This window comes from Hyaena hyaena, unplaced genomic scaffold (assembly GCF_003009895.1).
Source record: "Hyaena hyaena isolate Hyena2069 unplaced genomic scaffold, ASM300989v1 scaffold_8, whole genome shotgun sequence".
Taxonomy (NCBI): domain Eukaryota; kingdom Metazoa; phylum Chordata; class Mammalia; order Carnivora; family Hyaenidae; genus Hyaena; species Hyaena hyaena.
The window spans coordinates 7,209,462-7,281,550 of NW_024080640.1; the positions used below are offsets into that span (position 1 = coordinate 7,209,462).

Genomic DNA, 72,089 nt, shown 5'->3' on the forward strand with positions numbered 1-72,089 from the left:
TTACTGGCCCAGAGTAATTGTACCATCCCTTGCTGTTTTTCCAAAATCAAACCTATGTAAACAGTTCTTTTTATTAAACTTTCCTCTAATTACAAGTTTCCTTCTCGGACTGAAACTGACACAAGTTGCCAGTCAGGATTGAATGAATATAAGAGAAATAAGTCTGAAGAGGGGCACCTGGGTGGCTTAGTCGGTTAAGCCTCCGACTTTCGCTTAGGTCATGATCTCGCGGTTCGTGGGTTCGAGCCCCACATCGGGCTCTGTGCTGACTGCCAGCTCAGAGCCTGGAGCCTGTTTTGGTCTGTGACTTCCTCTCTCTCTGACCCTCCCCTGCTCACGCTGTCTCTCTCTCTCTCTCCTAGAAATAAATAAAACATTAAAAAAAAAAAAAAGAAATAAGTCTGAAGAATAAAAAGAGAGGAATTTATTGGAAAGAATTGATTACATAGGTATTGGAATACCTGAGAGGCTAAAGAAAACTGGAAATCAACCTAGCATTCCTAGGCTGGAGGAACAAAATAAATATATGGTGTTATCAGATCCCAGAGGTTGGAGTTGCCTGTAAGAAGCAAGAGGCTAGTTCAAGAGAAACTAGAGCCATAGGGCAGATCCACTACTGCCTGGAGATGTAGCCTGAGATAGGACAAAATACCCCTTCCTCCCTCTCCATCTCCCCTGCCCCCAATCTTTTGTTGGCACTCCCACTCACTGATCCAACCAGAAGCCAGCTGACAAATGAGTCTGAGGAAAGTAGCCTGTAGCAGAAAACAGAGTTGGATAAGGGAATGATAGGAGAACATGTAGGCTCATGCCTAACAAAGAAAGTCCTTCTAATGTTTTTATTAATTAATTAATTAATTAATTAATTTATTTATTTGTTTCTAGGAGAGAGAGAGAGAGAGACAGCGTGAGCAGGGGAGGGTCAGAGAGAGAGGGAGACACAGACTCTGAAACAGGCTCCAGGCTCTGAGCTGGCAGTAAGCACAGAGCCTGACGCGGGGCTCGAACCCGCGAACCGCGAGATCATGACCTAAGCGAAAGTCGGACGCTTAACTGACTAAGCCACCCAGGCGCCCCAAGAAAGTCCTTCTAAATAAGATCTCATTTCAGTAAGAACTTCAATGAATGAATAGGCAAACCATGTAGATATTTGGAATAAGAATTTTCTAGGTTTCAGGGAAAAGGGCAAAGCCCTAGGAAATAGCATGCTTAGTGTATTAAGAGGAAAGTATTGCTAATGACCCTACAACAGAAAGAATGAATGGGAAAGTGCTGGGAGGTAAGATCAGAGTTAAGACAGGCAGCAGACAATATGGGGCTTTATGTGCTGTACTGTGGACTTTGGTTTTGGCTCTGAGATGAAGTCATTGACAAGTTTTGAGCAGAGGAGTAACATGATGTGATTATGGTTTAGAAGGACCCTTGTGGCTGCTGTGAAGAAAGTAGACTTTAATGGAGCAAGAGATGAAGAGAGAGAACAGCTGGGAAATTATCTCAATAATCTAGGGAAGGTAGCTTGAGTGAGGGCCCAAGGGGTAGCTGAGAAGAGGTAGGTTTCTGTACATATGTTGAAGGTAAACTCAACAAATTTTGTTGGGTGATACATGAGTGTGAAAGAGTGGAGTCAAAAATGACTTCAACTTGAGAAGTGCAGTTTGGAGGGAAAATCAGGAGCTCATTTATGGACATATAAAGTTTGAAATGGAGACTAGATACCCATTCAGAGCTGTGGGGGAGGGCCATTGGATATATGATTCCAAAATTTGGGGGATGTTTAAATGAGAGATATAAATACGGGAGTCATTGGCATAGAAGTAGTATTTGTCTTAGTCTGGGTTCCCCTAGAAGCAGACCCTGACCAGAATTTAAGCGCAAGCAGTTTGGGAAGAGGGTCTTGGAATTACCAGTAGAGAAGAGAAGTGAGACCAGAAGAGGAAGAGAGTCTGTAAAAGGTACATTATGAAGTAAGTTATTCCTGTTAGCAACTGAATTCTATTCCCATTGTGGAATTCTAGGAAAGAGCGTAGAATAGGCCTCAAAGGTATCCTAAGAGCTAGGCTTATTATCCACCAAATTGCCATCCATCTTTGGTTGACGGGTTGCTCCTGGAGGCATTAACTCTCTAGGACTTCCAAGTTCTCCACAGGAGAGCCCAGTACTGCCTGGGCCAATAAGAGCCCCTGGGACAAAACATCTGAAGTGAGGATCCCAGTCAACAGCCCTCTGTGTGCACAGGTCTTGAAGAATATAGGTGGGGGCTCCAATCATAAGATGGTCCAGCATCACCCCTAGAGTGAGGTTAGAGAGGGAAGATGTCTGGTCATCAAAGCTCTATGGCATCCCATCATTTAGAGATCAAGGAAACACGAAGGAACCAGCAAAGGAGACTGAGGAGAGGCCAGTGAAAAAGAGAGAATGGAGTCCTGGAAGCCAGTGCTCCTAACTTTTGGAAGAGATTAACTATCAAATACTACAGAAGGCTCAAGTAAGGTGGGAATTGAAGACTGACTATTGGATTTAGCAATTTGGAGGTCAATGGTGACCTTGAGAGGATCCATTTTGGAGCTGTGATTCAAGACAGGGAGTGAGTTCAAAAGAAAAAAGAAATCAGAGACAGCCTGTATAGACAAGTTTTTGCAAATAATTTTGTTGCAGAGAAATTGTATGCTGGCTGGAAGGAGGTGTGAGGATCAAAAGAAGTGTGTGTGTGTGTGTGCGCGCGCGCGCATGCACACATGCACAAACACGTGTGTATGTTTAAGATGGGAAAGGTTGCAGCATGTTTGTGTGTTGATAAGAGTAATCTAGGCAAAAGAGAAAAACTGATAATGCAGGAAAGAGAGGAAAAGTCACAAAAGTGATGTTCTTGGTACATGAGAGGGAACAGGGTCTGTGCACAGCTAGACAGACTGCCTTAGGAGCACAGATGTGTATCAGTAGGAAAAGAGGGAAGCCAGAGGACACCTGTGGATAGGTGGTGGAGTGTGTGGAAATTCCCTTCTGAACTGCAGTATTTTTCATAGAAGCAAGGAAGTTGGCTAACATTTGAGGGTGGAGGAGGAGTTGTTGAAGGGTTGAGGAGAGAGAAGAGGTATGCGATAGTCATTCAGGACTGGGAATAGATGAGAGAAACAGAGAAGGATGGCCAAGAAGCAACTGGCCCTAGTGATCATGAATTTGAAGTGAGTGCAGTCAGGGTGATTGAGTCTGTCTCCAGCCATGTTCAGCTGCTTGGTTGTGGGCGTGGAGTAAGACTCAACCACACTGACTGCTCTCACTACAAATTAGACTTGACTAAAGGTTGGGTGTGCTTTATTGACAATGCCCAACATTTCATTTCGCTCCAGAAATGAGAGCTTCTTGGGAAAACCATCCCAAATTCCCAGATTCTAGAGAATACGTTTAGAAGCAAAGGGAGAGACAAGAGATTTGTGGGAAAACTAAAGCGGCACTGGCTTTACTGAACACATTTTGAAAACGTTACTCTGCCCAAACTGATCTGGGACTCAGCAGGAAACAATACGTTAACCCCTTCACCCCTGATAAATGTTGTGAGCTGCCTTCCTGTCTGAGTTTCTTGACTCTGGTGAGCTCTATAGTCACTGATTAAGGAATCAGACCCCAATCTGCCACTTAACTGTTAGAGTTGAAAATACTTTGTTCCAGGTTACAAGAGGCTGAGTGTATTACAACCACAATGGTTGTGAAAAGCCAGAAAGGTGTTTTTGAAGTAGCCCCGCCTTCCTCGAGTAAAAATGTCTTACTACTTTTGCAGGTAGAGCTCACATCTTTGATGAGCCTCTGGTCAAAGATTCCAGCAAGACAACTCTTGAGACAGGAAACTGGGTATTTTGGACTTTCGTTTTACCTCTGGCCAAAGAGAGTTAAGAGGCTTTGTCTTTCTGTCCTGGTAGCAAACAGCCCATATATGAGTGCTCAGAAGACATCTGTAAGCATGAAGCCACCAAGTAAAGGCAATGAAAGGGCAGGCACAGTGGCTGAATATTGTGTCCCCCAAAGATATGCCCAAGTCCTAACTCTTGGAAACTGTGGCTGTGACCTTGTTTGGAAACAGGATCTTTGCAGATAGAATTAAGTTAAAGATCTTGGGATGAAATCATTCTGGATTTAGGGTGGACCCCAGATCTAATGCCTGGCATCCTTATAAGAGAGCGGAGAGGAAGATTTGAGGAGACACAAAGAGACACAGAGACGGGCAACATGAACATGGAGACAGAGAGTGGCGCGTGGTGTCTGTGAGAAGCAAGGAAGAGGAGACAGAGGCACAGAGCAGCCTCCCTCCACGTCTCCCGAAGATACCAGCCCTGCTGACTCCTTGATTTCAGACTTCTGGCCCTACTGAACTGGGCAGGGACACATTTCTGTTGTTCAGGTTTGTGGTGACTTGTTATGGTGGCTGTACAAAACTGGTACAGGGAATGAACTCACATTTAAAAAAATTTTTTTAATGTTTTCATTTATTTTTCAGATAGAGAGAGAGAAGGAGGGGGGGAGAGAGAGAGAGAGAGAGAGAGAGAGAGTATGAGTGGTAGAGGGGCAGAGAAAGAATCCAAAGCAGGCTCTAAGTTGTCAGCACAGAGCCCAATGCGAGGTTTGCACTTACGGATTGCGAGATCATGACTTGAGCTGAAGCTGGACACTTAACCGACTGAGCCACCCAGGCGCCCCTGAACTCACATTTAAATAAAGTGAAAAGCGCACAGTCAGGAAAACGGTACTGAAAGATTCTTGGGACTAGGGAAGGAGGCTTGGGACCACTTGTATTTCCTAAAACCTTGGTGGTGTTTCCCTTAGCTTCCCTCTAGCAGAATAGAGCCAGCTAGCTCCTCCTCCTGAAATCAAGTCTCCTGACAGTCTGGAAAGCCTGCAGTTGAGTCCATTGCCTCATTTCCATGAAAAGGTTTGCAAGTATCTTGCCCCCCAGCAAGTCCACCCTCATGACTTCATCAGCCTGATTCTGCAGTCCTGAAATTTCTGCTTGTAACAGGTCTGAGCTGAGACCTCTGTGCTGGAGAAGAACAGACTCCCCAGACACCTGTGTCTCGCTGGATTCCTGTCTCCTTTGGAGTGGAAGGAAGTAAGGGCAAGTACTGCACTTTGATGGATCAGTGCTTTTCTTTTCATTCTGATCTCTACCTTAATGCTCACACTCCACTTAGGGAACTCCTGCCTTCAAGACTTGCCCAAATGCCTTCTGCTCTGTGAAGGCCTCCCTGGAACCCCAGAATCAATTATGTTTCTTCTCCTTTCCCACAGAACTTATGCACCTCTTAAAGGACTTAATTAAGATTTTTAATGTTTTAAATATGTTTTATTTATTTCTGAGAGAGAGAGGCAGTGTGAGCAGGGGAGGGTCAGAGAGAGAGGGAGACACAGAATCTGAAACAGGCTCCAAGGTCTAAGCTAGCTGTCAGCACAGAGCCCGACGCGGGGCTCAAACCCACAAACTGAGAGATCATGACCTGAGCCGAAGTCAGACACTTAACCGACTGAGCCACCCAGGCGCCCCAAAGACTTAATTAAGTGTTATTACAGCTTATTTTTTACCTATCTGTCTTACCTGAAACACTCCAGAGGAAGTATTATTCACGTCTGAATCACCAGCACTTGGTCTAGCACAATAAATACTTTTTGTATAAATTAAGGAAAGCAGTGTCTTAGAAAAATCCACAGTAACCAAATTCAAAGTTTCTCAAAAATATACAACTGCTATTAATTAACTTGATTTATTTTGGATTTCAAGCCAATAGCCCTCGGCAAAGAAACAAAGTAACACAGAAATTAGTATGTCCTATATGAGTAAAGAGTTCAGTGCCGAATTTTGGAGTTAAGTGTTGGCTGCTTTGCCATTATCAGAGGGAAACTTCTTTCCTGGAGATAAAAAGGGCAATGTTATCCCCAAACTGGCAACTTTCTTCAACACATGGGCGAGAAGTGCTTCCTATTTTGGATGATAGTTTAGCAAAAACTTTCTAGAATTAACCCCAGAAGAAGCATACTGAGCCACATCTCCTTCATCTGGCCACTGCAGAAAGCTGAAGTATTCACAGCGGATGGTGTTCAATGTGGTGTTATCATACCATGGTTTATCCAAATGTCTCCTTTCATCATGTTTTGTTTGGAGTTATGCCTGGAGTTTTATGTATTTGAAAATATTTAAAATGAACCCTCAGCTGTTGAGGAAAAATGGACTGTGCTCTAGGCTTATATGTGAACATGCTCTGTAGAAAAGATGAAACATCCAAGTGAACAGAGGCTGAGAGCATAAATGTAAGAGGAGGGTTTGAGTAGGTAAGTACGTATGTTCCCATGGGAACACACAGCTGCGGCCAAGAAAAACCATGGGAAAAGGCTGCAGACTCTTTCTGTGATTCAGGCTAAAATCAAATTCATAAAGGAGTCAAAATACCCGTGAATCATCTCCGCTTTCATCCACCATGATCATGACTATCTCCAGGTCAAAGGCGGGCCAAGAGTTACAATGAAAACCAGCCTGTTGTGACAACTGGAGATGTTTGTACTAGGTAATCTCCCTGCCAAGAAATTCCAGCAGCTTCTAACATCGCCCACATACCATTTAAGTTCCTTTGCTTATTAAGACCCCCATAATCTGGTACTACAATCTCCATCTCATCTAATTTGTGACCACTTTCCCATTTTGGTCAAGATGGTCTTCTCTACCCAGTATACATTCATGTTTATTCATAATGCCAAAACTTTACTCACACTCTTTGTCCCCCAGTGCATGTTCCTTCTTCTTCAGCTATTAAAACCAATTTATTCTTAAATTCCAGTCCCAGTACCATCTGATCCGTGGGGTCTGTTGTGACTACTGACCATATTTGTATCACCCTGCTCTTAATTCCCATACTGCCACTTGACAGCTAGAATCCCAAGCTAATGTTTCTTTTTGTTTGTTTGTTTATTATTTTGAGAGAGAGAGAGAGAGAGTGTGCAAGTGAGAGAGGCAGAGAGAGTGAGAGGGAGAGAGAGAGAGAGAGAGAGAGAGAGAGAATCCCAAACAGGTCTGCACTGTGTACAGAGCCCGATACGGGGCTCGAACTCACGAACCATGAGATCATGACCTGAGCCAAAGTCGGACGCTTAACCGACTGAGCCACGCAGGCGTCCCCAAGCGAATGTTTCTTTAGAAATTAGTGTATCATTTATGGACACTCATTGGGTTCACATGCTGCTAGGAGCCCAATGCATATTTCTGGTTGATCTTCTAGCTATTGTCTTTGCTGGTCACCATTTTAAATAATTCTTTTCTTCCCAAAGATGACCAAGATAAGTAAGGGCTTTTGTTCATTTCAGTCCTATGCAGGGGAAACATTTCTCCCTCTTCTCGTGCAAAAAAGAATCAGCTTGTACTAAACTGGTGAAAACTATTGGAATCTTGACTTTTAACCCCTTCCAAATTGCATAAACCCCAGTGAAAGTACAAATCAGTTATTAATTGAGGAAACCCTATGCAGATAAAGGAATATTGGTTTGGGGTACCACTTTCTTTCTTTCTTTTTTTTTTTTAATGTTTTATTTATTTCTAGGAGAGAGAGAGAGACAGCGTGAGCAGGGGAGGGTCAGAGAGAGAGGGAGACACAGACTCTGAAATAGGCTCCAGGCTCCGAGCTGGCAGTCAGCACAGAGCCCAACGCGGGGCTCGAACCCACGAACCGTGAGATCATGACCTGAGCGAAAGTCGGACGCTTAACCGACTAAGCCACCCGGGCGCCCCTGGGGTACCACTTTCAATAAGTGGTCTGGATCCCAGCTTTTGGATATCCAGACTGTGGAGTCACTAACAGGCATATTCCGCCCATAGTCAGAATTCAGAATGAGAGTAATTCTTTTGGAATCTGAATCTTTCAGGGAAAAATAAATGGACAGGGCTAGATTCAGGTCTCAGAGTCAGGCAATCACAGTTTAGTCACGAACAGATAATGGAATCTCTGTATCATTTGTTTAACATCCAAAACCTCAAAATGCCTCCATTTCTTGGGCAATATCATCTTTGTATCAGGAAACCATTTCTGGCCACAGAGACATTTAGCCTGGTATTTTAAAAAGTCACTGTAGTTCATCTGTGCTGAATGAGAGGAAAACTGAAAGAAAAAATTTTTTCATCTCTTTAACTGAACCAACTGTAGCCTGCCCTTGAGTGACTTTTCTGTGGATTACTCACTGCATAGGTTACCGTCAAAAATGTTTACACCTTTCCCCTTTCCCCTCCATGAAAGGAACATGCTTCTCCCACTCCTTTACTTTGGTCTGGCCACGTGACTTGCTTTGGCAGATGTGACACAAACAGGGGCTTGAAATGTGAGTGAATGGCTGAGCTTGCCCACTTGCTCTTCTGGCATCACCACCAGAAGAGCATGTCTCGGCTAGCCACTGGCCCCATGACAGTGAAGACATAAAGAGCAGCTGCCCAGCTGACCTGCAGCTATGTGAGATTATGATTGTTATTTTCCAGAGTTTTAGGGAATGTTTGTTACACAGAGCTCTTGTGACAATAGCTAACCGATGTACATGCCATTACCTTCATAGCCAGGTTTTCCGAAGTTCTGTTTCCGCTCCAGGAAAAGACCATCCTTGACCCTGAAAGATGCAAATAGAATATTTTCCTACCAGCTTCTAGATCAAATGGCATAGTTGCTTCAGACAAATGCTTCCTTTTTTTCCCCCTACTTCTTTTTCTTCTTCTGTTTTTTAATGTTTTATTTATTTCTGAGAGAGAGAGAGACAGCGTGAGCAGGGGAGGATCAGAGAGAGAGGGAGACACAGAATATGAAGCAGGCTCCAGGCTCTGAGCTGGCTGTCAGCAGAGTCCAACACGGGGCTCGAACCCATGAATGTGAGATCATGACCTGAGCCAAAATCAGACGCTTAACTCACTGAGCCGCCCAGGCGCCCCCCCCCCTTTTTTTTTTCAATTTCTGACATCATGTTTCCTGCTGAATATTGTGAGTAGTCACAGGGAAATGTGATGGCTCTATGTGCACAGGTTACCTGTTTCCAGGCTCAGAGGAGTCTGATTGTGATCCCTAAATCTGTCACTGCGTCACGAACTGCTGAAAACTTGAAGACAGGAGACTACATCAGCCAGGGTCTCAACACAGAGCACACTCAGTTTTGTTGTGTAGACTTTTGTTTGTTTGTTTTTTTGTTTAAGGAACTGTTTCTAGAGATATAGGTAGGATTACAGTGCAGGAGGAACCAGACTAGGGACAGCGGTGACCGGTTGCAATCCCCAGTCTGAACAGCAGGGGGAGACAACCCTATTACTAGACCCTCGCTGAGAGCTAAAGTCAGAGAGGGACGGCCCATGGTAGCTGTAGTTTGGTGATAGGGCGGTAGACAAGACCTCAGGGAGGCAGAGTGGGTGGAAGGAAATAAATGCCCTGGCATCTCTCTCCTCCCACATTCTGACCTCCTGCTGCTGCCTGCTACTTGCCAGAGAGTGACATAGTCCATAGAGGTCAGCTTCCCAGGGCATAGAACACAGAAGAGGAAAACAGAACAGATCTGGGGAGAATCAGAGAATAATCAGAATACTTCAGAGATATTGCAGACTCAATTCCAGACCACTACAGCAAAGCGAATCTTGCAATAAAGTGAGTCAAATGAATTTTTGTTTCCTCGTGCATATAAAAGTTCTGTTCAAACTATAGTCTAGTAAGTGTGCAATAGCATTATGTCTAAAAAAACCATATGCATACTTTAAAATACGTTATTGCTAAAAAGTGCTAACCACCACCTGAGCTTTAAGTGAGTCACTATCTTTTTGCTGGTGGAGGGGCTTGCCTCAACGGTGATGGCTGCTGACTGATCAGGGTGGTGGCTACTGGAGATGGGAGACTGTGGCAATTTCTTAAAATAACACAACAATTCATATACCATTTTGATGGACTCTTCTTTTTGCAAATGATTTCTCTGTAGCATGTGATGTTGTTCCATAGCATTTTACCCACAGTAGAACTTGTTTCAAAATTGGAGTCAATCCTCTGAAACCCTGTCACTGCTTTACCAACTCAGTTTATGTCATATTCTAAATCCTTTCAACAATCTTCACATCATCTTCACCAGGAGTAAATTCCATCTCAAAAAAAAAACAAAAAACAACCCAAAACTTTCTTCGCTCATCTGCGAGAAGCAACTCCTCATCTGCTAGTTTTCTCATGAGACTGCAGCAATTCAAATATAATAATAATGCAAAAGTTTGAAATATTGAAGAAATATCAAAATGTGAGGCAGAGACCAAAACGAACAATCATTGGGAAAATTGTGCCAATAAACTTGCTTGACTCAAGGTTGCCACAAACCTTCAATTTGTAAAAAAAATACAGTACCTGTGAAGCACAATAAAACAAAGTATGACTGTAGATGTTCATTAATACTTGACCCAGTTTCCTTAGGAGAAAATAAAATCATGGCAGGGAGAGAGGGCAAAATGGTGTTATGTTTATAAGGATATTGATTAGGAAACTGTACTGTCTTTCATTGTTAATTGATTAGCAAAAAGATGGAGATTTAGATAATCTGTAATTGGACCTTTAGTTTCTTTGCACTGAACCTATGCTGGCTTCAAGAATTTCTCTAAAAGCATCATGACATCAGCCTATGGCACTAGAAGGTATCATAGAGATTAAAACTAAAATATTTGTAAGATAATTATTTTGAGGAGGGCAATGAAACTAAGGTTCAGGCCTGAATTTATGGATTTGGATTGGGATTTAAGAAGAGATCGTTTAATGGATAATGAAGCAAAACCTATCTTGGTGCCAGAAAACTTCTAGCACCTTGGCCATGAAACCCTAACACTATTTCAGTTTTGTGATACTCTTCAGATTCTTGACCTCTAAAAATATTATGTGGAGCTATTAATGCAACTTAACTCATGACATGTCCATAAGCCCAAACTTTCCAAAATATTTTAGGTGAGAGTGTGGAAGGCAAGGGATACTGAGGGATACTGAGGACTCCTGGGTCCATCCTATACACACACCAGCATCAGCTGTCTTTTTTCAACAAAATTATACTGTTTCCATTTTTGTTTCCAAAAACGTGCTAAACTAATTGAACCAAAATATCAATATGTTGAGGATACCTTTTATTACACGCAGAAGTATCTTAATACACTGGGAAACAATATTATTCTTTTACCGATTTGCTTTGAGAAATCAAGTAGCTGACTATTCATCTGAATTCAAATATGTGAGACACACTTCCCTGGTTTCGAGATTATTCCTTAAGCTAGGTATTTATCTCAGGAGAATTTTCAAACAATAATATTTCAGGTCTTTAGGTCTAGGTCTAGGTCTTTAGGAATGCCGGATGTGAACCATCTAAAGTATCAGAAGATTTACTATCAATAATTTTCATCCTAATATTTTATTAGTGAATTTGCTTGATATTAAGCTAGCCTAGATTAGGTTTTCCAGAACAGACCCTGGGACTAGGACCAAGGCCAGGAGTTTATTTGGGAGGTGATCTCGGAAACACTGGGTTGGAGTAGGGGCAGTGAGCCATGGAAGGGAATGAAGCCAGTAGATGAATCCGTGAGTATGCTACGGCTGTGGGAGACTTTGGGCAACTCTGGGAGGTGGTGTAGAGCATACCTGGGTGTTGTCACACTCCAAGGATGAGAAAGATGGAGGACTTAGCCACCTAACTCCCATCTGTCATTAGTTTGAGGCTGTTCCCAGGGATGTTAATTCACTGGCACTTCCTGCCTGCCTGGCACCCAGATTGCTCCTGGGGTCAAAGAGAGCTCTCAGGCTAAGGGATGCAGGTACTGGCAATAGAAAGCTTATCAGCATGCATAGGAATGTTGAGTTACAAGGGGATATAAACAGTGTGCTAAAAGTACCTACTCGGAGGCATAACCACTTATAAACACACTACTAAATCTTCTTCTCAGTGGGAGGAAACCAAAAGGCCAGCAACCGAGGGTGGCAAGATCTGGAAAGCATAAACTGTAATCCTTCTGATAGCAGTCCTCTTCTCTTCCCACGTAGGATCCTTGAAAGCTTCTCCTCAACCCCCAGGCAGTCACTGGAGGTCAGACCAAGGGAGGCCTGAGAACATTTTTTTTGCTTATCTTCTCAGAAGACATTGGGAACAGGTCAGGAAAGAAGCTTTAAAGACACCAGCAACAGAACGCCATGCTTCTCTGATCAATGGTAACTTAGAGTCCATATTCCAAAGAAATAGTATTTTTCATGCTGTCAGTTGTAATCATCCTCTTTCTCTACAGGCTTGAAAGCCACAGGATGATCTCTTCAATTGTTTTTAATGTTTTATTTATTTCTGAGAAATAGAGACAGTTGAGCGAGGGGGGGGAGGGGGTCAGAGAGAGAGGGAGACACAGAATCGGAAGCAGGCTCTAGGCTCTGAGCTAGCTGTCAGCACAGAGCCCGACGCAGGGTTTGAACCCGCCAACCGTGAGATCATGACCTGAGCCGAAGTCGGATGCTTAACTGACTGAGCAACACAGGCGTCCCAAAAGCCACAGGATGATCTCTTCAAAGGGAAATATTGAAGCTGAGATGCTTACTGTTCTTCAATAAAATTTCCACATAGTACTTTCCTTTTAGATTTTATGGTATGCCCCCGTCTCTACTTATGTCCCAGCCTTACAAGCTTCTTGTACCTCTTAACATCAAATTGAATGAGCAACTATCTCTGAACTTAATGGGAGGAAGGATTTCCTTCAATAAAGTGAGTAATAGTTATTTAGAATAAATATTGAAGTTATTTCCTTCAAATAAGGAGTAATAGTTAATTAGAAAAGCGTGGTAGTAAATGTTCTGGGCAAGGGAACCACATGTGAAAAATATATTAAGCCAAAGGGTACACTTATGAGAACATGCTCAATATCTAGTCATTAGAGAAACGCAAATTCACACTAAATGGAGGTACTACTTCACGCCCATTAGAATAGCTACAGTTTAAGACTGACAAATACCAAGTGTTGATGGGGATGTAAAACAATTAGAACTCATACATACTGCTGGTAGGAGTGTTAAAGTATGATAAAGGGCATAGTAGTTTCTTATAAAGCTAAACATATACTTCCCTTATGATCCAGCAATTATAGATCCAGGTCATTGTCCAAGATGAGTGAAACTATATGTTCACAAGAGAAGCTGTTTAACGAATGTTCATAGCAGTTTAATTCACAGTAGCCAAGAACTGAAAACAACCCAAAGGTCCATCAACAAGAGCATGGGTAAGCAAGTTGTGGTATATTACCGCTCAGAAATAAAAAGGACGAATTCGTGTGCTGATACCTGTAACACTATGACTGAATCTCGCAAACCTGATGCTAAGAAAAGCAGCCAGACACAGAAGGGTGTATAAATAATGTTTCCACTTACATGAAATTCTGGAATAGGCAAAACTCATCTAAAGTGAAAAAAATCAGTGGTTGCTTTTTGGGGATTTGGGGAATCACCTGGGAGGGCAGAGGACTTTCTCATGAGAGGGAATGCTGGTAAGAGTGTGGGTACACAGGCGTAACTAGTTATCAAAATTGTTCAGTTAGTATCTTAATTTCAATGTACATAAATTTTACCTTAAAAACTCTCAAAATAATGATAATTAAATAGACAGGCTGGGGAGTGGGTGGAATAGATAAAACAAGAGTGGTAGAATGTTCGTAGCTGAAGTTAAGTGGGGTTCATTATACTCTTCTGTTTATGTTTGAAATTTTACACACACACACACACACACACACACACACACGGTGTAAAAAAAAAACAATAAACAAACATCATTAAAAGGCTTTACGGGAACTGAAAAGAGTTGAGAATGGCTGAAGTGGAGGGTGTCTTTTCCACTCTTTCATCTAGTAGGAATCTTACCAGACAGTGCTGGACTGAAAATACCAAATCTCTTAGTCACATCTCACTTTAGAGCACAGATGGTTACAATGACTAGCTAACATAAATAACTGGTGGCAAAAACAGACATTTATATCTCATGCGTAAACATAACTTACCAAATATTGTTCCTTGAAGTACCTTGCAGCAATTGGACCAAGAACTTAAACATGAACCATTTAGCTACCATGGAATATGGACATAATTACTGGTACAGGCCAGTATAATTCCCTTTCTTAACCTGGAAAATCTCCTGAAGTTGCAGTAACTAAACTACACCACACCCAATCAACAAATAATTTTTAAAAAGCCATAAATGTCTTATATAAAAAACCATTTCTGAAAATATATAATATACTCAATAAATCATCGCCTCTCATCACTTCCTGCTTTAAAACAGATTGATGCCGGGGCGCCTGGGTGGCTTAGTCGGTTGAGCGTCCGACTTTCGCTTGGGTCATGATCTCGCGGTTCGTGGGTTCGAGCCCTGTGTCGGGCTCTGTGCTGACTGCCAGCTCAGAGCCTGGAGCCTGTTTCGGTCTGTGACTCCCTCTCTCTCTGACCCTCCCCTGCTCACGCTGTCTCTCTCTCTCTCTCCTAGAAATAAATAAAAATAATAAATAAAAAAAACAGATTGATGCCAATGCTGTGAATGTTTCATAAGAGTTTACGTTAAATTTCCTTCATCTTAATGTAATGCAGTTGTGTGTGTGTGTGTGTGTGTGTGTGTGTGTGTGTGTGAAATCAGGGGTCTATGTGGACTTGCTAGAGTGAATTACAGATTTCCTTTTTAGGAAAACCTTGAAGTTTCCTTTAATTTTGCAGATGAGGGGACTGAAACCAGGAGGAATGAGATTGCTGTCCAAGATAACAAGAATAAAAACATCACTCAGATCTTATTTCTTCAAACTGAGATGGATCATTCTGTAAAGTGCATGAATATGAAATCCTTTCCATTAACTGTATTCATATTGAGTAACTCAAGAGAACTTTATCTTGCCAGGTTACAGAACACCACACAAATTCAGAATTGTTCAAAATGTTTTCAGCGCATTAGTAGAAATATAAATATAAACATTTATAAACAAAAAATAAATATAAAACATTTATTACCATGGATCCCAGTTAAAAGCAATTGAGAGCCATTGTCTCTCAAAATTTAAAATTCCCACAAACGATGTTTAAGGGTCTCGTAGGGATTTTAATGCTGTAACTCTTAATTACTCCTTTCTCAACTCACATGTTTGTGTTGTCTACTATTTTCATTCTCACTCTTAGAACCACACAAATGAGACGTTATTATCATCATTAATAATATTGTACAATTTCTGAATTTACCTATACGTTTGTTCCTTTCTTTGTACCTGTGAACTTTCTTTTATTGTGGTAACATTCACATTACATAAAATGCACCGTTTTAACTACTTTAACATGTATAATTCAGTGACAGTACATTTAGTCCATCACCTCTATCTGGTCCCAGAACATTTTTATTATCCCAAAAGGAAACTCTACTTTCCCAAATGGAAAGCAGTCACTTTCCATTCCATCCTCTCCTCAGCCACTGGCAACCAGAAATCTGTTGTCTCTGTGGATCTGCCTGTTCTGGACATTTCAAACAGAATCGTACAATACGTGACTTTCTATGTCTGGCTTCTTTCACTCAGCATAATGTGGTTATTGTGAGTAGTGCTGCCATGAACATTTGTGTACAAGTATCTGTTTTCAATTTTGGGGGGTATATAACTAGAGGTGGGTTTGCTGGTTCATATGGTAATTCTATGTTTAACTTTTTGAGGAACCATCAAAGATTTTTCCATGGCAGCCGCACCAGTTAAAATTCCCGCAAGCAATGTACAAGGGTTCTAATTTCTCCACATCCCCTGCAACACTTGTTATTTTCCATTAAAAAAATTAGAGCCATTCTACTGAGCATGAAGTGGGTATCTCATTGCAGTCTTGATGTGAATTTCTCTGATGACTAATGATGTTGGACATCTTTTCATGTGTTTCTTGGCCATTTGTGTATCTTCTTTGGAAAAATGTCTATTCAAGTGTTTGCCCCACTTTTCAACTGGGTTGTATGTCTTTTTGTTGTTAAGTTATATGAGTTCTTTATACATTCTGGATGTTGGACACATGATTTATATGATTCACAAATAGTAGCTCCCATTCTGTAGGTGCATTTTTGATAATGTCCTTTGATGCACAAAAATTTTAATTTTGAAGTCCAATATTTCTTTTCCTGTTTTTGCTTGTGCTCTTGGTGTCCTATCTAAGAAACCATTACAAGATCCAAGATCATGGAGATTTACCCCTATGCTGTCTTCCAAGGGTGTCGTAGTTTCAAGTCTTTGATCCCTTTTGAGCTAATTTTTGTAGACTTTGTCCTTTTGCATGTGGGTATCCTGGAACTCATTTTTAGAATCATCTTTATTCTCCTTAAAGTACATTCTTTATAAATTCACTTACAGAAGGTTTCTTGGCTGTAAATACAATCTATGTTGGTCTGGAAGTGTCTTTATTGCCTTTGTCCTTGAAAAATAGTTTTGCTCAATCCACAAATCTAGTTTGACAGTTTTTTTCTCTTCAGAACTTTGAAGATGTTATTCGCCTGTGTTCTGGGTTCCATTGTTGCTGTTCAGATATTGACATCTACTTGTCCTCCTTTGTAAATTATCCCCCCTTTTTTCTCTGCCTACTTTTAAGATCTTCTATTTGTCTTTGATATTCTTTGGTTTTACTAATTTATATTTCTGTGTGGCTTTCTTTTTATTTCTCTCTTTTGGACTTTTGTTTCCTCTATCTCTGGATTCATGTCGTTTTGTCCGTTTTGGGAAAACTGCAGCCTTTGTGTCTTCAAATACTGCCTTTTCTCTATTTTCTTCTTCTGGAACTCCAATTAGATGTGTTATACATAGTTGTTATATCCTCCATGTAGCTTATTCTCTCTTCTATATTTACTGCCTTGTCTCTATGTATTATAGTCTGAGTATTTCCTTCAGATTTAACTCTCTTTTCAGCTGCATATATTCTGCTGTTTAACCCATCCACTAAACCATTAATTATAATAATTAATTTTATTTATAAATGTTCTAAGTGTTTTTTTTTTTCAAATATGCCTGGTATTTTCATTAGATTTGTATTTTGACCCTTTTCCAGTTTTTATTCCATCTTCAACTTGATCCATAATTATTTAATTCTATCTGATCATTTCAGTATCTAAATTCTCAAGAACTTAAATGTGTTGTTATTGTTTCCTTCTGACTTTCATTCATGGTAGGTTTGTTAGTTTCTTATTATATTTGATTGTATCTAATTTTAACAAATCAAAAGTCTTCACTGGGGATTTGTATTTGTTTCTTCATGGACCCAAGATAGGTAGGAGATTGACCTGGGACCACTTTAGCCCCCTTCAAAGACTCCGGCTTAATGGAAGAACTTCACTCTCCACTTTGCAGAAAGCCCAAAGCTTTAAAGTTTCTATAGTTAAATAACATCTTAAACTTACAGACAAATAGGTTACAGTTTTAAGAAATTTATCCTAAGGTCACACAGCTAATATAATAAATTGTGGGAGTAAACCCAAAGTCTCCTGACTCCAAGCCATGCTTATACTATTACACCACAGGCTACCATTGAATTGACTTGATACTAATTGTTCAAATATGTGACATTGCATACCAAAAAGAAGGGGGAAAAATGCTCTCTTTGAACTAAGTGTTTTCTTCCTTTCCTTTTACAGAACTGATGACTTCACTCATAACCTTGTTTGCTGAAAGCACATAGTTTTGATGAATATAAATCCTCTATTGTGTAAGTTTTAAAAAATGATTTGCACTATAAAGACAAAAATCTTTTCTTTCTTTCTTCTTATTTTTTTCCCCTTTGGTAATTGTTCAACTCCTAACTTCAGTAGATCAGGAAGGATACTGCCCAAAAGGAAACAAGAAATACAGTTCTAGTTAGAGACCAGGAAAAAGCTGATTTGTGCATCAGAATCAAGGTGTCTCAGAGATATACATAGAATATGAGTGCTAAATGAGGTTAAGGGAAAGGAAGAGCTTGTAGGTGTGTGAAGTGGGGCAATGAGATTTGAAATTCCCAAAGATGTATATGCTTAGCTGTCGCTGACTTTGAGGTTGGTTGTAAAGGGGTAAAGGCTCAATACACATGAACATTGGTTACTTTTCTACCTCCCTTCAGGATGAGGCCTAGTAGAACTGGATTGGAGTTTCTTTAGTGATTTGTTTAATGGAAGATTGATATATGGCTGAGCCTGGCTTGTAGCACTAATAGTGCTACATTAGCACTATTCCATTTGGTCATCCATTTGGTCATCAGGTGCTGCAGTTGTTTTCTATAATGCCAGGAATCCCAGATAACATATACAGGACGTCCTAATTTCCTTCCTCAATAGCAGACGTGAGCTATGGAGGCAGAGTGGGGAGGCAGAGTGTATAGGATAGATGTAGCTAGGCTGGGGGGAGCAGGGGACGGTGGAGGACAGGTGTTTGCAAACATACAGGTGAGGAGAGATGGAGACAGAAGTCACATACAATGACAGCTCTGCACACCAATGGCACAAGACTCTGCCCCACAGCTAGGATTAGGACCAGATTGGCTAGGAAGACACTACACATTTCACTACTTAAATAGCCTTCCCTGGTGTGTGTCACTTGTTTAAGATCTTAGAGCTCTTTTTTGCCCACTGGTGGGTAGAGCAGGAAATGATAAAATAGGGGGTAGATACACATAGAGTGGATAGGGGAGACTAGTCAGTAGGTTTTCTGGTCAGAGAGAAATGATGGCAACTTGAATAACAAAAGGATTGTTCGTACAGTCAAAAAAAGATATTTGAAATGTAGAAGAGAACATGACATAAAATGTTGCCACATATTGAAAAATCTAGATGAAATAGATGATTATATAGAAAATACAAACAACCAAAAGTGACTAAAGAAGAGGAACAAAAACTTAGTTAGACAGATCAAGGAGAACCAGGGGTAAGAGGTGGGGTTGAAGGTGTAAAAAGCATGTAAAAATGTCTATCCCTCAAAAGGTCCCCAAGGTAGGATGATTTACAAAGAGAACTCTACCAAACATTTGGAGTCCAGGTATTATCTGTGATGGTCAATTATTCCAAAGTATCAGAAAAGAAGGAATTTTCCCAATCTGCCTTATAAGGACAGGATAACCCAGGACAAAAACCTTCCTAAGAATCATTCAAAGCTGTAGACTCCTCTCTTAAAAAATATAAATTAAAAAATCATAAATAAAATATATAACAATTGATTCCAATGGCATATTTATAAAATACACTGTGCCAAAACAGGTTTTATTTCAGAAATTCAAGGACAGTTAAATCCTAGAATATAAAGTGATCCAGCAATGAATTTTATTAATAGAACAAATGATTTAAAAAGCAAAAGATCAAGAGCCAGTAGTTACAGCAGAAGGCAGAGGCTGAAAAATCAGCCTATTTGGAGTGCAGTCAAAACGCAGAAAAGATGATTATTCTAAGCAAAGAATAGGGACAAAGAGAAAATTTAAGTACAGAGACCGAGTCTCTAAACTAGACATGGTTGGTGATCTCTCCTGGGTTTTTTTCCCCCCTTTAGGGGCATTCTACTACAGTAGGAAGATCCTTTCTAGCACAAATAATTCAAACCATTTAGAATTCGCCAAGATGTTTCCAATGCTGTACTATCAGCAAAACTGGAATTAAAAAATATATATATTAATAATATCTAGACTTATCTGAGAAGTCGGCTGATGATGAGAGCCCTATCAGCCCACCGATTATCCCCATGAGATGTTAAGACCTCTGAGGAGATTTCAGTCAGCCGAAAGACATTTGGGGTACATGCTGAGTACGGGCTATGGCTGCAGATAGCCATGAGGAGGACATCTGCTCCTGTCACTCACTTGGTGACCTGGGGTCATTTGCTTCAATTCTCTGAGGCCCTATACTCTCATCTGCAAAATGGGGAGAATATGATGTGTGTCACGGGGTTGTTATGAGAATGAAATGAGATCATGAAGATGAAGAAGCACAGAGCCTGGCAGATAGTGAGGCATGGGAGCCCTTACCTGAAAGTGCTTACTACTGTGTCTTTCAGAAAAGCCCCTTCACGTGTGCAATCTCCTCTGAGCACCAGGCAGCACACCAACATTGCCCTTCCCCAGTGACGACTGCTCATAAGTTGTGCAGTGTGAGGCCTCAGGATTGCTCTGGCTATCCTGGTCTTCTATGAATTTTGTCAGAGCAAACCACCCTTCTCGAAAGGCATATGCACTGTATTTGCCTTCCTCCTTATGTTAGTTGAGCAAGGGGTCAGGAGGATGCAAACCACTAGCCCTTGAATATGAACTTATACATAAGTATTGAGATATACCAATTTTCTGGCATGAGGAAGCAAGATAATTTGAGGTAGTGATTTTCTTTTTCTGTTATATTTTAGAGCACTTCATTACTTTTTGAAGTGCTATTCTACAGTGACAAATATTTCATTCTATCCTCATAATAACACAGGAAAGGATGCAGGCCAAAGTACATGCTTCTCATTTAACTGGTGTGAAAACTGAGGCTCAGAGAAGTGTAGTGATTCATCCAAAGCCAAACAGATATTTGGTGTCAGAATTTGAACCACCACAAACTAGATCTTAAGACACCATTACAGGACTGCCTTTTTGTTTTTCTTTCCTTTCCTCCATCTTTCCCTGGCTCCTTCCATCCCTTCTTTGCTTCCCTTTTTCTTTTTTCTTCTTTCCCTACCTCCAACTTCCCCTCCCTACATTATACAATAACTGTATCTATATCTACATATACTTGTCTAAGTAAAAAGATTGTCCATTAACCCACCTTTCTGCTTAAGAAATATATTATCAATATCTCTGAAGCTTACTGCATCCCATCTCTACCTGTAACCACTATCCTGGATTTTGTAGTTATCATTTCTTTTTCTTTCTAGTTTTATCATCTTATCACTTATGCATCCCTACAAATATCCACATAGTTTTATTCTGCATGTTGATGGACTTTAAGTAAATGGAATCATACCTCATATTCATTTTGTGCAATATTATGTGTCTGAGATTCATACATGTTGATGTGTGCAGTTGTAGCTCATTTCTGCTGCTGTATTCTGTTTTATGAATACACCACACTATTCATCTTTTCTCCTCCTGATGGGCATTTGGGTTATTTCAGTTTTGTGTTTTTCAGAACAAAGCTGCACCTAGCTCCTGTTGCACATCTGCAAGTTTTTCCAGTGGAATTACTGGTTCATGGAATGTACCTACCTACAACTTTACTAGCTAGTGCTAAATTGTTTTCCACACTGATTGTACCAGTTCTCATAAGCATATGAAATCTAATTAGTCCAAATTTTCCTCAACTTGAAATTGTCAGATATTTTAGCCAATTTCACATCGTGGGCTCAGATCTTGGTTTCCAAACACCACTCTAACACGAAGAACCAGAGCTCCTTGGAGAAGCAGTTGACTCCAGGGCCAGGACAGGTAATATGTAAGATGAACCTGGAGGACATTGTGGTGCCAGAAAGTAAGACCATGCTCTAAAACAAAACAGAACTGGGGGCCAACCTGAATTAGCTCTTAAGTGCCAAAGCTGGAAAAATTTGGGCAGCAAAATAAATAATCACAGTGTTAGATTCAAATCCATAAATATAACATATATCCATGAGTCCAGACTGATAAAAATCTTTAATTAGGGGCGCCTCGGTGGCTCAGTCAATTAAGTGTCAGACTTTGGCTCAGGTCATGACCTTGTGGTTTGTGAGTTTGAGCCCCACGTCAAGCTCTGCCTTGACAGCTCAGAGCCTGGAGCCTGCTTTGAATTCTGTGTCTCCCTCTCTCTCTGCCTCTCCCCCCACTCACGCTCTGTCTCTCAAAAATAAATGGTAAAAAAAAATTTTTTTAACTAATTAAATAAGTGGAGGAGATGTGACAGCTTTTCCTTTGGTAGAATGTGAATAAATAAGTATGAAAGGAAGGAGAAAAATATAAAATTATCAGGAAATACCACAATAATAATGGTTGGGGATAAGCTCCGTCACTAGATGATAAAATTAGGGGGAAAAGTTTGTGGAGAAATAGTTTGCATCATTTCACAATATCTGCCCCAAGAGATTAATCACAAAGGGAACTTCAGTAATTTTAAGTGGAAAAACCTGGCAGAAACCACCTTAACCAAGTGATGAAGGTTGATACCACCGATGATAAGGTACATCAATATCACGAACTCTGTGATATGATGCGGGAAGGAGAACAATATTGTCACCTAATGTGCATAACCTCAGTTTAATCATGAGAAAATATCAGGTAAACTCAAATTGAGAGACATCTGACAAAATAATCTGTACTCTTCAAAAATATCAAGGTCGTGAAAAACAAGAAAAGCTGAGGAACGATTATACAATGCAAGGGACTGACCACAACTGCCAACTTCTTTGCACCCCCAGAGCCGGCCCCCCCGCCCCACTTAATATTTCTGCCAAAACAACTCAATAATTACACTTGCACTTATATTTGTTGGACTGTAATTAACAATTCATGAGTTGGTCTCTTTCCTTTTGGACCATACTCCTTAGGGACAAGGAAAATATCTCACTTACATTTATATCTCTTGTTCCTGGCACAGTTCGTTCATGCATGGGAGCTGCTAAATGCACTGTTAACTCACTTCATTCAAAATCCCTAACACGATTTCTTAAACGTTAGGAGACATTCAATGAATGGCTACTTTAGGGTTTGATTTGCTGGTTAAGACCAAATGCTATGCATTTCTGAAGATTTTACTGTTTTTTTTTTCACTTTTCCTTTTCCTTTTTTGCTCTTCTTTCTTCTCCATTGTTAGAGAAGGTACAGACGCCATAAAGCATAAGAAAACAGGGGAGCTTAAGTGAAGAGGAATACATACTAGATATTTATATATTATATACCTGACAATATAATGAGTTATATATATTTGCTAAATTTACCCTTTTGGGGAGATAAAAAAGATGTAACTTTTTCCACAATATTTTGTTAAAAGTTAGTCTGTTGTAAATACTTTGCCTAACATAATTTGATTTGGAGCTGAGAACACAGGCTCTTCGCTATTGGTCTTAAAAATACTTTCCAACACAAGGGACGTTTTAGCACACGACATAGACTCCTGGCTTTTACATACTTGGTTAAAATTCCAAAGGTGAAGAAATGTAGGTCATTTGGCGTCGCAAGTTCTCTGCTTCAGCTGTCACGGAGTGATCACGGATCACAACCCCCTGAGTTTCAGCACGTCATTCAGCACATCAAGAATCATCGGCATTCATGCCTTAGCCATTACTCACCTTATAAACCATACCTAGTTTACAGAGCTGACTTTTTTTGCTAACTTTTACATTCTGTGGTTACCACGCAGGTGATTTACCACGCAGGTGCCATCCCACTGAGAGACAGTGTCAGAGACTAGGATACTCAACTGGCATAAAATAGACCGACACTCAGTTGTTGGTACCGGCTGATGGTTACAAGACTGGTAACAAATTGCTTATTCTCATTATTCTGTACTTGAAACCTCTGAAGCCAATCAGGCAATTTTCTACATTTATGTAGGAGAGATTCTGTGAAGATTCAGATGAGGAACATAAAGAGCTGAGTCTCCCTCACTTTGGAGTCACAGACCTGTAAGTGAAGTAGCTTCTCTCTGGACCCAAAACACCACTTCGAAGGAGCTACAGAAATGATAGCCCTGAAAGCCACCAGAAAACATTCTGTTAAAAAATTCTGGGACCTCAGTTAGCTACAAAAATGTTTATTACGCAAGGAAAGGATACTTTACAACAAGACTTAGTTCAGAAACTTATGATAATTTCATTAGTAAATAGATTGTCTTTGGTTTGCTGTTGTGGTTTTTGAATACTATTTCAGATTTCTTTAGTTTAGTTTTCCTCCCTCCATATTTTTTAAACCTGTAGGCTTCATTTGTTCTCAACACACTAGCTTCTGCGGCCTGGCACTTGTTTTCCCTAAGTAATCATATGCCTTACCTTACGTAGTGCAACCCTGAAAGCTTATCAGCTAGGACCAGCCTTCTCCGGCCCTAAGAGGGCCCCCCAGTTGCCTACTGTATCAGTTTTTCTCCAGAAGAAAAGAGAATATGAACAAGGTTAATTTTGTTCTATATATAAGAAATAACATTGGGTCCTTAATCTCCCGTGGAGACTTTTTAAAGCTAAATGTTATTGACCTCCTTCTGTATGTTAACTTATTTAAATAATGCAACTTTATAAGGTAGGGATCTTTAAATAAGGCAAGGATGCGAAACAAGTTGCCCAAGTTCACAGGGTTGGCACAGGACAGAGTCAGGCAGACTGCTTCCAAAGCTTACACTCTTACACTTCTTTTCAACCTCCAAGTCATATTTTCTTCCTGCTGGCTAATTATTAGTCCCCACTAATATACCTACATTAGAGATTCAGCCTGGGAATTAGGAAACTTGAATTACTGTTCTATACTTTAACTTGGGAGGAAACAGGATTCTAGGGAGGGAAAAGGCACGTACAAAGGCCTCGTGGCTATGGGGGGGAAGAAGGCCAACGTTAGGAATAATGGGTAACCACTGCAGTGTTTTAAGCTAGGGGGTCTGGGAGATCAGTTGTGATCTAGACTCCAAAGACACTCTACCAATATCACTTGGGCTGCCTAAAAGAGAGCAACAATGAATTCAAGAAAATTTGGTTGGGAGTCTACTGAGAAAATCCAGGCAGGAGGTGATGGTAGCTTGGGTTAGGGTATTGGTAGTGTGTGTTTGTGTTGGTGGGTGGATGGGAAAAAAAAGGTATTTTAAAACATGTACCCTTGATTAAAATTGATTTTGATTAGACTGTATAAAGAGACTTTAGCAACATGTTCTAGAAACGACACCTCCATATTAATACATGCTACTGGCTTCAAGGTATCATATTAGGATGTTATAAACCCACTTCAAGAATGCTTCACGGCTCTAAGCAATTCTGGAAAATCTTTTTTAGAATTTCCTTCAGAAACTGTTTATGAGCCAAACCAGAAAAATAGATTTATTGCTATATACATGCTTCATATCATATATATATATAAATATATTTAAGTCACATTTCATATCATACATATACATATAAACATACACACACATATACACAGGAATACTTCATAAATCCCCAAAGCTAAGGGAACTATGTGTAATGTTGTTAAATTGCTGCAGGATTTATAAGAACTTCCTTTTATGCTCTGACCTTCCAATGTATACAGTAAGGTCACTTCTATAAGAAAACAAGCAATATGTAGGGAAAAAGCTAAATCATCTGATTATTCATCAAAAACCAAAGCTATTTTCTTTTGGTATAGAGTGAGCCAACTCGGGAAGCCCAGAGACAGAAGGAATTCTTGGAAAGTCAGGAGGTGATTTTGGTTATTTTTCGGTAGTAGATATAAATATATATTCTAGAAGACTGATTTCTCACAGGAAAAAAAAAAAAAAGAATGAGGTTCTATCCATCAGCGTTTAGGAGCAGTGGGAAGCATGGTGGAAAGAGTCAAAATTTTAGAACTGAGCCTAGGAGTCAAGCTTTGGTTCTCTTAACTAGCTCTGCAGGCTTGGACAAATTCTCTCTCTGAGCCTAACTTTCCTCATCTGTAAAATGGAAACACAAAGGCCAGGCGTTTTGTAAGGTTCTATTAATGGACCCCTGTCTGTTCCCTCCCTCAATTTTCTGTCACCTAAACTCCTTTTTCTTCAGGAAACCCTGAGGGAAGTAGCAGTTAAAGGGCAATCCCTCCAGGAGCTTTCAGGCTTAAATCGCTTTAGCTCTCTGAGCCCTGCAATGCCAGGGCACAGAGAAAAAGAATTCCTGGCCACCTTACCAGCCCTGGCAAAAAAGAACTGTGGCCAGTAGACAGTCCCTTTGGTTCAACAGACATTTCTAGAGCACCCTGTCATTTGGGGAAAGAAGCAGCCCATTTAAATCCCTGAATCTTTTCAAGACAATGAAACACCCACAATGTCCAGGAGTAGCAGACTGGTTGAATTGTGAGACCTAATTCTTGAAGGCACATTCACATGATGGAATTACAGGTTGAAAACGAATTTTAAATGACAGAGGGAGATGTTCATGATAAATTAAGTAAATGTTGCTATAAAATAGTAGATACATTATGGATTCCAGGGTTTGTTTTTTTTTTAAATAATTGATTTATAGAAGGAAATAAAAATTGTCAATGATAAATTCTGGGCATTTTGATTTTTTAATGTTTATTTTTGAGGGGGAGAGAGACAGAGCGCGAGCAGGGGGAGGGCAGAGAGAGAGAGAGAGGGAGACCCAGAATCCTAAAGCAGATTCCAGGCTCCAGAAGCTGTCAGCACAGAGCCCGATGCGGGGCTCAAACTCACCAACTGTGAGATCATGACCTGAGCCAAAGCTGGACACTTAACCGACAGGTGCCCTGGATTATGGGTATTTTAAACTTTTTCCTTTCTAAACTTTATACAATAAATGTAGTATTTTTCAATATAGTGTTCCAGTATGTAATTATGACACAGCATGCAAGAAGCAACTCCACTGGGCAGAAATTGTGACTACTTTGTTCATCACCATAGAAAAACAAGCATTTTAAAAAAATGTGCCCTTTTCCTCAATAGTGAGGTAAAATATTTGGATGGGGGAAAGGTGCCTCTTGATTTTTTACAAGTTTCCTCCCTCCCTCCCTTGTCCTTGAGTTCTGGGTATCCCTACACACTCCAGACCTCAGAGTGGAAAATTAAAAAAAAAAAAAAGTCATCAGGGCTCTTTACCTGCCCAAAGATGCTCAATGTTGAGACCTACAATGGGGAAATTGTCAGTGGGTCTGCACCCTCTCCATCTTCACTTCCTGACAGTCGCTTCTCCGGGTGGCCGGGAGATAACTGGGAGACGCCTGTCCTGTATCCTCTGTAGGAGTTCAGGTCTCTGCTTGAGAGCAGGAAAGGGAAGGAAGGCACAAGACCCCAATTTTCTTGAGTTCTTAAAATAAGAGTACTTCTAAGTAGTGAGAACGCTTTGCATCTATCATTAGTGTTAACTGTTATGAATAACTACCATTTATTGAATGCTTTCCATGTGCCAGGTACACACTGTATTATTTCATTGAATTTTCACATTAGTCACCTAGGTTTTATTCCTATTTCGCAGATGGGGACACAGGCTGAGGTCAAGCAGATGTCTAAGTTCCAAGTTCTATTAAATGGCTGATGTAAGGTGCTTCGCAGATTGTGAAACGATTTCAAAATTGCCTCTGTTATTCCTCATACTACTCTACGAGATGAGGATTTCACGTTTTCACTTGTGAACGGACAGATAGCTTTAACGTCTCCTCGGTGGGTCTACGTGCCTGATTCATGGGAGCATTTCCAGCTTTTGGTTTCAGTTAGAGGAGTCCTGTACTTAGTAGGGAGATGGTGGGGGCCGAACATGACCCTACTGTACCGGGTTGTGCGTGATAGATTTTAATCTGACTCTGAAGGAGGTAGGGTGTGGTGGGAGACGAAATACTAGCAGCAAACAGCCAGATCAGGATGTGGCCTGACCCTCTGAAGACAAGGAGACAGCCCTGTACATTGGATATAGGGTCAGTGAATTCTGGAGTTTGCTGGGGGGAGGGTGGGGCAGGGAGCCAATGGCTCTGCAGGGAAGAAAAATGCAGAATTGCCTCGGTCAATGGATGATGTTTTGATGCTTGGTGGACCAGCTCAACCCTACCTCAAAGGCTATATAAATAGCTGTGAAATTATTTTGGCCAGGTATGTAGGCTATCATAAAAGTATTTTATTCAGGTCCTAAATAAGACAGCCTGCTACTAATCCTTAAACTACCACATGTGTTAACATTGACTTTTCAATATACACACGTAACAGAGAGAAAAACAGAGACAACACAGCTGTGATAATTTACTGCATTTTCTTTTTTAGACTTTTATTTTTGAGAGAGAAAAAGAACACATGTGTATGCACACGAGTAGGGGAGGGGCAGAGAGAGGGGGAGACAGAATCCAACTAGGCTCCAGCCTCTGAGCTGTCAGCACAGAGCCCGACACAGGGCTTGAACCCACGAACTCTGAGATCATGACCTGAGCCAAAGTTGGATGCTCAACCTAGTAAGCCACCCAGGTGCTCCAAATTACTGCATTTTCATTTCTTGTTTGGATGAAAACGGGACTACACTGAAGTGGCCGGAAGCAAAGCAGTGGATGGTGACACTGAGTTACTTTCATATCTATCCTGCTTGCTGTATCAGAATTAAATTTCTCTTGATTGGTCTTAATTTTAACACTAGTAACCTTGATTAAAAATAACTATTGGGGTGCCTGGTTAAGTGTCTGACTTCAGCTCAGGTCATGCCCTCATGGTCTGTGAGTTAGAGCCCCATGCTGGACTCTGTGCTGACAGCTCAGAGCCTGTAGCCTGCTCAGATTCTGCATCTCCCTCTCTCTGCTCCTCTCCCACTCATGCCTCTGTTTCTTTCTTTCAAAAGTAAATAAACATTTTAAAAAATTAAAAAAAAAAAACTATTGCTTTTTGGGAGGGATGGGGGAGGCAGTGGAAGAGGAAACATAGTCTCATAATTATAAATTGGCAACCTTGGATCCTTGTCACAGCTCTGCACCCCCCACCCCCAACCTGCTACATAATTGTGAATGTAAATCTTTTAAACTTCAGGTTTCTCACCTGTACAACAAGATTCTAAAATGCAAGTGGTGTCCGGTATTGTTAATGTTCTAGGTGACCAGCTAGCAGTCCATGGGTATGTATCCACAACAGTAAAACCAAACCCAAGGAGCAGGGGTCCTTAAGTCCTAAGTAAGGATCCCTAAATGTCAAATGCTGTAAGACTCTGACATGTGAATGGCTGTCTTTAGACTCCAGTAGGGTTGGTGGGCATGGAGTAGGGAGCGTTGATGTTACACTGCGGTAGAAAAGCTTTTTCCTCACTTTGTCCCCATCTGGCACGGAGAAGAGGAAAAACAAGTGAGTAAGAGTATAGGATTTAGAAGCTACATTCCTGGGAGTCAAGACTGGAAGCTAACTCCTCCAGTTGCTCTGACCTGATTATGGTCAATCTTGTGCAAGGTAAATTCTAACTATCACTGGGTGGGACCTATCACCTGCTGGAACCTGTCAGGCTTTGGATTTGCGTTCTCCCAGAAGTAAAGCCATTGTCTTTGAGATCCCAGGAAGAACTGATACATTCAAAGACAGAGAAATGATATGCAGAGCTAACTACAAACGCCTGAGTGATAATGAGTTCAATACATAGTGCGTCACACAGTCAAAAATGTGGAAAGATGATCTCAAAATTGTGTTTAATTTAGGCTTACGTTTATGCCTGGAGGTCACACACCTACTGAACTTGTTATGAGGATGAAACAGGAAAAAGTCAAAAGAGGACTCTAAACAGTAGGTAGGGCAGCTTCTAGAAATCAAGAAGGGCAATTTCCCAGCGGTCAGGCAAACCCACCATTCCTTATCCTTCTTGCCCACCCAAAAGTTCTGACACTTGCTTCAAAGTTTTATGTGCTAGTTCAAACCTACTAAGATGAGCTTAAAGGGCCTCGTGCCGAGCTTTGGGTATTTTCATGGGTTTCTCTTATTCCGTAACTGGCCTCCCAATCTACAATCCTCCTCCTCTTTCCACTCCATCCGCCTTTCAACTGTTCTAGAAGCTTTTCATGCATTCCGCCTATCACTTTTCTTCTCCAACCAAAAGCGTGTCGGGGAAGTGCCTAAGGGGAGTCCTTATTAACGTACTAAGAGTTACTGCCCATAAGTCCGGCACTTTAAAGGCTTTTGCTTTTAAAGCAAGATCTAAGTCTGACAAACAGTGAGGAAAGCAGGAGCTTTTCGTCTGCGAGGACTCCCACCTTCATCCCCAGGATGCAATTTCCCGTAAGTAAAATAAGGTATCACCTCATCACTTCCAGTATTCCGCGGACACTTCTCTACACTGGCAGGTATTTCATCTGAGACCCGAAACGCCTTCCAACACCTCAACGGTTTAATCTCTTCCCAAACCTAAGGGTTTCTATTGCCGAGGCAGTACTCCAGCTTTGTGGGTTTTTTTTCCTACTTCCCCAGTCCCAGGTCCGCCCAATGGCGTCGAAGTCAGCTCCTTACTGGTCTGCGAGTATGCTCGTCTCCGCAGAGAGCCAATCAATGCCTCGCCTTCTGCCCCGCTGCGCTTTGGAAAGCGGAAAAGACCCGGACCTGATCCCGGAAAGGGGGCGAGGCCTTAAATGATTGACAGTTCGACTCTCCAATAGGCAGAGCGCTAGGACCTGCCCCTTCTGGCTCCTGAGCTAGAAAAGAGCGTCGATGCCGGCGGCGGTGATGAGCTGTAGGGGGAGTTGGCTGCTTGGCGGCTGCGGGGAGCTGCGGCGGCGGCTGCTGCTCGTGGCCTCTTTGCAGGTGAGTGGTTTTGTTTTCGAATTTTGCTGCTGCGAACCGTAACGTTTTTCAGTGATACGGTGTTTTAATTTGAGTGCAGGAAGGCCAGTTCTTTACTCCCCGGATTCCGTCTTTGGGGAGAATCTGGCGCTCGCTCGTCCGACCCTTGAGTTCCTACCCTCACTTACCCCCCAAGGTCCCTCTCAGCTGTTCCTTTCTCAGAATGTGCCCCTGTGGGAGTCACAGCTCTGTCAGCTGAGAGGAGGACTCCCCTTTGGTAGTGGTGTCTCGACGGCAAGAATAAACAGGAGTTGGAGGGAGTGATGAACTCCTCTCTCCTGGACGTAGGAGGCACAGCGTGGCGGAGCCCCTTCAGTAGTCGGGGTTCTGGAAACAAGCTGGGGTGTCTTCAGAGCCATGCCCCTGTGTTTAGGACAATGGCAGACCTGGCCCTAAAAGTCTAAGGAGATAGAAAAAAACTGAATGTCAGGGAAGGAGAAAGAGGTGACTATCTGCAGTGGTTTCATGTAGCTCTCAAAACGAGCTCAATCATAGGTTCTTAGAACCGCTAAAAATTTTTTAAAAAGAAAGAAAAAAAATAAGCATATTTCTCCTTTGAAAGAGATGGGGGCTGCATAACTAGAGAAGGGCAGCAGGAATGCATGATGGAAGTAAAGTTCACAGTTACTCAGGAAAAGTAAAGTTAAAGGATAATTGGTTGTTTGCTAACTTATTATAACTCTCTTCCCCCACTGCCTGCCTTCCAAATTATGGAGGATTTACAGCTTGTGACTGGTACCAGAGTGTTGACTGACTGAGTGTAGACTTTTGGAGGAAAAACATCAAATGCCGTCTTTCACCAGTAGCTGGTACTGTTTTCTGTAATGAGTTCAGTTTGTACTTTGTTTTAAAACTCTCCCTGTTGAGGATAGGGACTAGGTTTTATCCATCCGTGTATTCCTGTAGCATCTCAACACACCATAGATGGCCTTCAAATGTGGTGGGCTTTCTTTTATGTTCAGTTTTTATTTTTAATCCTAGTTAGTTAACATACAGTGTTACCTTAGCTTCAGGTGTGGTGTACAATACAGTGATTCGACACTTCCATACATCACCCTGTTCTCACCACAAGTGCCCTCCCTAATCCCCATATTGGTGGGACTTTAGAGAAGTGTAACTCAAACATCTGGTGTAATGGAAAGGAGCTCTGACTTGGAAGTCAGGACACCGAGGTTTTAGTCATGAAGCTGTTGCTATTTGTGTGATCTTCAACAAATCATTTCAACCCTCTTAGTTTTTGCATCTTTAAAAAGCTGATATTGCAGTGGATTGTTTCCGAGGGCCATGCCTGTGTTCAAAGCCCGTTTTAAAATGAAGATGATTAGACATTTTCCGGCACAAGTACATAAGCAAAAATCTCATAGCAGTAAATTCTGGGCCAATCTGTTAGCAAATGAAAGTTCCCATCTACAAAGGGTAGTACTCATTCTTTTGTGTTCCTGTTTAAACCAAACCCAATGGATCATTGTAGAAAATTTGGTCATTGTACAGAATGACCATTGTACAGAGTATAATGTGGCAGAAAATGTCATCCTTTATTCCATTGCTCAGAGGTAACCGCTGTTAGTGTTTGGGCAGATCTTCCAGTCTCTCTTCCTCTTTTGCCTTCTACGGTTAGGTGAAATTAAGTGGCACATTTCATTTTAAGTAATGACTGGTACATCTAAATTCAGCCGTGCCTTCATTTTTGTGGGCCTGGTGCTCAGAGAACAGAGGACACACAAACATTTGAAGCAACAGGTCTCTTGAACATCCTTGGAATGAAATCTGGTGTGAGAGGATGTTTACATGGAGAAATAAGACTACAACTATTACTTAATAATGATATTCTTACATTGAAATTTGGCTACAAATATTGAAAAAAATGTACTTGTAAGACGTAAATATGAGCCACTTAACTAAAGCATTTTGATTGTCATAAGCATACTGCTTAATATCTTGTGTGTTTCTAGAGCTGGATATTTTGTCATAAGCATACTGCTTAATATCTTGTATGTTTCTAGAGCTCAATATTTTTATTGTCATTAAGCATACGGCTTAATATCTTTTCTAGAAACTTATGTTTCTAGAGCTGGATATTATCATCCACTCCCCACACCCCCAATACACACATTTGATTGCATTTCTCCTTCCACTACCTAATTTAACCTTGCCTTTTTACCCCTGCCCTCATTTTACTTTGGTTTTTAAATTTTTTTTTAATTATTATTTTTCTAATGTTAATCTGCTTTTGAGAGAGAGAAACACAGAGCATGAGGGAGGGACAGAGGGAGAGAGAGGGAGACATAGAATCCAAAGCAGGCTCTAGGCTCTGAGCACAGAGCTCAAAGCAGGACTCAGAATCATAGACTGTGAGATCATGGCCTCAGCCGAAGTCGGATGCTTAACCGACTGAGCCACCCAGGTGCCCCTCGTTTTATTTTATTCCCAGCTTTTACTTCTGCACATACCTCAGGAAGGTAGGGTCACTTTCTTTCTTTTTTTTTTTTAATGTTTTATTTTTTATTTTTTTATTTATTTCTGAGAGAGAGAGAGAGACAGACAGACAGACAGACAGACAACGTGAGCAGAGGAGGGTCAGAGAGAGAGGGAGACACAGAATCTGAAACAGCCTCCAGGCTCTGAGCTGGCAGTCAGCACAGAGCCCGATGCCGGGCTCGAACCCACGAACCGCAAGCTCATGCCTGGAGCCGAAGTCGGATGCTTATCCGACTGAGCCACACAGGCGCCCCAGGTAGGCTCACTTTCAAGGGCCTGAGGTCTGTGACAGTCTTCGTTAGTTAAAGTCTGCTCCGTTCAACCCAGAATACTTCTCACTCTGGCCCGGGTGCTTAACCATAATTTCATTTAGTTTCACTCATAGCCCCTTGAGAACAGCAGTTATCCTTATCTTTGTGGATAAGGAACCCGAGGTCCAGAAAATTTGAATAACTTGGTCAATATCATGCTGTCAATAAGTAGCAGAGCTGGGAGTAAGGTCCCAGGTTTCTTGACTTCAGACTTCTGGGATTTGGTAGGAGTTGTTTGTGTTGACAAAAGCTATTATCCTGGGGGAATAAGTAACCATAGTTAGGAGGTGTCCTGAGTGGGTGTTGTGCTCATCGGTGTTTGCAGGCCGGAACAAGCAACATGCCCCAGGCAAACACTCCTCTCATTACGGATGCAGACCTCTTCCCTGTGACTAGGGGTCTCCCTGCTGGGGTTTGCTACAGGGTACCAAGTGATCAGTGGGGGCTGCTGGGAGATGTAAGGTTGGAGAATGACAGGGTCATAAAGCCTGCCAAACACCTGGAAGTGATAGCATTTGCTCCTGGCCGAGAGGAGCCCTTAGATTACAAATACAAATGGAAAAGTTACTGTAAAGCTTTAGGGAAAGCAATAGATGGTGGAAAACAAGGTACTTTTAGGTACATGTTTGAACTTTTAATATTGAGCTTGGTTTGGGGGAAAGAATATTTTGTTGAGACTTCCAAGAACCGAGCTCTGGATTTCATTTCCCTTAAGAACAGTTCCTTTTTAATTTATCAGAAACATGGCTAACCTCTGTTTTTTCTGTCTTCAAATGCAGCCAGCCTATGTTCTAGAGAGTTAGATTCCTATAGAGTTAGGTTAAGAGTTGTTCAAAGCTATGCAGTGGGGGGTTTGGACTAGGAAAGACATCTGAGTGGTTGAGAGTAGCATTTGAAAAGCTAATAATTAAGGGTAATCTTTTGATCAAAGCAACCCTGGCTCTGTATCCCATATTGTTTTTTAAGTTTATTTATTTATTTATTTATTTATTTATTTATTTATTTATTTTGAGAAAGAGAGAGCGAGAGCGAGAGAGAATGAGTAGGAGAGGAGTAGAGAGAGAGGAAGGGAGAGGGACAGGGCTCAAACTCGCAAACTGAGATCATGACCTGAGCCAAAATCAAGAGTCAGACACTTAACTGACTGAGCTACCCAGGTGCCCTTCTGTATCCATTATTTTTATGTTACCTCAACATTATATCATTGATCACATTGCTTACTCAGTTTTTGGAAGCAGAAAACAAACTACGTTTTTAGACTGGTCTTTATCCTATAATTTTCCCCACCCACTCATGAGTTGTTATACTAGAGTATTAGACATCATTACTTTTCAAACACCTGAGGAAGGGAAGCAGCAATGTCTCAGCAGCATTAGCTTGGAAGACAGGACGAGCCTCAGTTATCGAGGTTGGCGGGGGAGGTAGGTGAAATTATGTGCTTAATGAAAGGCAGGAGTAGGAGGCAGTAGCAAGATGGTTGTGCTACATTTGTTGAAAGTACCTAAGGTCCTGGAAATGTAGTAGTAACCTCAGTAAATGTGGGGCCATGTATCTGCATCAGCCCCCTACCTACTTGCTCTCTCCAGGCATGCCTTGCTAAAAGGACGCTAATTCTAAAAAAAATAAATAAATAGGGGCACCTGGGTGGCTCAGTCGGTTAAGCATCCGACTTCAGCTCAGGTCATGATCTCACTCATGGTTCATGGATTCAAGCCTCGCACCAGGCTCTGTGCTGACAGCTCAGAGCCTGGAGCCTGCTTCAGATTCTGTGTCTCCCTTTCTCTCTGCTCCTCCCCCACTGACTCTCTCTCTCTTAAAAATAAATAAACATTTAAAAATAAATAAGATAACTTCAGTTTTATGGTGGCATTTATGGAAAGAATATTTTTTGCTCTACAGGCAATTTAGATGGAATTTCTATACCTATGTATAGCAAAAAGTCTTTGAAAAGATGTCACCTGCATCGCATGTTTCCTTTGAATCACCTATTGCTCTACTACTGAGCCAGTTGCTCAGCTTGTATTCCCAAGCCAGTGTACATTCACCTGAAGTGCGAGACACTATGGCAATTTATGTAGAAGATAGTCTAAGAGAAGTAAAGTATGTCAAAACAGCCTATTTTTGAAATTGGTTAATACCATGAATATATTTTCTCTGTAACTTTACCTTGAACCCATTATGAATTACATCAGTTAAGCAAAAGTAAGCTCCTCAGACTGATTTAAATGGGTTCAGTATTCTGTGAGGAATAACTACAATTATGAATGGGGTTTCATTACTCAAGGTACTTGCGATTCTGGCCAAGAATAAAATCAGGTGATTTAATAATTCTGAGATTATTCCATGACAGGATGCTTAAAGTTTCAAAATACTGATATGATCAGTGGCTCTGAGTATGATATCCAGCTAGGCCAGGGATCAGCAAACTAAGGCCTTCTGGTCTACCACCTGTTTGTGTACAGCCCACAAGCTATGAATAGTTTTTACATTGTTTACTGGTTGAAATAAAATCAAAGAGTGACAATATTTCACATGTATGAAAATTATATAAAATTCTAATTTCAATGTCCATACATAAAGTTCTATTGGGATGAAGCTTCATTTATGAACTGTCTATGGCTGCTGTCAGCTACAATGGCAGGATTGAGTAATTGCAACAGAAGCCATATAGCCCAAGGAGCCTAAAAAATTTACTATGTGGCCTTTTACAGAAAAAGTTGTCGACACCTCAGCTAAGCTGTACTGTCTTTCACATTAATCTCCTGCATCCCATCTCAACAGTCATTATTCTGGTCCAGGTCTCCATTATATATTACCCAAATCATTACAAAAGCCTCCCAAGTTTTCATATCAGTGGTTTTTCCCATCTCATTGTGTTTGTAAATGCTGCCTGATCCTCCTAAAATACATGTTATTAAACTTTTAGTGATGTCCCAATACTTCTAGAAGAACGTATCTTTGTCACAAAACCTTTCTGGGGCCACTATTCAATCTTATCTTTCTAGGCTAATCTCCTCCTACTTCCTTGTTAGACCCTATACTTAGGATGGGGATCATATAATTTTCCAAATGGGACACTCAGGTGTGAAAGGGGTCCTATAATAGTTATGTTAGGGAAACAGGCCTAAAGCAAGACTGTTCTAGGCAAAGCAGGAAATGTGGTCACCCTATCTATACTCCATCCCGTTTGAATGGCTTACCATTCTCCATATGCACCTGTTCCCTTGCTTCTTCTCATTATTCCCTTAGGCTAGAATTCCTTTTGCTTTTTCTATAACTCTTGAGTCTTGAACATCTTTCCAAATCCAGCTTAAATAGTGCCATGTCCATGAGCTTTACTCAGAAATAACTTGTCTTTTTTTAATCTCCCTTATGAATGAAGTGCTTTCTTATGGTGTGGATGCCTTTCTGCTTTAGTGACACACACACACACACACACACACACACACACACACATCCTTTATCCCCATCAGTTCCTTGAAGACATATCTGTGTTGGATCCTGTACTCCTCACAGTCCTAGCTTTATGTCATGCTCAAGTGGGGTTTGCAGCACATGTTTAAAGAATGAATCATTAGACCAGACTGGGGAGACAGAGGAACGTTTGGGGCTGTCAATTTGTAAATCATCCATTTTAATGTGATTCAAGTGGTGAGTAAAGTTGGGTTTCCAAGGACTGAGGAGAGCCTTGGATGTCTGTGTGGCAGTGTAGCAGAGTGGTTCAAGGTGCAAAGATAGGCTTTGGGCTCCAGCCTGCCCGAGACTGATTGCCAGCTCTGCTATTTACAGTCTCTGTCACCTTGGACAAGTTGACCTTTCCACCTAAGTTTCTGCATCTATAAAATGGAAGTAATCCTAGAATCTTCTCCATAGAATGGTGGTTGAGGATTCAAATAGTCCCAAATCACATGGTGAGCCCTCCATGAATATTAGCTGCTGTGATATCACATGCTGTCTTCATCATCACATGGAAAGATGTTCAAGACTCCGATTTATAGAAAAAGAAAAAGGAATTCTAGCCTAAGGGAATAATGAGAAGAAGCAAGGGAACAGGTGCATATGGAGAATGGTAAGCCATTCAAACTTTCATGGTGTACAGACTCCAGACAAGGATGTAACAAACAGAAGAGCTGAGAGAAAAGCAGCCCTGAAATCTTAGAATAATTGTGCCCCCTTGATCGAAGTAGTCAGTTTCAAAGGGACCAAAGTGTTGTGAGTCCTGAGAGAAGATAGATTTCACTTAATAAGAAATGACTAATTAGCATCTTTTTTGAGACACCAGTTCAGTCGAGTGGTCAAGGCGCAGGTTAGGTGTTGGAGGACTAAATAAGTATTGGCCAGAAGGACAGGAAACTGTGAAGAGGGAGGGGTGAGAAGGGGAGACACAGAAGCATATAAAAGATCTATTTGTTTAGTAAATTTTTTCCTTGAGCATTACCATACTTTAAAAGGAAGAAACCTTGGGGTTTGCTAATTCAGTGACCTGTGTAGCCCCTTTTGGAATGAAGTAAATCATTGACTAAAATTGGTGCTTTATTCAGGTGCTGATAACCCTTGCCGAGGGATAAATGAGGAACCTTCACAACCAACTCCAGAGTGGTTAGCTTTACCAAACACAACCCGAAACACAAAGCTTGATTTTTAAAAAATAGTTGTTAATCTGAGAGTGGGGAGCATATATTTGTGGTATGGGACCTCTCTATAAATTGCCCACTTGACTTTGTACCTTGAGGTTTTTCTCAAGAGCAGTCATAAGCTGAACCCTCCTTCATACTCACCTTGTTTGTACGCATTTTATGAAATGACTGCCTGGGTTTGGAAGGACAAGTCGTGACTGGAGGTGCTCCTGTGAAGTGAAGCCAAGCGAGCCTAAATACCCAAAAAACCCAGACCCTGAAGTCTCTCGTGGTGAGGAGAAAGAGCACAGGTATTAGAGGCAGAAGGTGTGGATTGTAGTTCTAATTTGCCACGTAGTTGTTGGTTGTTTGGTTGGGTTTTGTTTTTTGTTTTTTTCAACTTTTTATTTGAATTCTAGTTACTTAACATATGGTGTAATATGGTCCGTTGGAGTCTCTTCTCTCTGGAGATATGAGCATTAATAAATATATTAAACTGTTAAGGATACGGAAGTGTAATGGATGATTGTTATTGGCTCTGGCTTTGCCATTAAATACACTGTGATTCTTGAATTCAGGCTTCCTAACCCCTTGGGCCTGCCAACTGAGTGTTTTTTACTTTGGCAGTTACCGCTGAAATGGTCAAGCCTTAGGCTCTTTAGCACGATGTAATCACCTCTGTCAAACTGACTTTGGTTCCGTCAACACACCTCCCTACTAAGTGCCTACTGTACAAGTAATCTGTCACAAGTGGCCCGTCACAACTGTACCCAGTGTTGTAGAGCAGGGTGCTTCTGATAGGGAAAAATCTGTGGTAAGATGGCTGACAGGACTGAAAGGGGAATTCCAGTCCCTGCCCAAAGACTCTCCTTCAGGGTTTTCCTTCCCACCCCGCTTGCCGGGAGCGAACAGACTATAAATTGTCCCCTCTGCTTATGCTCTGGGATCAGACCTCTGGAGAGTCATCTCCTCTGATCACTTTCCCACCAGTGTAAAATATACTTCCTGCCTTCCAAGATCTCTGAGTGCCACTTGGTTCTTCGGCGGGGTGATCCAGACCAGTTTCCATAACACTTCAAGAGTGTGTACCAAGCAGGACTGACCACTTCCCAATAGGTGAAAGGGGGAAAGGCAGAGGAGTCTGCCTAGAGCAGAGGTTCTCAAAGCACAGCCCTCAAACTGGCAGGATGTCAGTATCATGTGGGAGCTTGTTAGAAATACAGATTCTCAGGCCTGCCCCAGATGCCCTCAGTCAGGCCTTGGGAGGTGAGGCCCAGCACTCTGTTTTAACCACTTCTCTTGGCGATTCTGATGTAAATTCAAGTCTGAGAACCATTGACCTAGGGGAAATAACCCTTAAACTAAGCTCTTAAGCTGTTCTTATCAATATGGTAGCCACTGGTCACATGTGACTATTGAACCTTTGAAATGTGGCTGGTCCAAATTGAGATATGCTTTAAGTATAAAATACACATCAGGTTTCAAAGACCTACTATGAAAATAAAGAATGTAAAATACCCCATTAATAATTGTATATAGATTGTATGTTAGAATAGTATCTTGAATCTATAAGGTTAAATAAAATACATTTTTTAAGTTTGTTTATTTTGAGAGAGATAGCATGAGTGGGGGAGGGGCAGAGAGAGAGGGAGAGAGAGAATCCCAAGTAGAGCACAGAGCCCAATGTGGGGCTTGAACCCGCAAAATTGTGAGATCATGGCCTGAGCTGAAACCAAGAGTCGGATGCTCAACTGGCTGAGCCACTTGGGTGCCCCTAAATAAAATATATTATTAAGATTAATTTCATTTATTTCTTTTCCCTTTTTAATATGACTTTTACAAAACCTAAAATGATATATGTGGCTTGCAGTGTATTGTGATTGGACACAGCTGATCTAAAGGGTGAGTAGAGGTTACCTCCAGTTGGGTGGGACCAAAGTGGCAGTGGAGGGGAGGGGATGCAGGGCAAGGGCTCTGGGTAGGGTACAGTATGTGCAAGGGTCCTGAAGGAAGAAAGAACGTGACATGCTCAAGGAAGTAAAAGAAAACCAAAGCCTTGCAAATCACGTTCAGGATTTTGGACTTTATCCTAAGACCAACAGGAAGTGATGGAGGATTTTAAATGGGGTGCTCACTTTTCAGGAAGTTTGCAGTTAATAAATGAAGGCAAGAGAGCTACATCTCATTATAGCAAGACTCTCAGAATCAGAGCTTCTCCCCTCCCCCAAAAGATGGTGGGGGTGGAGGCATTTGGTCTGGATTGAAAGGGAGTAGGACTCTGCCTGGCCCCTACCTGCCCGTGTCCCAGGACTTTAGGCAGAAGCACCCCCGACTCAAGGGGGAAGCAGACACCTGGGAGGAGTAGTTTTGCTTTCAGTTCATTTTCAGCGTGGTTACAGCTCAGAGCTGGTGGAAGCATTCCAGGAAGAGTCCAAAGTTGAGTGGAAGTTTGATTACAGAGCTGAGGCTCTGTGGGGCACTGGCCAGGGCTTTGGTGAAGGAGGGTCAGGGGCAAGGAGCGCAGCACATGTGGGAGTTAGAGGGTGTTGGACAAGGCAGAGGAAAGCTGGGACTGGAGCCTGGAGGCTGGGGGACTGACCTTCTCCTGGGGTATGGTGGCCTCGTCACTCATCTGTGGCCTGGAGAGTTCTCTGTAAGTCATGGTACATATGTTAGCAGACTCCATCTAACTTCCAGACACATTTTGTTTAGTTCATGTTTTTAAAATGTATTTAAATTAGTCACCAGTATTAATATCAGATTTCACATAAAAATGTGCATTTCCGGGGCACCTGGGTGGCCCAGTTGTTTGGGCATCTGACTCTTGACTCTTGATTTTGGCTCAGGGCATGATCCCGGGGTTGTGGGACTGAGCTCCACATCGGACTCTGCACTGAGCGTGGAGCCTGCTTAATGCCCGCGCTCTCTCTCTCTCTCTCTCTCTCTCTCTCTCTCTCTCTCTCTCTGTCTCTCTCTCTCAACCCCTCTGTCCTTCCCCTGCTCACAACCCTCCCACTCCCTCTCTGCCTCACAGAAATTTTTTTCAGTACATTTCTGGTGTTTTTGAAAATTAGAAGATCCAGGAACCCCAGTCTTCATCCTCACAGAAACATGGAGGAGCTAAGTAGTAGCTACCCCTTTTATTTTTATATGAACTTTTAAGAACTGAAGTGACCATTTAAAAAATATTAGTATAGAATTTACCCAAGGGATACAGAAATGCTGAGGCATAGGAGCACATGTACCCCAATGTTCATAGCAGCACTCTCCACAATAGCTAAAACATGGAAAGAGCCTAAGTGTCCGTCAACAGATGAATGGATCAAGAAGATGTGGTTTATCTATACCATGGAATACTACATGGCAATGAGAAACAATGAAATCTGGCCATGTGTAGCAACGTGGATGGACCTTGAGGGTGTTATGCTGAGTGAAATAAGTCAGGCAGAGAAGGACAAATATCATATGTTTGCACGTATAGGAGGATTAGGAGGAACTTGACGGAGGAACAAGGGGGAGAAGAAGGGCGGAAATGGTGGGGGAAAGGGAGAGAGGCAAACCATGAGAGACTCTTGAATGCTGACAAAAACTGAGGACTGATGGATGTGGGGGGGAGGGGGAGATGGGCATGGAGGAGGGCACTTTGGGGATGAGCACTGAGTGTTATGTAGAAACTAATTTGACAATAAACTATTTGTAAAAAAAAAAAAAAAAAAAGAAACTAATTTGACAATAAACTATTTGTAAAAAAAAATAAATAAATAAAAAATAAAAAATATTAGTATTTATTTTTGAGAGAGAGAGAGAGGGAGAGCTATCAGGGGAGGAGCAGAGAGACAGGGAGACACAGAATCTGAAGCAGGCTCCAGGCTCTGAGCTTTCAGCACAGAGCCCAACGTGAGGCTTGAACTCATGACCTATGAGATCATGATCTGAGCTGAAGTCAGACACTTAACCAACTGAGCCATTCAGGTGCCCCCTGAAATGACCATTTTTATGTTTTTTAAAGAAGACGTTTATTTACCCTAAAGACAAAACTGAGTCCATAGGTTCTCTGTGGCCTGACTTCAAGTCTTACATTCTGTCCAGTGTTTGCTTTGAGGAGTCCCTCCTGTGTGTTCTCCAGAAAGGCTGTAAGAGTGGGACCCTTAGTTCAGTGAGACCAGGTTATACAAAAGCTCTGTCCATTTGCACAAGAGTCACGTCCATCGGAGAAGCACACATGTTCCCTACAGTTTTCCATAGTTCCCATCATGCCTGTGGCACAGCGTGTGTGTTTGTGTGTTTGTTGGTAAACGCTTGGTATACCAGCTCCCGTGATGATTAAAATCTTTTTTTTTTTTTTAATATTTTTATTTATTTCTAGGAGAGAGAGACAGCGTGAGCAGGGGAGGGTCAGAGAGAGAGGGAGTCACAGACTGAAACAGGCTCCAGGCTCTGAGCTGGCAGTCAGCACAGAGCCCGACGCGGAGCCCGAACCCATGAACCGCAAGATCATGACCCAAGCGAAAGTCGGATGCTTAACCGACTAAGCCACCCAGGCGTCCCCCCGCCATGATGACTAAAATCTTAAACTTTAAACCTCAACAGCTCCCCTGTAAGTATTCAGGGAAGTCAGTTGATAGCAGCAAGGAGGAAGGAAGAAAGTGACTTAATTTACCCAAGATAGATGCACTAATCTGCCACTTTGTCCTGTGTTCACCCCTGTACACCAGAGGGAGGGGGGTGTAGTCTTTGTGGCTGTGGTACTGTTTCTCTGCTCTAGTGTATATATTTTGGGGGTGGAGGGACAGAGAAATTGTTTTATTTCTTAAACGGAGTAAGCAAATATAGCAGATTAAAATACTGCAAGCTTGGTAGTAAGTGCTTGAATGTTCATGATGTTATTGCTATAAATATTTTTTGTTCTCCTGGTATAGTTCATAATCAAAGGCAGTGGAGAAGTGCTTCTGCCTACAGAGTTTGTCCATCATACCCCTTTTTAAAATATATGTTTTAGAGACAGACAGCATGAGCAGGGGAGAGGGGCAGAGGGAGAGAGAGGATCTTAAGCAGGCTCCACACTCAGCACAGAGCCCAATGTGGGGCTTGATGCCGGGCCCAATCCCATGACCCTGGGATCATGACCTGAGCTGAAATCAAGAGTCAGATGCTCAACTGACTGAGCATCATACCAATTTTTTCATTTGAAGGGAAAATAGCTTTATTAGCGTAAGGAGGCTTCTTGCTTGACAAGTCAAAGTAAGGGTTGAGGTGGAGGAACACTTGATAGCTTCACTTTTCTCCGTCCCCCTTCTCTACCAGCATTAAAAAACAAAACAATAAATGTTACAAGAGGTTGGGTCTAGTTTTTGATCTGATAGAAGCTTCTAGTACTCGGTGAATTGGGGCTCTTTGAAGAAACAATATAAAAATGTCTTTCTTTTGCATATTAAACACACACTCATACACACACACACACACACACACACACACACACACACACCCCTTCATTATTTGGTCTCTCCCGGTGCCTTAGACAGTGTTTGTTCAAGTGAAGGATCCTGAAACTTGAGCTCATTAGCTTCGTGATTATTCTGCTCCTAGGCACCAGTAATCACACAGCAAGGCACTGCCCAGATGTTTGTCATCCCATTCTCTGTTCTTCTGCCATGCCGATGCCCCTCTGGGCTGAGGATAGAGGCATCCCTCTTCCTCCAGAAATTCTCAGCTCTGTGACTTACCTTTGCCTCAGCCCAGTCTCTTCCAGATGCTTCCTGCTTCAGGTGCACTAAAGCTTCAAACCTGATGCTTGACAAGAAAGGGAAGCCATAAACCTAGCTGCCCTAGTCTTCCAGCTACTTGCAGATTACCTCGATCTGCTTCCTCCCTCAGGGCCTCGTCAGTTTGGCTTCTCTTGCAAGAAGAAGCCTTGTTTGAAAGGCTTTTTTTTCCCCTTTCAGAATCTCTGGAAATTACTAACGAAAGGAAGAAACTAGATACCTAGATTCCAGTTAACTTTGTCACTGACTGTTATGTAACTGTGAGTGAATCACAGATTAAGTGGGACAGAAAATCTCCATTTAATGGAAGCTGCCAAGAACAGCAGAAGACCAAGCCCGGATGGTCCTATCACGTCTGCTCCCCCCCCACGTGGAAGAGCCCGGGGTGGGAGTGGAGAACCTGGGCATGCGAGGCGAGCAGCGTTTGTCAGCGGACGTACGTCCACTGCACAGAGGGCGGGGACAGCCTGACGCAGCCAGAACAGCAGATGGTCCAGGGGACAGAGTGGGCCCAGCACACCTCTGGGGCAGCAGCCTAACTTAGGGAGTTCAGAAACGCTATCAGGTTGTCTGTCCCACTTTCCCAGATTCTTCTTCCGCTGAGAGGTGGCCGGTTTGTGCCGGGCAGAGGAGGCAGGGCCTCCTTATCAGTGAGCTTCCTCCCGCTTCTACAGACCTGCTCCTGCTTATCTGTTTCTCCAGGCAGCATCCCTTCTACAGCTGCCCGCATTTGATAGCTTATTTTGCATCAGGATTTATGCCTGCCCAAAGCTTTGTTTTGAGGCCGATGAGAGATTATTTAGGTGAGTACTGTATTCAGCATTAATGTTATTTTAAATCACTTTTAGAGTTTGAATGTTGAACCTTAGATTTTCTTATATGTAGCGTCACCTGTGGCATTGAAGAGCTAGTTGCCACTGATTAGTGATTTACATACAAGGCAAATACCATGGTTCATTGAATTAACATGTTTAACTTCCTTAATAAGAGGAGACTGGTAAATACAGCTTTTTCCACCAGAGGAAAAACAGAGTGAGAAGGATGCCTTCAACCTGGAGTCAGCTGCTAGGAGCTGGGAGTTGCCAGCGACTAGTCATCCGTTTAGACATCTATAACTCATTCTATTAAATCCTCTCTTCTGTAAGCATAGACTGCCTTTTTATCTGGTGGAAATGCAGCATGCCATTAGAATGACATGTTCTGTTATTTCACATCATACAATTAAGATACTGTCCAGCTGTCCGAAACGTCAAATCGACTAGGTTCCCTGTAATTAATTATTTGTAGAATATGCCCGTATGTGCCATGGCATATATGTTGTAAAGTTACGCTTCCGTTCCCAGATAGTCAGTTGAATGAAGACCATAACATGCTTTTTGTTCCTTCTCTTTCTAGATGTATTGCTGTCATTGAACACTGGCTCATTTGAAAGTGCTAGGGAAGCCCGGCCATCAGCATGTCCAAGTACAAACTGATTATGTTAAGACATGGAGAGGGCGCTTGGAATAAAGAGAATCGGTTTTGCAGCTGGGTGGACCAGAAGCTTAACAGTGAAGGAATGGAGGAAGCTCGGAACTGTGGCAAGCAACTCAAAGCACTGAACTTTGAGTTTGATCTTGTCTTCACATCCATCCTTAATCGGTCCATCCACACAGCCTGGCTGATCCTGGAAGAGCTGGGGCAGGAATGGGTTCCGGTGGAAAGCTCGTGGCGTCTAAACGAACGTCACTACGGAGCTTTGATCGGTCTCAACAGGGAGCAGATGGCTTTGAATCATGGTGAAGAACAAGTGAGGCTCTGGAGGAGAAGCTACAGTGTGACCCCACCACCCATCGACGAATCTCACCCTTACTACCATGAGATCTACAATGACAGGAGGTATAAAGTGTGCGACGTACCTGTCGATCAGCTGCCACGGTCTGAAAGCTTAAAGGATGTTCTGGAGAGACTCCTTCCCTTTTGGAACGAAAGGATTGCTCCTGAAGTCTTGAGCGGCAAAACCGTTCTGATATCTGCTCATGGAAATAGCAGCAGGGCTCTCCTGAAACATCTGGAAGGTACCATGTTTATACTACTTATTAGAGGTTGCTAAGTGTTATACTTGGGCCTTAATCTGGAAAGGACAGGGTTTCTGAGCACAGTTTACATAAGGGACTTTCTCACCCTATTCCCTTTTGTCATTTCAGTCTTAAAGAATCATTTTGTTCTATAAATCAAAAACCGTATGCCTTTCACATTCATACTATATAAAGCAGTGATTGTAAAACTTTAGTAAGCATCAGAATTCCCTGGAGGGAGACTTTGGTCTATTCCAGATTGCTGGCCCCATCCTTGAAGTTTCTGAGTTTGTAGACCTGGGTGTGGTCGGAGAATTTGCATTTCTAAGGTGTTTTCAGGTGATTTGGTTGCTGCTGCTTGGGGTTCTTCACTCTGAGAACTGTTGATCTAAAGGATAATAAGGTTTTTGTTGTAGGAAGGTAAAAGCATGCTAGGGAGGGGATAAATTTCTATAGAGATGGTGTGTAAAGTCAATTTATTTAGAGTTTTTCCAGATAAATAAACAAAATTATCTAGACTTCAGTGTTTGCCATGCTCTTCCAACACTGAACAAGTATTCCAGCATTTCAGATCTGAGTTTCTTGAACAATTCCTTTGTTCCAGTCCTTTCTTTCCAGACCAGACTTAGTCATTGACTGGGAGAAAGTTGGGAAGAAGGAAAATAAAAGGATGTCTTATTGGAGATAATCAGTCGGCTCAATTTTATTTTATCTGCTTCATGTTGTATTCTAAACGTATTCTGAAATGTACAATATTATTATCTTCCTTTTAAGGGACGTAGACTAGGAGCCCCTAAGGACTCAGGCTCACCAATTTGGGGCATCAGTGACTGCACTGTGACACTTACAGGGGGTTCTTCCTTCCCCTTTCTCCCTTCATGAAGTAATACCAGGCATTTGTGCTTTTTGAGTGACCTGCTCTGTCCTCTGTTTTCCTGTAGGTAGCAGCAGTAGTTAGCCCAGGATATTAGAATGCATTTCTCTAACATTCCTTGCCCATTCTGCTTTACTTTTCTCTATGAGGCTGTGAAAATGTGGACAGTGTATGTGAAATAAGTGAAAATAGGTTATTGGTAACCAAACAAAGTGATCTTTACGAGGTTTTATTGTAAACGTTTTTTTAGCATGTGCTTCTACCCCTAATTTTTATAACATGGCCAAGAGCCAAATCATTACTCGTATGCCTGCATCTATTAGTTGTGCAGAGATCTAAATTCTGCAGACTTTATTGGCTATTAAAAGTGTTATTGGCTAGACATGGCACTCAATCTGTTTGTGTATATATCTTATTTACTCAACTACATAAAGGGTTCTATTCTTCCTCTTTGAGAATAGTCAGGTATTTGATTAATGATAAATAACTTCATCATTGTTGGACCACAGTACTTTATTGTTTGAAGAAGAGTCGAGCCTTCTGTTAGGTCAACAGCAAACTGAAATTCAGAATTCTGAAGTTTCTGCCAGAAGATGTATTCTGTTTGACCACTCCAGTTCCCTTTTTTCCAGAGATGAGACTTCAGTCTCTCTGTGGCCAATCTCCCTTCCCTAAAGAAAATGCCATCATTTCCTTCAGGAACCTCTTTTCTTCCCTGTCTTAGCTAGGAAACCCTCCCTTTAAAAATGATTTCTTGCTATTTAATACCATTTATTCTTCAACTGTCTTTGGGTTTAGATGTCTTTAAGATTATTCTGCATCCCTAGCCACAGCCCAATCCAGGTACCCCTTCTGGGTTTTCACTCTTTGTTACTGCTCTTTTTTGAAGGGAATGGGAAGGTTTAACTAATGGTAAAGAAGACTGTCACCCTGGTCAGAGTAGAGCGAGAATTACCTGTGGACGGCACGGTTACCCATAGAAAGCTTACTTTCTGTATTTGAGGGAGGTTTTGAAACCATTAATAATTTACTGAAAAACAATCATTTGGTATAGCCGCTGTGGAAAACAGTCTGGCATCTTCTCAATAGATTAGACATGCACTTTGCATATGACCCACCAGTTCTATTTCCTAGGTATTTTCCTGTATTCATTTCCTAGTGCTACTGTAACAAAGTACCAATAAGTGCAAGGCTTAAAACAACAGATAACTAATTTTCCTCACAGTTCTGGGGGGCTGGAAGTCCTAAATTAAAGTGTTGCCAGGGTCATATTCTCTCTATCCTTTCTTGTGTCTTCTAGTTTCTTGGGTTTGTTGAGCATCTTTGGCATTCCCTGGTTTGTAGATGTGTCCGTACAGCCCTCAGTCTTCACTTGCTGTCTCTTGTCCAAACTCCTCCTTTGCGTAAGAACACAAATAAAATTAGAGTAGGACAAAAGATCTCATTTTAACTTGATTACCTCTATAAAGATCCTATTTCCAAATAAGGTCACATCTGAGGTTAGGACTTCAACATAACTTTTTTGGAGGGGTAACAGTTCAACTCATAACAATACTTAAGAGAAATAAAAACCTATGTCCAAACAAAAACGTGTACACAAACCTTCATAGCAGGATTATTCATAGGAGCCAAAACACAGAAGCATCCCAAATGCGTGTCACCTAGTGATCAGATACATTAAATTTGGTATCCATATAATATAATATAATTCAGCAATGAAAAACAGTGAAATACTCCTGTGTGCTACAACATGGATGAACTTTGCAGTCATCATTCCCTGAAAGAAGGGAGTCACAAAGAAACATTTATTGTGCAGTTCAACTTAAATGTCCAGAATGGCCAAATCTTTACAGATAAAAAATAGATTATGTGTTTCCTAGGCCTGGAGTGGAGGTGGAGGAGTGTGGAATAAAGAGTGACTGCTGTTAGGTACAGAGTTTCTTGTTGGGGTGGTGAAACGTGCTGAAATTGATTGTGATGATGGTCGCACATACTTAAAGCCACTGAGTAAATGGGTAAATTGTATGGCATGTGAATTATCAAATTAAAGCTGCAAAAATAGTTTAATCAATGGGATTGAAAGAGTAAAGGATCTAACATAGACAAAAATATTTTAGGGCAAATATGGGAAGTACTATCCAAAGTAGGCATGTATGGATGTGGCGTAAAGAATAAGGAAAAAATAAAATAAACTACAGCTTTGACCGCTAGAGCAGAAATGCTGAGAAATTAGTAGGCCTTAGTCCTCAAGCTTTATTTAAGCTTTCTTCTGGAGATCTTTTTTTTTTTCCCCTAAGTTGGATGTATAGCACTAAATCACTTTTCAGAGTTTAACGCAACTGAAGCACCCTTAAATTATAATTCTTATCCCTATCCCTATCTACAGGCCTTATACAGAATGTTGTTATTTGGAAGATAACTGATTTAAAATAGCAGTGTTCATGCTAGACGAGGCAAATGGTATGAGATTGGAGGAGGAAGTATGTAAAAGTAGGAAAGCTGTGGAGTTGGCCAATGTCTGCAGCAGAGGACAAGGGAGGTGTAGATGAGGGAGACAAGGAATGGAAATGGGAGGGTCGGTGACCAGGGCGGATGGCAGACATTCAGGATGAAAAAAATGGCTGAAAATCCAGAATATGCCATTAGGCACAAGCCCTAGGATGGGAAAACAAATGGTGTGGATGTGAAGATTGGGATCTTCACATAGGAAGGCAGAGGCTGGCGTGTACTCTTGGCTCGCCCATCCCAGTAGAACAACTTTGTTCCTTTTGGCCTATAGTTCCCCCTGGTGGTGCCGTTGTTAAGATTCATGGAGCTCTTTGGTGTTCCTGTGATTCCCTATAATGACCTCCACACCTAACATGGAAGAAATTATTTTAGATTTTAGAATCACTTCATAAATTAGTTACCATGTCTTGTTTTAGGGGTTCCCTAAATGCCGATTTCTACTAATAGATTTCTCTTACGCTGTAAGAGATTCATGTATTCTATGTCACAGCTCTAAGAATTAAGCATAAATGACTTTCCCAAGGTCAGAAGAAATAGTGTGTTATTTCTTCCACATAATTTCTGTTAATGATATTTTAGATTTTTAGAAATTTATTCTGGATGTATAGGTTTACAAGATTAGGAATACCAGCATTAGTTCTCTTACCTCACATGTCTGACTTTCAGGCACTCAAGTTATAGGGTTTTATGTGGTACCTGATAAATTCCCAGCCTAAAAGAAAGCATTCCTTTGAATTTGGATGCTAACTTAAAAAAAATTTTTTTTTAACATTTATTCATGTTTGAGAGACAGAGAGAGACAGAGTGTGAGTGGGGGAGGGGCAGAACAAGAGAGAGACAGAATCCAAAGCAGGCTCCAGGCCTGAGCTGTCAGCACAGAGACCAAGTGAGGGACTCGAACTCATGGACCACAGGATCATGAGCTTAGCTGAAGTCGGACACCTAACTGACTGAGCCGCCGACGAGCCCCTGGATGCTAACTTTCTAAGACAACAGAAATTAAGTGAATCTTAGGGGGAAATATAGATATTTACCTTACAGGAAGGACTACTGGTCAATTTATTTGTGTGTATATATGTTCATTTTGTTGAAAACGATCATAAAATTTACCATTTTAATTGCCAATTTATTCTTACTGTACAGTTACATGACTATTATCACCCCCATTTTCTGGTTGATACCTGTTGTTCCAGTGCAATTATTAATAGCATCTCCTTTCACTTTCAAAAGTGCCCTGCTTGAAAAGTTTTGTGGTCAGCTTACCATAAAGATGTTAGCCTTTACTAGTATTTAGAATGAATCCCTGAAATGGGTGTGACCAGGTACCATATTTCCTCTAACCACAAAAGTTGCTAAATTCATTGCATTGATTACAAAAGTAAAAATGTTGGTGGTTATAGATTCATCTGATTCCTAGTCATGCTTTCTAGATATGTTTATATAAAATTCTCTCCTATTAACAGGATCTTTTAGGGAACTGGGCAATTTTTCCCTGTATTCTCCTTAGACTGCCTGACAGACTTAAAACATGTTACCTTCTGAGGGGGAGGAGTGTGGTGGCTGATAGAATCAGTGATAGCATACTTTCATATCACAAAAATACTTTTTTGTTTAAAGACATTAACTTTGAGGATTAAGGATGATGACCCAGTTAAATAACTAATTAGAATATTAGTCTACCCTGAAATCTCAAAGTGCTTTATGATCTTTCTACTTAAAAGTATACTAGTGTTACACATCTACTCTACCTTGTATATGCCTCAACAATGGAGAGTGTTGGTTCTTAAGATGTTACTTTCGTTCTCAACTATTTGGACATTATACTGTAGGTAGTCAAGTCCTGACTGACACTTCTTCCTTTTGTGAAAAAGATGCTGTTGAGGGAAAAAGAAACCCAGACAGACCTCAGCTGACTTAGCCATGATCATGATAATTAGTTGGAGTTGTGAACTCCACCCAAACCCAGTTCACCGAGTTTCCACACATGATTACCACCTGGGCTTTTTTGTTTTAAATTTTTTCTGAAAAGTAGTCCTTGCCTTGATCTATTTTTTGTTCGGAATACTATGTTTTAAGAAGCTGAGTCAAGAGTATCTTTGGCAGGTTAACCATTAAAAGTTAATTTGATGCAACTGACTGAGTCTCAAATTATTATTGCTGTTACCCTAACATTGTGGTTTGTGAATGGTGTTCCCTAGTCCAGCCGTGCAAGGTGACCTTTTCTTTTTGAGCGCCTGCTAAGTGCAGCTCTAGGCATTTTAAATACATATCCTGTTTGATACAGGAACTAGAGTGAGGCTGTGAGCTTCCTGGAAAGCTGAGGTTCATCCTGTGTTTTACTCTGCTGTTCAGTGTATCTGGGTCATACTTTGTTTCATTTGACCAATCAGTCATTGATTGCTAAGCTGTTTTGCTTAAAGAAACTGCTCTGTGAAAAGGAACAAACTACTGATACATTCAACACCGTGGCTGAACCTCAACTGCATTATGCTAAGTGAAGGAAATTGTATTAAAAATGCTGTGTATTGTACATTCCTATTGAAGTCTTGGCCTTCAGTAGTTCCGAATGTGACTGTATTTGGACACAGAGTCTTTAAAGAAGTAATTAAAGTAAAATGGGGCCATTACGGTGGCCCTAATCCAATGGGATTGGTGCCTTCATAAGAGGTCAAGACACAGACACACACACACAGAAGACCATGTGAAGATACAGGGAGATGACAGCCATTTACAAGCCAAGGAGAGTGTCTTCAGACCTTAATAAATCCAGAACTGTGAGAAAATAAATTTGTTTGTTTGTTTTAGCAAAAAACAAGCAAACTATGCGTTGTATGACTCTACTTATATGCCTTTCAGAAAAAGGCAATACTATTGGGTCAGAAAACAAATCAGTGGAGGAAAGGGTAGGATGCAGAGAAGTATAAGGAAATTTGGGGGGATTCGTAGAACTATTCTGTGCACTAAAACCAGTGAATTTTACTGCATGTAAATTATACCTCAGTGTAAGAAGTCTTGCTTTTATGCAGTGAAATGACCATTGCCCTATTGGGGACCATGGTTTTTGTTGCATAAGATAATAGACTTGATTAGTTTGTCAACTAGTAGAATTAAATGAAGGTTGCTACACACACCTCATCTTGCCTTTGAAAACTAACCTGGAGAGCACCGGTATGCTCTCTCAAGACTTGGGGAGCAAGTGGTGCTGACTTTACTCAGCACCCAAACCATGGACAGCATAAGGACTCACTGGTCACAGCTCGTCTTCCTAAGTTATCTGTAAACTGTTGGACCACAAAGCTTTGTACTTCGAGGTTGTGAGCTTCTCTAGGAAAGGTTTTTCTGCCCCAGAACTATTTCTGCTCACTTGCCACTGAATTCTCTAGTCTTCATTGGGTCTCCTATCTGTCCTTTTTTCCTTCTCACAACCACTAGGCAAAGAATAGGTCAATGCAGGAGTATGAACAGTATGGTGAGGCAAATGTCACTGATTTGGAGCTAGGCCACACTCTTGTACAACGATTTCAAACACAGGAACCCATGTCAGTGCCCAGGATATGCTCTCACCTGATCAGGACAGCCTCTACCATGTCAATTACTTATTTAGTGTCTCTGCTTTTAAATTGTAGATAATTGGGAGATTGCATTACTTTTAACTGGAAAGTAGTTCTTGACACTTTCAGAAGGACTTCAGACAGACCTATGAGATATTCTATAGTAAGAAATTTCCTACATAAGGGACTGCTTTTCCTGCTTTTAGCAGCATAAAGGATTACCTGTGCTGTGCTATTAAGTCCAGGCAAAAAGCAGGACCCTCCACTGACTGGCTCGGACACACTGCTCACAGAGCACCACCAAGAGAGCTCCTAAGGCAGGCTTCATATCTAAAAGCATCCTGTTCTGTAGCGCTTCAGACAGGCGTGTGTTTCTTTCTCTGTGGTTGGCATAGTCACTTCCTGTTTGTTTCCTGCTGGCCCACACTGAAGGAAAAGCCAGGGACTGAATTGAAGCGTTGGATGTAGTCTGCATTTTGCCAGCGGAAGTGGATTGTTTAGTCTGGGTTCAAGCACAGGACTAGGCAGTTTCAAGTTTGGAATCAGAGTGGCATGCAGGAGACTCGTGAACAACAGGCTTGATCCTGGAAGAACTGGGTGCAGCTGCACACTTAGCAAGGCAGGGAAGCCTTGAGGCGAAATTAGAGAGCCCGGGAGGGCAGGTCAGCCGGGGCCAGCTGTGGTGGCGGGGCTGGTGAGTGCTTCACCTTTGGCATTTTGTTGTGATATTTTGAGAAGCTGCAAAAGCATACCTCCCTACTGTGAAGCAAATGGTTTTCTGGTGGTATGGTCAAGCTTTCTCTTATTCAAAATCTAACTGATGTAGAAAAACCTTTACTTTTAAAAGTTGCTGGCTATTTTAACTATAAAATTCAGTGTGGAATGGGTTCTTCTCTCTGCCTTATTCCAAAGTAGAGGCTGTTATTCTATCATCACGTTACAATATTCAAATAACACCCTTGCACTTGTTCACCAGGCATATCTTTAAGTTGTACAAAGTAGCATCCATACTTTAAAGAGTTCTAATTAAAAATAGGTAGATCATGTATGAAATTGGGAACATCTTGTGTCCGGTCTCATTTTTACAACAGAATACAGACCTTTCACCACAGATCGCCCATCAGCAGGGTTTGAATTGTGACCTACTTGACTGGGAGAGGTAAGTGGGGCATGGGTGGCACCTCACGGCCGAATGAGTTGATTGAAGTGGTTTCCCTCAGTTTCCTAAACTATGCGCCATAGAGTTGGGGTTTGCTCTCGTCTTGTGACACATCTGTCACTCTGGACATCTTTTCTCCTGTTGCCCGAGATTCAAAGATTTTGAGTAAACCCTTCAGAGGAAATCAAAGAAAATATATAGACAAATTTAATTTGAATTGGTTTTAAAATTTGTTTTTTTATGTCTTTATTTTATTTTGAGAGACAGAGAATGAGTAGGGGAGGGGCAGAGAGAGGGAGACACAGAATCCGAAGCAGGCTCCAGGCTCTGAGCTGGCTGTCAGCACAGAGCCCGACGCGGGGCTTGAACCCACGGACTGAGATCATGACCTGAACTGAAGTCGGATGCTTAACTGACTGAGCCACCCATGCGCCCCTGAATTGTTTATTAGCAACTAAATGCCTTTTATTCAAGGCTAAGAGCCTTCTCCTTTTTTTTTTTTTCTTGGTAAGCTTATAAAGGAAACATAGTCTTTAATCAGGGTTTCAAGAGTAAAAGACTAGATGTAATTGGAAAGCCCAGAGAGTTCAGATTTATTTGTTTCAGCTCTGTGCTGAGGGCCTGTCAAATCAGGTACTGTTAAGGATACAGCCCCTAGAATTGGACACGCAAAATCCTTGCTTTTGAGGAGCTTATGTCCCCATTTTGATCTCTTTCTGAAATTCAGCCAGTCCTGGACCTCTGGCAAAGTCTTCAGAGAGTTTTTGTGTGTGGACTTTATGCATTAGAGGTTGTAGTTAATGTTTTATTCCTTATTGCTTGTATTTCTGTGTAAGAAGTAGATTCATACAATATATATAGTTGTAATAGTGGATCATATAGCTAAACAGTTTCTGGATCCTGGCAGCCAATGCATAATAGTATTCTTTACAGTTGAACAAACATTACTGAGTTCTCGCAGTGGGTAAGGCACTGGTCTAAGAGCATATGTGACACAGGGATGGATGAGACATGCTTCCTCTTCTCAAGGCGTTTATAATCCTGGTTGGAGAAGCAAGCATTTGCACAGCCACCTCTAATAGAAGGCAAAGTGTGAATGCTGTAAGTGTATCTTAATATACTTAACTAATGTATATACTTATCAATGTAAGTATGAATATACTTACTAACGTACAGTGATCTTGGGGCACCAGTCAGTGAGGCGTCCGACTTCGGCTCAGGTCGTGATCTCACAGTTTGTGGGTTCGAGCCCCACATCGGGCTCTGTGCTGACAGCTCAGAGCCTGGAGCCTACTTCTGATTCTGTGTCTCCCTAACTCTCTGCCCCTCTCCTACTCACATTCTGTCTCTCTCTCAAAAAAAACATTTAAAAAATAAATAAAGTACAGACATCTCAGTAACTGGTAGTGGTTCCTTTTCCTGCTATAATGACTTGAGGGAGAGGGCTCATAGGTGCAGATTTAACTTTCTAGAGCTAATCCTGTATGCAGAAAATGGAGTTGTTTTGAATTTCTCCCCATATTGGCATTGAGTTGCCTCTTTGACTTACCATAAACTTGCATGATTTCTTACTTGAAATAGCCCAATCATTTGGATTGATTCCTAGATGCTCCTACATGAAGATTCAAGAATTGAAGACAATGGTTGGGGGCTCAAGAAGGGGTGGCTATAGAGTGAGACAGAGAAGGGCAGTTACAGGGTGAGAACTCTGATGTTTCCCTTCAAACATTCTCGGATGCCGTATAAAAAATCTAAGCCAGTTATCAGACAGGGGAAATGCTGTTTGTCCACTCATTTTAACTTTCATATGATGTTCCATTTAATGAATTTATAATATGGTATTGCATAATGCAGTATTGATTCAGTTTGGCTTAATTCAGTGCAGATGCATTATTCTAGCCTTAGGAGTTCTGCTGGCTTGACTTTCTTAGGACGAAGAATGCCTTATGCCAAAATCGAGTAATGAGTAATAGCTTCACTGTGGTTTTTCCTAATTCGCTATTTTAAAATTGCAGTCTCTTAAGTCTCATTGACTGATTATTAACCAGTCTAAGCATTTTAAATATTTGTAAGTAATTAGTCTGCTGTGTGAATGATTTGAGTAGTCATTAAAGTGGAATGTCAACTTGGTGTTTATTGGAAATGTCTCTATTTTTGTTGATGTCTCCTTCCTTTGTATGTGAAATATTATAGTTCTCATGGCCTTTGTTTAGTTGGCTCTTTGATTTGGTCCCGCACAAAAGTAAGTTGTTATCTGAGCCATAGACAAGAGCTCGAGGGTGGTGCTATTGAAGAGAGGAACTATCAAAATCTGGTTAGATCTGGGGCCATGGCCAAACAGGAGAGTCCCATGGGCTCTCCAGCCCCTTGCCAAAGACCTAGAACTCAGTTCTAAGGTCCCAGACTACAACCCCTAAACCTGGCCCATCATGATCCCAGTGTGTTAGCTGTTTCAGTGGGATCAGATGAGTCTGTTCATGCCCTTTACCAGTCCTGAAGACAGAGGAACACTAGGGGCTACTGTTTAGTTAGTACCTAGCCCTTCAGAAGGGCAGAGTATGGATGCAAACATTCTCCACTCTCCTTACACTGAGCTAGAAGTAGCCGTGGACAAGTCAGATGACCAGAGTTGAAGTCCTGGGATTTGGGAATAAGAAAACCAGGTCCAGTGTGATTGCTTTATCAGTTTTGTGATTTGAGAACTTTAATTTAACTTCTTTGGATCTGTTTAGTATTTTTTAACAGCTTTCTTGAGATATTATTTTCATAATGTACAGTACAGTGGCTTTAGTATATGTACAGAATTGCCCGTCTATCACCACAGTTAATTTTGGAACGTTTTCATTATTCCCAAAAGTAACCCTATCCTTAACTGTCCTTTCCCAATTTCCCCATTCCCTCTAGCCCTAGGCAATCCCTAATCTATTTTTCTCACATTAGATTTTCCTACATAAATGGAGTCCTACAACATGCAGTCCTTTATGCCTGGCTTCTTTCATTAGCATAATGTATTCACGGGTCATCAACGTTTAGCACGTATCAGCACTTAGTTCTTTTTTATTGCCAAATAATATTCCATTGTATGGCTATACTGCAGTTACTACAGTTAATTTATCCATTCATCAATTGATGGACATTTAGGATGTTTCCACTTTTTGGCTATTCTACTTTTTGTTTTAATTTCCAGGAAGCTTTTTTACTTCCAGGAACTGTAGCTAGAATCCCTCGCAGTATCTGGTGTAATTCCAGACATGTGGCTAATATGGGACTCAGTAAATGTACAGTGAAACAACCGAACAGAACTACTTTCTGTATTGTCTTTAATGCTTTGTCCCTTCCTCTCCCAATCTACAGGTATCTCCGATGAAGACATTATCAACATCACTCTTCCCACTGGAGTCCCCATTCTTCTGGAACTGGATGAGAACCTGCACGCTGTTGGACCTCACCAGTTCCTGGGTGACCAAGAGGCTATCCAAGCCGCCATTAAGAAAGTAGAGGATCAAGGAAAAGTGAAAAAACGAGTTGAAAAATGAAAGCTTTCCCATTTACTGGCTAGGAATAGCTGCAAAGGAAGTGGCATGCAGTATTTTATGGGTGCTGATCTCTTTCTTTTTTCCCCCTGATTTTTCCAGAACTAGGCAATGGGATAGAGTTTACATAGGTAATTCGGTACATTTTACGGCCCAGATAAAAGATTTAGGATGCCTGATTACTTTATCGTAAGTCTTATGAATGCACTCTCCTGCCAGTCATGTTTGAATTAGTTATTCATGGGGCTAAGTAGTAGTAGTAACCAGTGTGACTAATCTAGGTCCTGAGTTTCTAAGGTGGGAGAGTAACAAGTAGAGGTGGCGTTTAAGGTATTCATCATTTAATAAACCATTATTGAATCACTATTGACAGACACTACTTATTCCACTAGGTAGTTCACTTTTATATTTACTGAGACTTTCTGGGATGATAGTAAGGTTTATTAGATAATATGCTCTACTTATTTATTGCTAGTCTTATCCTTTAGGAAAAGGGATGCTTTGCAAGTTAAAACCAGAGGCCTATTAAATGGGAGAAATCACAGATGGATTCCTACAAGAAAGCCAACAACCAACAATAAGGCACTTTGCCTTGTCTCTAGTCCAGAGACGTCCTTTCTTTGACATTTGGAAAGGTTCCCCTTTGGCTGCTAGGATTAGCCACATGTAGACAGCCATAGCTGTTTGTGTTCTTTTGTTTTGTTGACCTGTTCATCTTTGGGTACTTAAAATTGTTTAAAAGTAAAGGTCTATGACTGGAAAATGAATATCCCCAAAGCATCTCCATACGATTGATAAACATTAGGTAAAGGCCTGTGAACTAGTCTTTGGCTCAAATCTTCTGTAACTCTCAAAGTGTTGCACCTATTTCAATGCATGGACACTCCTAATGCCCTATAAATTGAAAATCAGGGTCAGGGGGAAGATAAAATATAGTGCATGTAGTTTTATTCCCATGAGCAGGAAAAATATGGTACTTTGGGGCTTGTCATACACATGTACCGATTGTCATCAGAGAACAAAAGATTATAGTATGTGACATGAAGGAGCTAGGGTAGGCCACAGACAGAAGTGGATGCTGGCCAGTCTCAATGATACTGTTTTCCACATCATATTTTTAGATGCCATGGGTATATGAGTCATGGTTTCTTTAAACTATTGCCTTATTTTAAGGCAGGTGACATATATTTCAGTGACCGTCATGGAAAAAAATTGTAGCTATTAGTTTTTCATGATATTCCATTGGTGGATTAGTCCATTTGTATCCATTTTATAGTAAATGGCAATCGAAGAAAACTAATTCCAAAACCCTTGCGACAGCCTGGTCTCCATGTGGTCCTTACTTTAGGACGTTTTAGGATAAAGATGGCTGGGAAGAAGAGATGACACTGGTGTGCTCCCAGCTGGCCACATCTGGGACGCACAAGGACAGGGAATGTGGGTGCTTTCATTTCTGACGAACCAGTAGTGTCTGCTGTAGCCCTTCATTTTAGTCCAGGTACTTAACCAAATAATACTCTTTGGAATTCAGAGGTCAGATATTTCTAGAATTCCAAACCTATGGTCAAGCTGTACGTCAGACCATTCTTTAACAGCTCCATCTCTGGAGCTGCCCTGTGAATTTTCTAACCCGAGTGGTGACCGTATCTCAGTGCAACTGAAGATCCTGAGTTGGAGTCTTCCCTTGTCCTCCCCCTGTCCTCGTTCACTTCCAGGGCGCCCCCTGGCAGAGTGATGTGGTTCTGCACACAAAGCTACACTCACAACCAGTCGCTTTGGAATCTGGCAGATTGCCCAAGATCGGGATAATTTTTGCTGATACTTTCTGATGTAATTTGGCTTTTTGTTTTTGAGATCTTGGCTGAAATAAATGAGACATTTATGAAAACCTCATGTAAAATGACTTTCTTTGTAAAGATTTTATTTTCAGTCCCTACACCCGACGTGGCACTCAAACGCACAGCCCTGAGATGGAGCGTCGCATGCTGTACTAACTGAGCCAGCCAGGCGCCCCGTTTTTTTAAAGACCTGTAAAATCATTTTTAACAATTCCAGCAATTCGTCCTTACATGACCTAATGTAGCTGTTTTCTTCGCGCGGCTTACAAGGTATTTAGAATTTTTGATGTAGGAGTCTTGAAGGCCAACCTGCATCCTAATCTTGGCATCCTTCTTTTCTCTGAAGCTGGGACCATAAAAAGGGGGATTTTTTTTTTTTTTTTTTTTTTAAAGGAAAGGTAGATAGCCTGCCTAGAAATTTGGCTGTTAGAGAGGGCAGCCCAGCCGGCCACCAGGATGGACTCGCCCTGAAGCCAGCTAGACCGACTCCTCTGCCCCCAGGCTGGAGTGACTATCCCCGGCTGGAGCCAGTGTGGTAAGATGATGGCCACAGCAAGGTGCTCCTCCCAGGCTTTCAGTTAAATATTTACATGAGTGCTGCATCCCAGTACATGGAGAATTTATTTTTCTAAGGGAGCAGAAGTTCTTCAGAAAATGGAGGTTTTCACTTCTCTAATGTTCATCTGAGCACAGACAACAAAGTGTCCTTCGGTAAGAATGCATTATGTCATGTATTTGTCTTTGATAAGCCGTGCAACCAAGACTTCCAAATGAGACCTGGTTATCTCCAAGCCCATCCAGATTCTTTTCGCTGAAGATGAAGATGCGTCGATCATTTCTCATCTTGGAACGTGATCACTTTGATCGAGATGCTGTTACTACATGTGCACAGTAGGGTGGCGGTTCTTTGTCTTCCAGTCTGAGAAGGCTCCCCAGGCTCTATAGCTTTTAGAGGGGATTTGTGGGGGGGGGGGGATACAAAGAGAGGGGGTCAGTGTGTGAGGCTGTTAAAACCAGTCCCTGGTGGGCAGCACGTGGCCGATTTGGTGGCCAAATCTAGAAACCCTCCTGGTCACCTTGCCGCCCCCCAGAAAGAGAGAAGAGACAGGTCAAGTAATTCCCTGCTCCTTCCCTCATGCAACCCTAGTTCTTTATTTTCCTAGCCCCTTACTGCTTTTGAGCGAATCGGTTAGGAGAAGCAGTACTGCTTTTGAGCGAATCGGTTAGGAGAAGCAGTTTTCCTACACAGAGGTTTCATCATCCCTGGTGTCATTTTTAATTCATTTTCTTACTTTTACAAACAACAGTGACTTTTCAAAGTTCAGCTTCCCTGTTACCTGGAAAGCCTTTTTTTTTTTTTTAATGTATTTATTTAAATTCTAGTTAGTTAACATATAGTGTAATAATGATTTCAGGAGTAGAACCCAGTGCTCATCTCAAAAAGTGCCCTCTTTAATGTGCATCACCCATTTAGCCCATCCCCCCACTCCCTTCCTTTCCAGCAACCCTGTTTGTTCTCTGTATTTAAGAGTCTCTTGTGGTGTGTCCCCCTCTCTGTCTTCATTTTATTTTTCCTTCCTCTATGTTTATCTGCGGAGTTCCTCAAATTCCACATAGGAGTGAAATCATCTGGTATTCGTCTTTCTGACTAATTTCACTTAACATAATAAACTCTAGTTCCATCAACTGATGAATGGATAAAGAAGGGAGGTGTGTGTGTTTCCATGTCCATACACAATGGAATATTACTCAGCGATCAAAAAGAATTAAATCTTGCCATTTGCAACAATGTGGATGGAACTGGAAAGACTTTCATATGTTCTTCCCTCAGAAACATACCAAATTGCCTCAAGGTTGAAGTTCCTGATTATGTTTCCTGTTTCTCTGTTTTGCATAATTGGATTTTGCAAGTTTTTGGCTGACTTTTATAACAGCATTTGTTGTATTAAATCATGCCTTGCCTCATAGCAGATCTGGCTGCGGCAGATGCCGTGTTATGCTGTGTGGCCTGAGGGTTTTCACGGACCGCGAAGCGAATTTAAGCCACCTATTCCAAGGGGAATATGAAACATCCAAAGTATAAGAATAAATCTTAATCATCCAGTCTCCCTCTTATGATAGAGTTATTTGGCTGAATGATAGGCAGAATGAAAGTCACTCTTTTTCTGCAATTGGTAATGTTTCATTTATTGGAGGATAATCTGGCTGTGTAGTCTAGCCTTTAAGACACTGGGACTTTAAGTTGCCAAAAACTGTAAGTCACTTTGACAGTTTTCTAGAGGTAAGCTAGAGTGTCACCATCACTGCCTATGTACACATAATAGAGCCACAGGTCTCTTACTTTTTATTTAAGTCAGGGCTGGCCATATAAGCTTACACTTACTCTGATTTGACAGGAATACATTTTAAAAAGTCTTTTTATTGTAGGAACGCCTGGGTGACTCAGTTGGCTGAGCAACCAAGCTGGGCTCTGTGCTGAGTGTAGAGCCTGCTTAAGATTCTCTCTCTCTCCTTCTGCCCCTCTCCTCACTCGCACCCTCTCTCCCTCTCTCTAAAATAAAAACTAAAAGCAACAGAAATTTTTATTATACAAAGCTTTAAACGTCCACAGAAGCAGAGAGTGTAAGTAGCACAAAGAACACCCGTGTGCCCACCTGCCACCCAATCGCCACCTCATTAACTTATGACCGCTGTTATGTACGTCTCCCGACTCTCTTCCCCCACCGCACTGGATTATTCTGAAATAAGTGCCGAACATCAAACAGGATGAATTTTGAAAAGGAAAACAGCTTAAATAGTCTTTGTGCAGTTAAAATGGAAGCCATCAGTCATCTGTTCTGAACTTTGTCTTGTGTTAGTGCCAAAGAGAAACAGAACGTCAGCCATTGCTAACTTGTCAAATTTGAGTCTCGTCTTGTATACGGCCTGTCCTGTCTCTGGTTGCTGCCTAGAGATGCAAGAATCTATCTCACATTGGGGCGCCTGGGTGGCTTAGTCGGTTAAACGTCCGACTTTCGCTTAGGTCATGATCTCACGGTTCGTGGGTTCGGGCCCCGTGTCGGGCTCTGTACTGACTGCCAGCTCAGAGCCTGGAGCCTGTTTCAATCTGTGACTCCCTCTCTCTCTGACCCTCTCCGGCTCACGCTGTCTCTCTCTCTCTCTCTCCTAGAAATAAATAAAACATTAAAAAAAAAAAAAAAAGAATCTATCTCACATCAATTGATTGCAAAACAAACAGATTGTTAATCTGTTATGTGTGACTTCTGCTGAATGATGCAGGATGATTTGGTGACTGATGTTCAAGATGAAAATGTTCCTGAGACTATTTTCAATAATTAACTCTGAAAAATTTCATAGGTTTAAAAAACGAGTAAATTTGTTGATGTTCTTGTAAATTAGGGTGCTCATGACCGAAGAAAGGAGATAGAACATGGGAGCAGATAAAAAAGAATGCTGTTTTATTGGTTTTGAACTGGAGATATTTGTATGAGTGTGTGTGTGTGTGTGTGTGTGTGTGTGTGTATGTGTTTTCCTTTCCCTAACACCACCCTTCCCTCCCCACCTCTCCCCCCTGGCTCTGTCCCTGTCCTCTGAAAGGACCTAGAAGCAATAACCTAGTAATAATAAGCACATCTACTCTCCTGAGCTTGCTTTCTAATTACTATTCCACAGAACCAGGTGTGTTTGCAAAATTGGTCAACTCCAGTTTTGGGACAGATAAAGTATAACATGAGCTTGGAACATCGTAAGTCAGAAAAGAAGAAAATGCCCAAAGACTGCTGGGACACAAAAATTGGCTTCAAGAGCCACCTTTGGGAGGGACAATTTGAAATTAAAGACGAGAGTGATGACAGTGGATTATAGAACATTTGTCTTGGTCTGCTCAAGCTGCTAGAACAATACCACAGACGAGGTGGCTTAAACAACAAACATTTATCACAGTTTTGGAGACTGGGAAGTCAAAGATCAAGGAACTGGCAGATTTAGTGCCTGGTGAGGGTCCTCCTGGTTTTCAGACAGATGTTTTCTTGCTCTCACGTGGTGGAGAGAGGATAGGAGGGCGGGGACCCTAATCTCATGAGGGATCTACCTCATGACCTCATGTAAATCTAAGTCCCTATGAAAGACCCCACTTCCAAATACCATCACACTGAGGATTGGGGCTTCCACATTTGAACTTCAACTGGATATTTCTAAGTTAAAAGTCATAAAGGACATGTGGGGGCTGTAGAATTTAAGGGTGAAGTGTCATGTCTGTAACTCACATTCAAATGGTTTGGCCAATACAATGTCCCTATATATTTAGACAGAGACAGAAGGCAAACGTAGTAAATGTTATAATTGAGGGAAAGAATGTATAATATTGTCATGGTACTATTCTTCTAGCTTTTCTGTAGGTCTGAAATTTTTTGAAATGAAACCAGGAAAACCAAAGTGACGGGAGGGAAACTATAGGGACAGAGCAGCAACTAAAACCACCGCTATGGAGTGCCTGGCTAAAGGTTACCACTTTCTGTGCTCTTTCAATCTACTTGAAATCTCAGTCCTTGTTAGATAGGAGAAGACCTTCTTGTCAAGAAACATGTCATACACTCATTTTATTTTAGTTATGTTTGGCGCTGCACTTAGGCATTAGACCAACAATCAGCTTTTCTGTCGATACAGCGGATCAGGAACAGGATTATGATTGCCATTATCTTGTAGCCAAACAAATAGTAAATGGAATTTCTCTCTCCTGTTGCAAAGCCTTCTTTTTAAATCTCCTTTACTGCCTTAGGGTGACATCCCTTCTTCCTGTCAACAGCCTGGCTCCTAAACTGTATGTAATCTCTGGGCCTCCATTTCCTTGAATTTGAGCTCTGTGCAGCAGCCACCTTGGAAGTGTCCCTTGGGTCACTCAGTGACATAGCCCAATTCAAAGTGTGACTCGGAAGCAGCCTTGGTTTCTACTGTTCCTCTATGCATCCCTCTCCTAAGACTGCTGAGGGTCAATGAATGGTTCTCATTGCCCAAACAAAAGGCAAATGGGTTGTGCTGGTACCAAAGATATACCTTTTATTTATGTGGTGATTGGTCATGTAAGCCTTAAGTCTATTCTCATTTAAAAGCACAAGGTTCATGAAAAAGAAAAAGATCCTGTTTTCATGAAGGAAGCTCTACCCGTTAAGACAGCTTATTGCTCAACCTCTTCATGTAATTCTCTGCAAAGCCAAGTTTTTAAAAACTTCAGCACGGCCTAGAATGTGACATAAACATGTCTCCAAAGAGCCAGTGCCTAGTTTCCCGTCTGCAGAAGATAGATGCCAACCGACAGCAACTGTAGCAACCATTGGCCAAAATGTTAGATGGTCATTTTCTCACTTTCTCGATAAGGCAACGGCAGCTGGAGGAGTTGCTTTGCTGCAGAGAGTTTACTCAGGCATTTTTCATGAATTCACTCTAGCCACACAGCTATTGAAAAGGGAATGTCCGCCAACTATACAGCCTTGTGTCCACTTGAGAGGAGATTTCATTTGACACAATGTTGACGTAGGTGGGGAATCAGAGGTAGTCTTTATTAGTGAAATTCATCACACAAATTACCCTTTGAGTGAGAAGAGTCTTTGGAGTAATTGAACTGGACCTTGGAGCAGAGAGGGCCAAAGTCCATCACATAGTCATGTATCCATTGGCCACTTGCAATGGAGGTCACTTAATCCGTTCTGACACTTGTTCTCTAGAAGATCCATTAGAATTCTCCAGGCAGTCACTAGCCATAGGTTAGCTAGTCAGCATTTTAATTTCTGAAGCACATTAGGATTCTGAATTGGCTTGTAAGGAATGTTGTTTGTTTTGTAGCTGCAATTCTAGGTACTCTCTCAGGAGTCTTATAATCTTTATTTTCTTATCCTTTTTTAATCTTTACTTCTGCACCCAGACACTGGGGGTCAGTGTTTATTCATAAATACCTCTAGATTTGACTGCAGACCTCGTTCCATTTATAAAAGATCATGACCAAAGAGACCTGGTATTGATTGCGGGATTTCCTTTTCTGATAATGTAATTGTAGAGCTCAGCCTATGTAAACACAAATTATAAATATAAACATTATGGATCCCCATGGGATGGAACCCGGGGAAGAGGCAGACATAAATAAATATAAATTTATAATTTCAATCTAAAATATAAACCAATACCAAGTCCTTGCTGGTTTCTGGAGATTGGTAACACTGGACTCACCAATGCACTCTGGTGTTTAGCCAGCATCCTGGCCGCCACCCTTGGCTTTCCTTCTGACCAATTACCGAGTCCTGGTGATTCTTCTCATTCGTTTCAGATTCATCTCCTCTCTATCCCCACTCCTCAGGCCTTGGGTCACATCCTCAGCTTTTCTCTCTTTAAGCATTTCAAAAATTGATCTCCCTGGTCCTACTTTTACTTTTCTCCAGTCCTCTCCAAAAATGTCAGGTGACTGTTCAAAAGCTCTGCCACACAGAGCTTCATGCAGACTTTCAGGGACACCTGCACTTTTTAAAGTGCCCTCATTCATTGTCTTTCTTTTATCACCCACCCACCTTACCTCCTTTCATTGCCTGCGTAGTATCTGCTCATTCCTCAGGATGCTTAGGCCCCCTTAGAGTCTCTGACTTACCTATGTTGGACCTCATGTTTACCTTGTCCCGTCTCTTCCCTGGCAAGAGAACTGACTGAATCCCAAATCCTCCACCTCATGAACTTGGGTGCCAGACAAGGTCATGCAAACTTACTCTCCCAAATTCCAAAAATGTATCCCCGTTGAGTCCTGAACTATCCATTTTTATAGATTCTTTAGATTATTTCTTGTCTAGCAGATATTTGATCTTAATCTGTACAGCGATCTGTGGCTGTCTTCCCACTATTGTTCACACAAGCAGAGGTAGAAAGCCTGCTGCTGGCAGACAGAAAGCCAGGTGAGGCCAAATGGCCTGACAGCTCAAAGCATTTCTCCATTGGCAGCTGCCATAATGGTGTGGGAACAGGTTAACGATCTGTGTTCTTGCTTTTGATTCAAATTATAAAGCTAAGTGTAGCAGTATAAATAGTTTGAAAATAAGTAGAGAAGATTCCTTAATCCTACCATCCTGAGAACTATTTCATTTATTTATTTCTCTATGCATTTTTCACATAGATACAGCCTTAATTTACATTCCATTGTGCTTTTTTCATCATAAATGTTCCTCCCGTGGTTCATAGGCTTCAAACAATCTTATTGTATGGATAAATATTGTTCCATCATTTGGAGAGAACTTAAATGTCCCACAGGGAAAAGAATTAGGTACTTTCAATATTCTGCTATAATAAATAATTCTGTTTATATAACTTCCCCACAGGCCCATCTTGAATATGCATGGCCCACATGCTACTTGTCTAAATATTTTAAAATACCAATCAAGCTAGCAAACTTACATAAAATATTTTGTATGTTTTATATAACTTGACAAATACACCTTCAAAACAAACAAAATATTGAAAAATATATAAAGCCGTTTTATATACCTGAAAGCCACCAAACATCAAGAACAGTTATGGAGAGGCACGTGAGTGGCTCAGTCGGTTGAGCATCCCAACTCTTGATTTTGGCTCAGGTCATAATCCCAGGGTCATAGGATTGAGCCCCACATCAGGTTCCACGCTGAGCATGGAGCCGCTTAAGATTTTCTCTCCCTCTACCTTCCCCCTACTCCCCAATTTGCTCTCTCTCCATCTTTCCAAAATAAAAAATAAATAAAGAATGGCTATGGAAGTCTTCTCTGAAAAGATTTCATATATACTATACCTTGAGTGATGCAGTGTGTCCATCTGTCTGTGTGTGTGTGCATGTACACATGTGCATGTGTCCGTGCTAAGGCAGAAAAGGTTTTTTAAAAATAGCTGCGGTCAGGGCACTTTGGGCACAGTAATGAGTAGTGAAGCCTCATGGGATGGGATTAGAGAAGGAGACAAAAGTTACATTGGGCCACGGTGAGAGGTATGGGAGATATGGAAAGTTTTCTAAGCAAAAGAGTAGTCCAATGGCCCAAACACATCTGGATGGCTCAGTCAGTTAAGCCTCCAACTCTAGATTTCAGCTCAGGTCATGATGGCACCAAGAGATCAAGCCCTGCATCAGGCTCTGCGCCGAACGTGGAACTGTTTGGGATTCTCTCTCTCCCTCTCTCTCTGCCCTTCCCCTCCTCATGCTCTCTCTCTCTCTCTCTTTCAAAATAAATAAAATGAACATTAGAAAAAAAAGAGCTTCAGCCATTTGCGCATATAGTCTCCCCAAAGCAACATTTACATTCCACTATTGTGAAATATGATCCCTATGAGAATTGTAAATCCTATCACAGTTAAAGAGAGATTAAGCCTTCTAAATATATAATAACCGAGAGAACTGAAGGGGGAAATGGACACCAATACAATAACAGTAGGGGAATTTCACACCTCCTCTTAAGTTATGACACAACAACTAGACAGATCAACAAGGAAACAGAGGAATTGAACAACACAATTAAACCAGTTGGATCTAACAGATATACACGAAACACTGCACCCCAAAACAGCAGAATACACATTCTTGTCAACTGCACATAGAAATTCTCCAAGATAGACCACATGTTAAACCACAAAACATTCTTACCAAAGTTAAGAATATTGAAATCACATAAAGATCTCAGACCGCATGAAATGAAATTAGGAATCAATAGCAGAAAGAAAACAGGAAAATCATCTAAAATATGGAAATAAATAATTCAGTTTAAATAATCAGATTCAAAGAAGAAATCACAAGGGAATTTAGAAGAAATCTGGAGATAAAATGAAAAAACAACATACCAAAACAGATAGAAAAGCAATACTAAGAAGAAAGTTTATAGTGCTTCTGTTAAATTAACAAATTTGTTAAATTAACAAATGCTTCTGTTAAAAAAAGGAAAGATCTCAAATCAACAACCTAATTTTATATCTCAAGGAACTACAAAAGGAAGAAAAAGCTAAACCAAGAGTTAGCAGAAAGAAGGAAATAATAAAGATTGGAGCACAGATAAATGGAATAGAGAATAGAAGCAATAGAAAAATTAACAAAAGCAAGAATTGTTTTTTTTAAAATATCGACAAAATTGACAAATTCTTAGCTTTACTAAGAGCAAAAGAGATGAGATTCAAATAACAAAATTAGAAATGAGAGAAGGGACATTACAACTGATGTCACAGAAATCAAAAGAATTCTAACACACTACCATGAACAATTATATGCCAACAAATTGGATAACCTAGAAGAAATGGATACATCCTAGAAACCTACCAAGCACTGAATCATAAGACATTAAAAGATGAGAATAGACTTATAACTAGTAGGCAGATTGAAGCAGTAATGAAAAGCCTCCCAACAAAAGAGAGTCTGGGACCAGATACTTCACTGGAGAATTCTACCAAACATTTAAAGAAGAATTAATACCAATCCTTCTTAAGCTTTTTCAAAGAATTGAAGATGAGGGAATACTTTCAAACTCATTCTGTGAGGCTAGCATTACTCTGATACCAAGAATGAATGAATGAATGAATGAATGAATAATAAATAAAACCACCCAAATTGGAAAGGAAAAAGTAAAATTATATGTTTCACAAATGCCATGATTTTATATGTAGAAAACCTAAAGACTCCACCAAAAAACTGTTAAAATTAAGTTACAGGAGTACAAAGTTACAGAACAGAAAATAAGCACGCAAAAATCAGTTGTGTTTCTGTATACTAACAATGGCCAATTTGAAAAGACAAGAAAGCAAGCTCATTTAGTATAACACCAAAAAGAATAAAATACTTAGGAATAAACTTTACCAAGGAGATGAAAATCTTGTACACTGAGTACTAGAAAAAATTGCTAAAAAGAATTGAAGAAGATACAAATAAATGGAAAGACCTTCTGTGCTCACGGATTAGAAGACTTAACATTGTTAAAATGTTCATCCTACCCACAGTTATCTACAGATTCAGTGCAGTCTTTATCAAAATCCCAATGGCATTCTTTTCAGGGATAGAATAAAATATCCTAAAAATGAATCTCAAGAGACCCTGAATAGCCAAAGCAATCTTGGAAAAGAAGAGCGAAGTTGGAGGCCTCACACTGCTTGATTTCAAAACATACTACAAGGCAACAGTAATCAAGACTGTGTAGGACTGGCATAAAAACATATGTAGAGACCAATGGAACAGAATAGGAAGCCCAGAAATAAACCTTGGGATAACATGGTCAAGTGATTTTTGATCAAGATGCCAAGACTACACAATCAGGAAAGGACAGTCTCTTCAAATGGTACTGGGAAAACTGGATATCCATGTACAAAAGAATTAAGCTGGATCTTACCTTCCACCACACATAAAAAATAGCTCAAAACAGATTAAAAACCTAACCATAAAACCTAAAACTGTGAAACTCCTAAAAGAAATCATAGGGGGAAAGATTTAAGACATTGGACTTGGCAATGATTTCTTTGGTATGACACTAAAAGCACAGGCAACAAAAGCAAAAATAGGCAAATGTAGCTATATCAAAATAAAAAATTCTACGCATCAAAGGAAACACTCAACAGTGTGAAAAGGCAACCTACAGAATGGGAGAAAATATTTGAAAGTCATATATATAAGAGGTTATATGCAGAATATGTAAGGAACTTCTATAACTCAACAACAACAACAAAAAAACCCAATTTAAAAATGGGCAAAGGATTTGAATAAACAAATCTCCAAAGATAATATACGAATGCCCAACACATAAATGAAAAGGTACTCAATATCACTAATTATAAGAGAAATGCAAATCAAAACTGCAATCAAAACTACATATCCATTAGAATGGTTACTATCAAAAGAACAGTAAATAACAAGTGTTGGCAAAGATGCACAGAAATTGGAACTCTTAGGGGTTGTAAAATGGTGCAGCCGTTACGGGAAACAGCATAGAAGTTCCTCAAAAAATTAAAAATCGCATTACCATATGACCCAGAAATGCCACTTCTTAGTGTATATCCCAAAGAATTCAAACCAGGATATTGAAGAGATATTTACACACCAGTCCATTGCAACATTATTCAAAATAGCCAAAAGATGGAAGCAACCCAAATGTCCACTGACAAATGAATGGATAAAGAAAACGTGAAATACACATACAATGGAATATTATATAGCCTTAAAAAAGAAGAAAGTTCTGTCACATGCTACAACATAGATGAACCTCAAGGACATTATGCTAATAAGCCAGTCACAAAAAGACAAATATTGGTGATTCCATCATATGAAGTATCTAAAACCGTACAAGCAAAAATTAGAAAGATCATTGCCAAAGGAGAGGGGGAATTAGTATTTAATGCTTACAGAGTTTCAGTTTTGCAAGTTGAAAAAGTTCTAGGGATCTACTGCACAACAGTGTGAATATACTTAAATAAACTGTACACTTAAAAATGGTTACATTGGTAAATTTAATGTCATATGTTTTTTTATCACAATATAAAAAGGAGATTAAGAGGAAGACTTCTATATTTCCAAGTGCACCACTTTTGGAAATCATGTCATAAGTATCACAATAAAATGAAAATGATAATGACTTTTTATGACTATCGAAGTCATGCAAAAGTGGCAAAAGTACCATATTTAAAATTTTGATTTTCAATTTACACACACAAGTATTCCCAAAGGTGATTCTCTAATGCAAATTGAGCCTGGTCATAGATCTTCTTAAGATCTTACAGGGGCACCTGGGTGGCTCAGTCGGTTAAGCGTCTGACTTCGGCGTGGGTCATGATCTCACGGTTCGTGGGTTTGAGCCCCCCATTGGGCTCTGTGCTTATGGCTAGCTCAGAGCCTGGAGCCTGCTTCAGATTCTGTATCTCCCTCTCTCTCTGACCATTCCCTGCTCTCTCTCTCTCTCTCTCTCTCAGAAATAAATAAAACATTAAAATTTAAAAAAAAAAAAAGATCTTATAGAGGAGCCTGGGAAAAGCTGAGTAACAGGCCCAAAGTCACAAAGCTGGTACATTAGCTGCAGCAGGATTTAAATCCAGGACTCTTTCTAGCCCATGCTCTTGGACACTATTCCATATAGTTTTTAGTTTGAAAGAATTTTTAAATTGAGGTGTCCACCTAAAATTGGCAGAGAATAAGATTGTCCAATGAAGCTACAGTGAGCAAATTTTATTTTCATTCTCTCACGAAATAATATGGTGCCGCATAAGTGCAATAGAACACTGAGTGGAGCTAGAGAGCTTCGATTTTTCACACAAAATTTAAGTGTTTGCTTTTCTCAGTGATAGAAATAGAGTGTGCTTTCCTTCTTAAACCATCTGCTCTGATATTTGGGGACTCCAGAGCTTGCGTATTAAAGCCTAACTGGATTATTTGAATGCATACATAGGCGTAGGTAAACTACACATTATATTTGCCAAAAAAATAAAACAAAAATTGTGCCTCCTTCAGTATGGGATATTTAAAGCCACAGCGCTCCAGCCTCAGAAAACCATATTGTGTCAGGATACTCAGTCAGAAACAGCAGAAACCACTCTAGCTAGTCTAAACAAAACAGGAATTTGTTAAAGGGTATCAAGTGCCTCATAGACTTTTTGGGAAGGCCAGAGAGCTAAGTTTGGAAGGCCACCCAGCTGAGAGTAACACCCCCAGAGCACAGTGTGGGATGACTCCAGCAAGGTCTCTCCAATCCCCCTGCCACTGGGCACAGATGCAGTAGCTCCCAGCGATGTCGTTGGGCACTGAGTGCTAGAACATCTGCTGCTGCTTATCCTAATTGGCAATAGTCTTATAGGTTGCGAAAACGGCCATAAGTTCTTATTTCCTCTATCCATCCATCCATGCCCCTTTACCATGCAACGTTGAATGACCGCCCACCCCCCGCCCTGATCCTGGGCTCAGCCAACAGGATGCCAGGAAAGTGAGACAAGCAGAGACTTGAGAAGCCTGTGCACTATGGAG

General features: G+C 41.1%; 1 protein-coding gene across 2 annotated transcripts; it reads left to right on the plus strand.

Moving 5' to 3' along the window:
* The first annotated feature begins 4,905 nt into the window (after positions 1 to 4,905).
* Positions 4,906 to 59,179, plus strand: BPGM (bisphosphoglycerate mutase). Of its 2 annotated transcripts, none has more exons than XM_039242950.1 (5): positions 4,906 to 5,098; positions 12,042 to 12,206; positions 30,058 to 30,387; positions 44,989 to 45,650; positions 57,097 to 59,179. In XM_039242950.1, exons 4-5 carry the CDS (start codon positions 45,050 to 45,052, stop codon positions 57,276 to 57,278), a joined length of 783 nt encoding a protein of 260 aa, XP_039098881.1. In that variant the 5' UTR covers positions 4,906 to 5,098; positions 12,042 to 12,206; positions 30,058 to 30,387; positions 44,989 to 45,049; the 3' UTR covers positions 57,279 to 59,179. The 2 variants fall into 2 exon arrangements, with proteins under 2 accessions (XP_039098881.1, XP_039098877.1); XM_039242946.1 differs by lacking the exon at positions 4,906 to 5,098 and adding an exon at positions 9,453 to 9,638.
* The last annotated feature ends 12,910 nt before the right edge of the window (positions 59,180 to 72,089 follow it).

Bases quoted from the DNA above. Each gene is read 5' to 3' on its own strand.
- BPGM (XM_039242950.1), top strand. From the start codon at position 45,050: ATGTCCAAGTACAAACTGATTATGTTAAGACATGGAGAGGGCGCTTGG. The intron at 45,651-57,096 runs GTACCATGTTTA...CCCAATCTACAG, and splicing joins TCTCCTGAAACATCTGGAAG to GTATCTCCGATGAAGACATT.